At 38.3% G+C, this 72,089-nt stretch overlaps 3 protein-coding genes and 1 long non-coding RNA gene across 4 annotated transcripts; 2 read left to right on the top strand and 2 right to left on the bottom strand.

The window, feature by feature from the left end:
• Positions 1–12,861: 12,861 nt before the first annotated feature.
• Positions 12,862–13,485, bottom strand: LOC110895171. The gene has a single exon (XM_022142451.1). It carries the CDS (start codon positions 13,483–13,485, stop codon positions 12,862–12,864), a length of 624 nt encoding a protein of 207 aa, XP_021998143.1.
• A 10,776-nt stretch (positions 13,486–24,261) lies between these two features.
• Positions 24,262–25,470, top strand: LOC110895163 (putative F-box protein At3g10240). Its single transcript, XM_022142440.1, has one exon. The coding sequence runs from the start codon at positions 24,262–24,264 to the stop codon at positions 25,468–25,470; it is 1,209 nt and encodes a 402-aa protein (XP_021998132.1).
• A 1,377-nt stretch (positions 25,471–26,847) lies between these two features.
• LOC110895159 (putative F-box protein At1g50870) lies at positions 26,848–27,648 on the top strand. Its single transcript, XM_022142435.1, has one exon. It carries the CDS (start codon positions 26,848–26,850, stop codon positions 27,646–27,648), a length of 801 nt encoding a protein of 266 aa, XP_021998127.1.
• A 41,833-nt stretch (positions 27,649–69,481) lies between these two features.
• LOC110921129 lies at positions 69,482–71,398 on the bottom strand. The gene is made up of 2 exons (XR_002582206.2): positions 70,773–71,398; positions 69,482–69,638 (listed from the first exon to the last, which is right to left on the bottom strand). It is a non-coding gene; the product is annotated as an uncharacterized LOC110921129 (long non-coding RNA).
• Between the last annotated feature and the right edge of the window lie 691 nt (positions 71,399–72,089).

Here is a 72,089-nt window from a genome sequence, read left to right as displayed (position 1 = left end):
GTAACAGGACGCATTTAGGTCCCACTCTATGGCGACTTACGAGAACTTGCGATGGATGACGCGCACAAATCTCGCTACTCAGTACACCCTGGTTCGGAAAAGATGTACCACGATATTAAGACTACGTATTGGTGGCCTAGCATGAAGGCCCACATAGCAACTTACGTCAGCAAGTGTTTGACTTGTACGCGAGTCAAGACGGAATATCAGAAACCCTCAGGCCTACTCCAACAACCAGAGATATCACAATGGAAATGGGAGCAAATTTCCATGGATTTCGTTACTGGCCTACTTAGATCACAGCGCGGAAACGATACTATCTGGGTGATCGTGGAGCGACTCACGAAATCCGCACACTTCTTGGCAATCAAAGACAACAGATAAAATTCTCCACTCTGGCGAAGATACACCTCAAGGAAGTTGTTTTGAGGCACGGGGTGCCCGCCTCTATCATCTCTGATCGAGATGCACGTTTTACTTCGGAACTGTGGCAACAATGCACAAGTCTTTTGGCTCACGTTTAGATATGAGCACAGCGTATCACCCACAGACGGACGGGCAGTCCGAACGCACTATTCAAACATTAGAAGACATGCTTCACGCCTGTGTAAACGACTTGGCAACAGCTGGGAAAGGCATCTGCCACTCGTGGAATTCTCGTATAATAACAGCTACCACACCAGCATTAAAGCTGCTCCGTTTGAGGCATTGTACGGACGTAAATACCGGTCACCTCTTTGTTGGGCAGAGGTGGGGGATAGTCAAATCACTGGTCCAGAACATGTGGTAGACACTACTGAGCGGATTGCTCAAATACGACAACGCATGGCGGCCGCTCGTGACCGTCAGAAGGCCTACGCCGATAAGGGTAGGAAACCACTTGAGCTCCAGGTTGGGGAGCGGGTATCACTCAAAGTTTCACCCTGGAAGGGTGTGGTTCGTTTTGATAAACGAGGCAAACTCAACCCACGGAACGTTGGACCTTTCGAAATCCTTGAGAAAATAGGCAAGGTGGCCTACAGACTGAACTTGCCAGCAGAACTCGGTGCAGTTCACAACGTTTTCCATGTGTCGAATCTGAAGAAGTGTCTGTCAGATGAGACGCACGTAGTTCCTCTGAAGGAACTCACGATCGACGAACAGTTGAAATTCGTCGAAGAACCTGTCGAAATCACGGACCGGGATGTTAAGGTCCTCAAAAGCACTAGAATACCTCTTGTTCGAGTTCGTTAGAACTCACGTCGCGGCCCAGAATTCACCTGGGAGCGTGAAGATCGGATGAAACAAAAATATCCCCAACTGTTTGAGAACAGTACAAACGCTACTGAGGCTGAAGCTACGGAATTTCGGGACGAAATTCCAGATCAACGGGGGGTGGATGTGACACCCCAGGATAACCGGGAAAACCTTACAACTTGACTAGCTTCCTCAGTGAGCGCCATCAAATTTCGGGACGAAATTTCTTTCAACTTGGGGATGATGTGACAACCCGAAATCTAGAACCTTTCGTTGTGTCGTGAGGTAACTTGTTTGTACATTATGTGACTAGTGACTGACTAAACTTAATGATAACGTGAATCTTTATGTGATATGTGCTTTGTTATGTGTGCATGATATGTGTTGTGTATGTGTCTTATATATAAATATATAAGAGCCGAGACTACGACCCGAGACCACGACTCGCAACCACCGGGTTGCGAGTGGGCCACTCGGTTTCGAGTGGGCCTGGTGAGCCGAAACCGGTTGGGCCGAGACCCCCCTTAGCCTACTTGATGCTTGGTGTATAAATTCCAACCTTTTCCACACTTGTTTCATTTGGTTGCACAAACACACCCACACTTCTCCTACTCTCTCTCAACTAGAAAACCCTCAACTACATTCCATTCTCTTACAACTTTCGGTTCAAGCTTGGATCTCGGTCAAGGAATATCGGACAAGAAACTCGGTCAAGACTATCACTCGTACACCCCATCTTTTCGGTTCTCTTCTCTTTGTTTTGGCTCCTTCTTTCATAACCGGTTAGTATTATCTTTTTGTGTATAAGATTTATGAATGTTTATAAACTAGAAAATGGTTAGTTAAAATTGTTATGCATAACTTTTAGTATGATTTGTGAAGATTGACTATATGTGAAAACCCTTGTGAACAAAGCTTGATAACATGTTTAAATGACTAACAAATGGTAGTTCAAGAATGATTATGACTAACCATACTATGCTTCTTTATTCCTTGCAAATAATGATGTTAAACTTAAGATTCGGATATATAATGTATGTTTTGCATATTGATCTTGCTAAAACATGTGATTTTGGTTCATAAATATATGATTATGTTGATATGAAAACCCTAGAAAATGATGAATATAGGATAAACTTGTTGAATATGGTTTAAAGATTTCAAAAATGGCAAAGTTTGATCTATTTTCATTTCTGGTCAGTTTAGGAAAAATGTTAGTGGAACCTTATTGGCTGTTTCCTAATCTGGGTCTGATTGCATAGTACATATTGGACTGCCAGACCTGCATCATCACGTGTTCATGAAAAAGACAGCATTCCGACTCGCAACCGCACCGTTGCGACTCGCAACCAAGGCAAGACAACTCGAGACCACGTAGTTGCGACTCGCAACCATAGCATGACAACTCGAAACCTCATGATTGCGACTCGAGACTACGACGGTTGCGACTCGCAACCACAGCATGATGACTCGAGACCACACGGTTGCGACTCGCAACCATAACGTGACAAGCCGAGACCTCCTGGTTGCGACTCGAGACCATCCGGTTGCGAGTGGGCTGTCCATTTTGGTTATTGGGCCATTCTGTGTTTAACTTGGGCTATTGTTGACTGGATTATGTGTTGCTGTTGACTGTTTAATTATTTAGGCCGGCCCAATAACCCACTGTTTACTTATATGCTTGATACGTGCTAGTTATGTGTAAGTTTTTACATGAATGCTTGTACACCAAACCTGACCTATACCGGTAACCATGTTAGGACGTGGTGACCAACGTGATTGACAAGTAACCTAAACCTACCGAGCAACCCAAGGTGAGTTCACAACTTAAAAGCATGCGTCCCGGTGGTTTGGGACACGAGACTAACAACCCTATCCCCTGGTAAAAGGGGATACCATTTACATACTTTCCCTGGTTATTGGGAACAAAACTTACTTTTCCTTCCCTGGTATTGGGAAACCTTTTGGACAATCCTATCCCCTGGTAAAAGGGGATACCATTTACATACCTTCCCTAGTTATTGGGAACAAAACTTACTTTTCCTTCCCGGGTATTGGGAAACCTTTTGGTTAATTACTGTTTATACGGATTGCAACTAACGGCACTAAACGAAACTCTATCACTCAAGTCCCTACTACAAATACCGATTAGTCGCCGGGTTAGGCGAGCGGGTTATTAGTTGATAGCGCTATTTAGGTGTTTACCAGCCTCACACCGTGCCCTGGTTTGGGACGGTCGTGAACTAATGTACTCAGAAATCCGTCAATGATGATAGAACATTGACATCGGGGCATCCTGCGGATACGCAACGGTTACCTAGTGTTCGGTATTGGAAAAACAGTTTAGTCGCTAACATTTGGGGTAGCTCCCCAGGGCATGTATAAACGGATAAATTAACCGGTGAAACAAAGTTTTTGGTAATTAAAACTGGACAACTAGTGAACTCACTCAGCATTATTGTTGACTCCTTACTGCATGCTTTGCAGGTAACCAATGATTCAGGAGCTGCTACTTGGGGAAGTGTAGTGTTCGTCAAACCCGTGTGTTGGGATAACTGTTTTGATCAATGAACTGTCTTTAAAACTATTTTGGTTTATGCTTCCGCTGTTTTGTTAAACTAATTACCGAATCTAAACTCTAATGTTGTTAATTACTTCGGATTTTAAATCTTTCTACTATTAATTAAATGCTCAGTATAATTGGTGGCTGGATCCTGGTCAGTCACGCCCTCGAAGCGGGTGTTATCCGCAGGTGGATTTTGGGGGTGTGACATGTTTCGCCGTGGGCTGTCCCTGTTTCGTCGCCTGTTGGGCTTCTTCAGGCCCAATCTCAGGCCCAAAGGTGTTTCGCCGAGTTATTTCTGTTTCGTCATGTCTGTGTCTATTTTAGTATAAATAGCTCTCTTAGTTTCTGTGTGAAACTTGGACGAGAGACGAGAGCTGTGACTTTGAGAGAGAGTCATTAAACATTGTTTGTATATGTTTGTATCGTTCTCATCCCTAATCAATAGATATTGAATCTTTTGGTTACGCGTGTTCTTCTTTTACACTTTGTTTGGTTTGCACCGTGACGGGGATTCCGCACCCGTTACTGTGTTTTTGATAAACAAGGATAGGTTTTCGTTATCGATCCACCGGAAAAACGGGACCTACCAGTGGTATCAGAGCCATGGCTCTTTTCCTTGTTCAAAACCAAACATAGTTCGGTTTTTTTCAAGTTTGCACCTGTTTGTTTATGATTTTCTGAAAAAGTGTTCTTAAAAGTTTTTATATTTTCTGAAAAAGGTTCAAAAATCAACTTGAAACTTGCTTGTTTGCCAACGTTTTGGTAAAAACCTTTGTTATATTCTTGTTCACAAGATAAAAAACGGGTTTTCATTGAAAGTTTATGCAAGATTAGTGTTCGGAAAATTTTCTTGAAAGCATTTATGGTATCTACATTCATCATTATCAGACAATTAAACTTGAAAGGTCCAATAGCTTTATCTGACATATGCATGTGAATTAATTGAAAGGCAGGTTTTTGTTGTCTATCATAAGTAAATTTTCCCATTAGTCCCTATAGTTTCGTCATTCTTTAAGGTTAGTCACATTAAAAATCATATCAGATTCCATCACAAGCTTTTGTCACATTTAATTGGTTAAATATATATATATATATATATGTATTATAAATAAAAATAAATAATAATAAATCTATTATCATTAAAGTTTCGGTTTCGTCGAACAGTTTCTTTAATCACTAGTTTCGTTAATTTGAGTTTGTCACAAGAGTTTCGCCAAACAGTCCCTTTAGTTTCCTCGAAGTTTCACAAGCCACAGGGTTTCGTCGAGACTTATTAAAAAAATTTTTCAGAGGCCTTGAAAAAGTGGTTTAACAGTTTGTTATTAAGTGTGTGACCAGGTTTTCAATTTCATACACCAATCATGAGTTGTACGAGCCCATGGGATTGGAGTATGGACCCACAGCCAGGTCAAGATCAAACTTCCGCAGCCGCGTGGGCAAGAAATATGGTTCCTCAACCATCCATAAGTGCAAGTCAATGGGCGTTGGTATCGAATCAAAATCAAAGCATTCAGAATCTGTTGGTAGCGAAAGGAGAAGGATATGCAGCTACTAGAAAGACACGTCATGATCTGTTGAAGAAGAAATTCGAATCATTTCATTTCTTAGAGAATGAAACCCTAAATGATATAACTACTCATTGTTATCAGTTGATGAGTGAAATGTATTATTTTGGTGTTCTTGCGTCTCAACAGGAAATGGTAGCACGGTTTGCTGATGCTATACCTCCAAAGTGGAGCCCATTCATTGAGCTTTTAAAGCATACGGGCGTTCTAGATGTTGTCATTGTTAATATCTATGAATTCATTCAGAAGTTGGAGCACATGAACGAAGAGGAAATTCGGAAAGCTAAAAGGATTGCACCTACTCAAAACACAGAAATGTATTTGCCCGGTTTTGGTCCTTCAGCTAGTTCAAGTTCCATTCAGCAACCGAAGCTTCAAATGGCGTTTATATCAAATACAAGCTCATCTCCGTTTCCACAGTTCAATCAAAGTGTTTATCTTTCGCGATCTCAACCCCAACCTCAAGCACAACCTCAACCTCAAGTTTCCACAACACAACCTCAATTCGATCCAAGTGTCAATTGTGGTCCGGCCATACAGTTGGGAAACGGTGATCAAACAAGAACTGCATTTTATGCTGAAATTTTCAAGAATGTCAATGATGGTGAATCTTCGGGAAATGATGACAGTTCAGGATATAGTGGCAGTTCGGATGAAGAATCGAATTTGAATGAAAGAACTGATTCTGAAGCTGATAATTTGTCAAATGATGCCAAGGAGACGAAAAGTCAAAAATCTGACTTGGTCAAGAAAGCTGATGCTACATCGAAAGAAATGGAGAAGATTCTCACTGAAGATGGATATTTCTCTTCTCAGACTGCCTTTATGGCTAATGTCACAGCTTCTACAAGTCAGGTACAATCTAAAACTCCTAGCATATGTAGTGATTGTGCTGATATGAAACTTAAATGTGCTAAATTGAAACGTGAATCTGAAACGGTTCATAGTCACAATCAGAGTTTAGTGATTGAGTTGTCAAAGTGCAAAGAGGCAAATATGGCTTTAGTTCGAAATGAAAAGGAATTTAAATCTATAATTTAAACCTTAAAGAAAAGTGTTTCCGAAGTAAACAAAGTTGTTTATCATAAACAAGTTAGTATTAATGAATACATTAACATTGTCGAGGAAATCAAAAAGGAACTAGCCATTGCCAAATGTGAGCATGATGCTATCAAGCAAAAATTGGAGAGTTATTCTAACTCCTGATTTGTGCTCGATCACATAATTGACATTCAACAACTGAAAGGGAACGTGAAAGGCGTAGGGTATTAGGCGTGTCCACCCCCTTTGAGACACAACTATACCAAAATGCCCGATAAAGAGGATATGCCTCGGTATGAACCCAGTGTGCCTATTGATTATGAGGAAGTTACTACTGGCCTAGGGTTCAAACCGGACAATTCATCGAAGGGCTCATCTGAAAGCAAAGAAAAGTCATCATGTGCTTCAAATCAAAGTCCTCCAACCATTGAGGACTATGATTCGTCAGATGATGAATCAGATGTAAGTGACCAGGATGAATCACTTGATGAGACGAAAGGAGTAGAAATTCCAATTGAGAATCATATTCTGTGTGATCCTCCTACTCCTACTGTGCAACCTGTTGCCAAGCAAGTGATACATCCTGTCAAGAATGTCAAGGATGACAAAGAATGTGTGTTTGCTTTTAAGAGCAATAACGTGTTCTATACTTTGGTCGGTGATGCTAAAATTTATTCGGACAATGATTTTCCAATTAAAAATGTCAATTCATCTTTTATTGATAAAGTTTTTGAAGACTACACGAATAAATTTTTGGGAAAGACCATCCCCGAAGTTGTGGTAACACAATGTGATCCAATTCCAAAAGCTGAAATCAGGAAACAATTCAGAAATCAAAAATCACCGACGAAACAACAACCTATTGCTGCTAAGGGTAAACAACCAGTTCAACGAGCTCAAAGGCCTAACGTTTCTAAATCAAAATTTGAAACAAAAGGAGCTCGTTATTAGAAGAAAACAGTAATGTCAAATTTGTAGCATCAAAGGGTACAGATAAAATTGAGACTTTTGAAAACAAATCAAACACCGATTTTATCCAACAAGTCAAGATTTTAAAACGTGATAGTCAAAACAATTACACTCAACATACAAATGGGTGTGATGAAAGAGCAAGTACCTCAGGTTCTACAGGTTCGACATCTGCTAGTCGATCAAATTCTCCTAAGTTTGTTAAAAGGAGAACATGTTTCAAATGTGGGAAGTTTGGGCACATCATTAAAGACTGCACAAACTCGCCCAAACCAAATTTTGTGGAAAAAGCACCACCTGAAAAGGTTCACCCACAACGTCGCCTCGTTTCACCAAAACATGATAAAAGAACTGTTAAGGAACAAGAAACGAAACAACGACGTCAAAACATCAAAGCTGTTGAAAAGGCTTTAATATCTGAAGTCAAAACTGTTAAAAGGAAACCGATTTTGTCACAACCATTAAAACCAGACATTGTACATAATACACAATCTGGTCAACGGAAACAAGCTTGGAGACCTAAAACGGATAAAGTTTCAGGGGGAGAATCATCAGTTCTAGATCATCGAGAAGTTGAGATAACTTACGTCGATGAACAAGGGCGACCTAAGTCTGTGAAGGCTTGGGTCCCCCTCTCCATCTAATCTCTGAGTAAGTGTGTAGGATGTTCCAGGAGGAACTTTCGATAGTCGTAAGATTGTTGATAGTGGAGCGTCCTTGCACAAAATAGGCGACAGAAGAAATTATTGCCTTTGATGGAGAGAAAAAGAAAGGGGAAACAGAATTGTCTGTTGAAAGAAAGTGATAACTTCGACAAAATGAAAATTATACCAAAGTGTGATTGTTAAAGGCTTTGATCGGGTCCCCGGGATAGATTCAAATCAAAATGTACGCACCTGCAGCACGTCTGAAGTTCAAAACCAACAAAATGAACGTGCAGTGTACATTTCTTCGCGGTGTGATTGAAGAAAATGTGTTTGTTGAACAAACCAACCGGGTGTGCGGATGCATTGGCGTGGATTGAACAACCACACACTACTTCTCAAGAGAAAGACAAAGACCTTTGTTGGTGCAATGTGGAAGACCAGCCGGACCCGGAGGTTTATGATCTTGTTGCTGTCAAGAGATTTCTCAGTAGCTACAAAAATCGACTTTGAAATCCACACCGGGTGGATGTCCAGTTTGGGAGAGCACTCATGTTCCTTGCAATGCACGAAGCAGTTGCAGGATACGGTTTTATATTTCTAATCTCTCCTATACTTGTCGATATGTAAGCTGCTTTATGAATTATTATCATCTCGTACAACACTCTTTGGCCAGACACGTTGATCTCAAATATTACCTCACACGTGATTGTTTCACTATGAAACTCGTCAATGTTGTCATGGTCCGCACCGCTTATCGACGTGCCAACCGATTTTTCCAAAATTCGATAAATCTTTTCTGATTAAAACTTAATTTTGGTAAACAGCATTAAGGTAAAACATGAGTTAACTGACATCGGAAAATCATTTTTGTAAATAATCTTTGTGTTTTTTATTTTATCTTAGTTTGTTGATTTTAGGGGGAGTAAATCCAAATTTGAAAAATCCAAAAACATCGAAAAATTTCAAAAACACAAAAACAATAGAAAAACTAAAATGAGTTTCCTGGCAAGAAAAAGAGAAAATGATAGTACATTAGTGGTCTGTCTAAACCTCTTTGAAATGAACCTAAAATGAAAAACGATAAGCAGCTCTATATAAGATGTATCGTTAGACTCACAATCATTTTAAAGTGTGCAGGGTGATATAAACATAAATCGACTGAAGACCATGTGGGAACCGCACATTGGCATATGGTCTTAGTACCGAAATTTCGTTTGAGAGTTTGCCGAGGTTCTGAGATATTCGGTCTTTATGCTGCTTATCATCTGGGTATCATGGTTGTATCTTTTACCTAAAAAAACGGGGACGCAAGTCTAGATCTTCCATGATACTATACATACGTGTACATACTGCATACGACCTCAATAAGTAATCAACAATCACATGTCCAAACAAATAAGTGATAATATATCACATTTATCCGGGAGTCAAGTTCATCTCTCTGCTGTACGAAAGTATTGACCTGTTCACGAACTTGCTCCTGTGCCCTCATGCATATGAAAATCAAGTTCCTCATCAATAAGTGATTTTATCACATAGGACTTGTTTTCATTCAAAATAAGTGAGTTTCTCACATCATATACGGTCAAACAGATGATAATCGGTATACTCACCGGTAAGATGAACCCTCGTGCATACCTTGATGCGGGAATGTGTCGTGTGTGGATGAACACCGGTCGGTAAGTATAAATCATACCTAATCGTATCCCCTCGCCATGATTACATCTGATAAGTTGAGCTTAAGTGGACAACAATATCGATAATTGTTATAGGATGCTTATCTTAATGTTAAATAATTGAACAACAAGAGCGTTTTGGCGTGACCGTACACTGATATGATTCTCTTACCCTTGAAACTCGCAAAAAGAATGTCTGTAAATATTTATTTACTGTTTTTCGTTTCTGCATCCTTGTATATATTTATTTATTGCTTTCCGTCTTTACATTTGAAAAGTGGTAAATTTCAAAATGATTTTAGGTGTGTTTTAATATAAACTTTATAAAATCCAAAAAAAATTTGATTCTAGTTTATTTTTGATTGACCGATGTTGGAACTCGAGTCTATCCTACCCAAAATCCTGATTGTAAGCCAGAAAACAATTTCATCTTCATAAACAGTCGAAGTTAACAAGTTCTGAAAGTTAAAGGATTAAAATTGATCATTTTCTGAACTTTTAAACTGTTGTCGGTCGGTAGTTGATTGAGATATGGTCACACATGTTTCGTTTGTTTATGGAAACTATATTCCAAGCAATCGTTCTCATTATGCATTTAGATTTCTTGCATGTGCAGATGCTAAAGGCGAGGAGAACATGTTCGATGACAAGCTTCGGAATGAAGACACGACGTGAAGGCACTCAAAGGATAAAGATGATCGAGTTGCCGCTGACCCTTCATCAACACCACAAGGATCTGAAGAATTGACAAGTCAAAAGATTCATGAGCATGACTCAAAGGAGAGTTCACTTCCTACAAGAAAAGGGGAGTTTGTTGATACACTTTCTTCTTACGAAGCTTTAAGACTTTGAAGATCCTCCGACATGAAAGACACAGAAGACAAACAATCACAGAAGACGAACCATCACGAGTAGCGTCCAAGGGGGAGTTTGTTGATACACTTTGTGTGGACGCGACTCAGCTCGGTTCGACTCGGCTCGGTTCGACTTGATTTTGACACGGTTAGGTCCGGCTCAAGCCCGACGTCACAACATTCCTCCGTGGTGCGCCCCAGAGTTCGACACGCAAAGCACGGAGCATCGCGAACCAAGACCAGGTGACACATCACCATGACATCATCACTGTGATGTAATGATGATGTCATTTAGTTGAAAATCCATACAAATTCACATCTGCATGTGCATGGTCGACGAAACTGAATGTGTTTCGTCGACTATGGTGTTTCGCCGTGGGCTGTCTATGTTTCGTCGCCTGTTGGGCTTCTTCAGGCCCAATCTCAGGCCCAAAGGTGTTTCGCCGAGTTATTTCTGTTTCTTCATGTCTGTGTCTGTTTTAGTATAAATCGCTCTCATAGTTTCTGTGTGAAACTTGGACGAGAGACGAGAGCTGTGACTATGAGAGAGAGTCATTAAACATTGTTTGTATATGTTTGTATCGTTCTCATCCCTAATCAATAGATATTGAATCTTTTGGTTACGCGTGTTCTTCTTTTACACTTTGTTTGGTTTGCACCGTGACGGGGATTCCCACCCATTACCGTGTTTGTGATAAACAAGGATAGGTTTTCGTTATCGATCCACCGGAAAAACGGGACCTACACATTTCAAGAGCAGTTGGCTTTTATTTCATCTCTTGTTTATTCAACCCATTTGTTATAAGTTCCCTAACTTGCATTGTTGACACCTTTAATTTCAAACCATACCACTCGTTTCCATGTTTACCAATTATGACTTTCGCTTCCCTCCCGAGAGCGCTCATGTCATAACTATCATGTTTAATCCTAAGGATTTAATCATGCTTTTCGGAATTGATTGGCAAACAAATGTTCCGAACTATACCCCCTCCACAAGGACTCATGCTTTTACAACGGAAATATATGTCCGTTACACGACCTACACTTGACTATATAACCAATCACAAGTGGTGATTATATATTTCTATGTTCGTAACACAACTTGTTTTTACCCGTTTTGGTGCCGAATGGGTGTCTCCATTGCTAGACACATCCAAACTCGAATTCTAACTCATGTTTTGACCCATCTTACTTGTTTAAGGCACTTTGTCACTTCCGTGACTTAATGGTTTCACTTGTTTACCAATTATCAATATAACAAAGTAAGACTAACAATTAACGTAATGTATCGAAACAATAGGCCGCGTACCTTTAGTGCACGCCTTTCGAACGTGTATCCCCTCCGGCGTGTCCACTTGACGATCCAGATTCCTTGCCTAAAGAGTTCAATTCAAAATAAATTTAGAACTCTTTCATACGTCCTAACGCACAATTCTCTAAAATAATCGAATCTGCGTTTTCACCCAACTTTTTACATTTTAATCCTTACTTAGGCGTTTTATCAAACACCTAGCGGGTCGGATTTTTTACATAATCATACCAAGTTCATGACTTGTAATTTTCATCTAAACCAACTTCAATTAGGCATATTTACACATGTTTTAACTTCTATATTTCAGAATTTACCTCTTGGAATTCAGATTTCACTAAAACAATAATCGCAATCCTAGTGTTCATCAAGTTTCTACAACTTATTAGTCACCTACATTGGTGGTTATAAACCTTACAAGCCTCATGCAAGATTTTGTTAAGAAATCATCTAGGGTTTATCCCTAGACACCATATTACTTCTAATTTCACCCATGCATGACATAATCAATCTCAATTTCAGTTCTTCACAATTAACCGGGAATTTGAGATGAATCTAAACATCAATATTTTACATACCTTTTGATCCCTGCATCGAGGTGATCACTAATTCATGTTTGAAACTCGATTTAGAGCAAATTAGGGGCTTCAATTTGTGAGTTTTGTGAAAATTTTAGGGTTTGAAGGAACCCCTGGTCGCCCTCTTCTTCTGATCGATCCCAGCACCCAACAAGTGAGTGTTTGGTGGGTTATTTTCTTATTTAATCATTAATGTTTTAGTTTTTATTAATTTGGTCCCTCAACTTTTGTCTAACTTATAGTTTAGGTATTTCAACCTTAATAATAGTCCCTTCAAGACTCTTAACTAACTGGGTTATAGATTCCTAGTTAGTTTGTTCTTGTTTATTTAACAGTTTATTATCCTGATTTTAAATTTTATTGATTTCGGGGTGTTACAAGTCCACCCCCTTTAAAAAGGGTTTCGTCCCCGAAACCTGATTACGTACCGAATAACGTAGCGTAGAGTCGTTGCATCTCCTCCTCGGGTTCCCATGTGGTATCCGAACCCTTCCGGTGTTCCCATTTGACCTTTACTTGATTGATTTCTTTATTACTTAAGATTTTCACCTTACGATCCAAAATCGCCATGGGCTTCACCACATAGTTAAGTCTATCATCCACCTCGATGTCTTCGTAGTGAATATAGATTGTTTCATCCACTAAACATTTCCGAAGATGTGACACATGAAATGTGCTATGAATTCCACTTAATTCTTCTGGTAGTTCAAGGCGGTATGCTACCTTCCCTACTCGTTCAACAATTTTAAACGACCCAATAAATCTTAGGCTTAATTTTCCTCTTTTTCTAAATCGGATAACCCCCTTCCATGGGACTACCTTAAGCATGACTTTGTCGCCAACCTGAAACTCGATCGGTCTACGCCTTTTGTCCGCGTACGACTTTTGTCTATCTTGTACCGTTTTCACGTGTGCCCGAACCACCTCAATCTTTTCATTAGTGGCTCGAACTATATCTTTGTGAGAGAGTTCACGTGGACCCACCTCACCCCAACACACCAGGGTTCGGCACTTTCTACCATAAAGCATTTCATATGGTGCCATCCCGATACTAGCATGGTAGCTGTTATTATATGAAAACTCGACCAATGGTAGATAAACATCCCAACTGCCTCTGAAGTCGATTATACATGCCCGTAGCATGTCTTCCAATGTTTGTATTGTTCTTTCACTTTGTCCATCCGTCTGAGAATGGTACGCAGTGCTAATGAACAATTTTGTTCCCATTTGCTCTTAGAATTCTCGCCAAAAATTTGAGGTGAACCGGGTATCCCTATCGGACACGATGGATACCGGTACTCCATGGCGTGCCACTATCTCATTAGTGTAAACCTCCGACATCTTTTTGGGTAAACAGTTAAATTGTAGGTAACTGATATATTAACCGATAATCTATGTTTATAGTTGTTTTTTAGCTATAATAGATAACACGTTTTGGTACAATATCTATACACGTATCTATATGTTCTATTAATATGTGTTATGCATGATTGTCTAAGAAACGACCCATGTTTGCAGCTCTCATTTTTAATGAGAATACTAAATTCTTTGTTAATAACATTATTCTCTTAACATCTATTTACTAACCTTTATAATTTCTGTTGACTAACCTTTTTAACATAGATTGACTAACATCTGATACTTATTATCTATCCATCTGGCAAGATCTGTTGGAGATAATGGATAACAGTTTTTAGGAAAGTCTGTTGGAAAGCAACAGAGGTTTTTAACAGTTAATAGACAACAGTGGTTTGCTATTAACATAATGGAATTGCTGTTGAATAAATCTATTGACGATTAGTTTATATCAATTTTGTAAGTCTGCACTAATTATTTTTTTTACTCTCTGTCAATATGTGTTATGCATGGTTTTCTAAGAAACGACCTGTGTTTGCACACAGGTCTTACCGCTAGTACTTTATAATAAAAGAAACCACTTTGGGGACACATGTCGCTTTATGAGGTGGTCTCAATTAAAATTTGTAGAAGAGATTTGATGATAAAGATAAAAATAAGTGATAACCATATATTAATTATTAAAATTAAAAGATTTATAAGAATAAGGATAACTGATAACCATATATTAATTAATAAAAGTAAAAACTATATATTAAAGTTTTTATTATTTATAAAGATAAAGATTGTAGGTCCCTTTTCGCGGAGGATTACGAACCTAAACCTTGTTATACAAACCTACTAGCGAGTGCGGAATCCAAGCTAGCAAGCAAACCGAGTTAGTAGCAAGTAGAGAAACAAACACACGAGTTCACCGATTAACACAACTTGTATTAATGCAATGAGGGTTCGGTTACAAGCTCAATGTTTACAGAAATGTTCTATAAACTCTCTAAGTGTGTGTGAGTTCTGGACAGAAAGCTCTCAAAGACTCTCTATCTCTCGGTATCTTTCTGTCTGTGTGTCTACTGAACTCAACACGTTGCATGGGTATATATACCCAAACACAGCAGGTCTGCTCGAAGGATTCGATAGATGGTCCGAAGGATCATCTATCGATCACAACATGTTCGAAAGATGAGCATTGACCTCGAAGGATGATCCTTCGAGGTCTAATATTCGAAGCATATCTTTCGAGGTGATCGAAGGATCTACATTATCCTTCGATCACTCATCCTTCGAGCCAGACAACTTTCAACAAGTTTACTTACTGTTGACTGAGTCAAACCAGGAGGAAGGTTGACTTGGTCAACTTACATGACTTACAAGGACACCGTTTACATCGTGACCGAATACAGACAAAGTACAGACACAAGTGCACCAACAAACTCCCCCTTGGCTGTAGCTTTGTCTTTATCTTCTATAGTTGTAGACTCGTCTTGAACTTCGACGGTCTTGGGTCTTCGAGTTCTCAAAACTCTGATGTCCTTTCAAGTCTTCAATGTCGGAGGATCTTCAAAGTCTTCACGTCTTGAAAGCAGAGAGTGTATCAACAAACTACCCGTATCATGTAGGAAGTGTGTTGACAAACTCCCCCTTAACATAAGCTCCCCCTTTAGCTATGCTCGTGAAAAGACTTTATCTTTATGAAGAGAGATCCTTGTGGTGTTGATGATGGCCAGCGGCAACTCGATCATCTTCATCTTTTGAGCGCCTTCTCGTCGTGTCTTCATTCCAAAGCTTGTCATCGACCATGTTCTCCTAGCCTTTAGAATCTGCACATGCAAGAAATCTAAACGCATAATGAGAACAACTGCCTGGAATATAGTATACACAAATGACACACGAATGACCATGTCACAATCAAACACCGTCTGACAGTTTGAAAGTTTAATAAATTTGACAATTTTAGCCTTTTAACTTTCAAACATGCAAATTTCGACCGTTTATGAAGATTTAGTCAGTTCGGTTTTCAGTCAGGTTTCAGGTAACGAAGACTCGAGCTCCAACATCGTACGATCGAAAATAAGGTAGAAAGAAAATCTTTTTGGCTTTTATAAAGTTTATATTAAAACACGCCTAAAACCTTTTTGGTATTTTTGAAATTAAAAGACAACAAGTTAAAATCCTTTGAGTGTTATCAAACGACATCACCGCTAATGTCGTGCTGATATGCACCAAACGACGAAACTGTTTAAAAGAAATAATAAAAGTTAAGCAGAACATAAATATATACAGACATTCTTTTTGCGAGTTTCGAGGGTAAGAGAATCATATCAGTATACGGTCATGCCAAAACACTCTTGTTGTTCAGTTAGTTAACATTAAGATAAGCATCCTATAACAATTATCGGTATTGTTGTCCACTTAAGCTCAACTTATCAGATGTAATCATGGCGAGGGGATACGTTAAGGTATGATTTATACTTACCGACCGGTGTTCATCCACATCACGACACATTCCCGTATCAAGGTATGCACGAGAGTTCATCTTACCGGTGAGTATACCGATTATCATCTGTTTGACCGTATATGATGTGAGATACTCACTTATTTTGATTTGAAAACAAGCCCTATGTGATGTAATCACTTATTGATGAGGAACTTGATTTTCGTATGCATGAGGGCACAGGTGCAAGTCCGTGAACAGGTCAGTACTTCCGTACAGCAGAGAGACGAACTTGACACCCGGATAAATGTGATATTTTATCACTTATTTGATTTGGACATGTGATTGTTTATCACTTATTGAGGTCGAATGCAGTATGTAATATGTACACGTATGTATAGTATCATGGAAGATCTAGACTTGCGTCCCCGTTATTTTTCGGTAAAAGATACAACCATGATACCCAGATGATAAGCAGCATAAAGACCGAATATCTCAGAACCTCGGCAATCTATCAAACGAAATTTCGGTACTAAGACCATATGCCAATGAATGGTTCCCACCTGATCTTCAGTCGATTAAGATTTATATCACCCTGCACACTTTAAAATGATTGTGAGCCTACCGATACATCTTATATAGAGCTGCTTATCGTTTTTCATTTAAGGTTTAAAGAGGTTTGGATAGACCACTGATGTACTATCATTTTCTCTTTTGCTCGCCAGGAAACTCATTTTTGTTTTTCTATTGTTTTTGTGTTTTTGAAATTTTTCGATGTTTTTGGATTTTCAGATTTTGGATTTACTCCCCCTAAAATCGATAAACTAAGACAAATTGAAAAACACAAAGGTATTTACAAAAATGATTTTCCGATGTTGGTTTTACTCTTGCTTGACCTTAATGCCTTTTACCAAAATTAAGTTTTATCAGAAAAGATTTAACAAATTTTGGAAAAATGAGTTGGCATGTCGGTAAGCGGTGCGGACCATGACAACATTGATGAGTTTCACATTGAAACAATCACGTGTGAGGTGATATCCGAGATCAACGTGTCAGGTCAAAGAGTGCTGTTCGAGATAATAATAATTCACAAAGTAGCTCAAATATCGACAAGTATAGGAGAGATTAAGAATCTAAGCACTCTCCCTACTGGATATCCACCCGGTGTGGACTTCAAAGTCGAATTTGCAACTACTGAAAAGTCTCTTGACAGCAATAAAATCATAAACCTCCGGGTCCGGCTGGTCCTCCACATTGTACCAGCGAAGGTCTTTGACTTTCTCTCTCAGAAATGGTGTGCGGATGTTCAATCCACGCCAAGGCATCGACACACATTTCACTTCATTCGTTCCTGTGGACCCGATCAAAAACCAGAATGACCAAATTTTCGGCACGTTCTTCATTTGGTCGAATTTTGCAACTTCATTCAGCCACATTTTCTTTTTCTTTCCTCTCTCTCCATCAAAGGCAACAATTTCTTCTGTCGCCTATCTTGTGCAAGGACATTCCACTATCAACAATCCTAAGACTATCAATAGTTCCTCCTGGAACTTCCTGCACACTCACTCAGAGATTAGTTGGAGAGGGGGACCCAAGCCATTGTGGTCTTGGGTCTTCCATTTTCATCAATGACAATAACTTCTTGTCTTTGATGGTTTGTAAATTGTGATGGTCCCCCTGATTCAGTAACCGATTTAGGTTTCCATGTCTGTTTTGTTTTATCAGTGTCATTCTTTAAAATTTTAACTTCATTACAGTTTGAAGTTTTTGAATTTGTTGATTTTACAGAAACAGATTGTTTTTGAACCACATCGGTTTTAATTGCTTTTTCAATCCTTTTGACCTGTTGGCGTTTCTGCTTCTTCTCCCTTTCTTTTACAAGTCGGGGATCTTGTTTTGTGGAAACAGATGGCTTACGGTCAGTCTTGTCACGGGGATCATCAACCTTCCCTTTTTGCTTATGAAGATAAGGGCAATTTCGAATTATATGCCCAATGGTTCCACACTCAAAACATGATCTTCGTTCAACATACCTCGAAGAATCATGTGTTCTCTTAGCCGATGATGTTGAACTTTGTGAACCCGAGGTACTAGGCTGTGAACTGTTTTGTTCATTTCTTTTCAAAACAGTAGCTTTCTTGACAAAATCTAAGTTAGATTTATTTTCAAACGTTTCAATTTTGTCCGTTCCCGTCGATTTCACAAAGTTAACATTTTTCTTCTTCTTTTGATTCGGCTTCTTCTGGACTTGAGCCGGTGCCTTTCCTTTGGGCTTGGTGTGATTTTGCTGTTTTGGCATTGCTGGTAATTTCTTGTTCCCAAATTGTTTTCGAACTTCAGCCTTTGGGATTGGAGGACACTGTGTAACTGTAACATGTGGTCCTTTCTTCCCCAAAAACTTACTTGTCGAATTTTCAAAGACTTTATCGATTAAGGATTGATTAACGTTCTTAATAGGAAAATCTTTGTCTGAGTAAATTTTATCATCACCAATCAAAGTGTACAGCAAGGTCACACTCTCCGACTCCTTCTCAGACGAGGACTCAGTTGCAACAGTCTTAGCGGGTGTGGCAGGGGGATCACATAGAATGTGATTCTCAAGAGGTATGTCCTCATTTTTGACTACCGCATCAGACTTTGCTGGGACAGTATCATCAGATTCATCATCAGACGAATCAGCATCCTCAATCACAACTGGAGGATCCTGTTTCTGTTCAGCAGTTACAGATGTATCTGCTGACACATTTGAATCTGAGGATACTTCTTTCTGGTATCCGAGTCCTGCTGCAAACTCCTTCACATCAAGAGGAACAGATGGTTCGAAGAACACTCTATCCTCCTCATCAGGCATGGCATCATAATTGTGTCTGACTGGTGGTGGACATTTTTTGTATCCTATGCATGTGACATCCTTCTTTTCTTTCTGAACGTCAATGATGTGATCCAACACGTAGCTAGAGCTCAAATAGCTGTCTAGCTTGAGTTGGATTGCCTCACTTTCCGTTTTTACACAGACCATTTCTTTTTGCATCGCCTTAAGACGTGAGATGTACAAATTAATGTCCGTTTGTTTTCTGGAAACCATTTTAGTCAATTCAGTTTTATCTTTCTTTAATGTCTCAATCATTGACTTAAATTCCTTTTCATGGTTTTCATAAAACATATTGGCTTCTGTGCATTTTGAAAGATCCACAGTCAACTTCTGATTGTGGATGAATGTCACATCATATTTTTCTTGCAAAGCCTCGTGTTTGCTTTGCAATGCACACCACTCAGCATTCAAGGAACCATGTTTGTTTTGCAAGTCAAACAAACTAGCTTGTAAAGCATCGTGTTTGGCTTGCAACTCAGACATGCTTGCCTCAAACACAGCACATTTAGCCTGCAAGCTATCACAGTTATCACAGTTTACAGCAATGGGTTCATCGACACATACCTGACTTGAAGAACTGTCGACATTAGCCATAAAGGCTGAATGGAGAGAAGACGAAGTACAAGCAGCTTGATCCATCAGAACAGATCTTCTTTGAGTTTCTGCTGCAGCTTCCTCCAAAAGTTCATCAATATCAGCATCAACAGAGACACCAGATGTCTCACCCATATTCTCATCGCCTGACCTAGATGAATCTTCATCAACACTCCTGCTGTACCCAGAAGAGTCTTCATCTTCAGAAGATTCACCACCACTGGCGGAAGATTCTCCACCACTGGTGTTAACTACATCCTTCACAACTTGAGCAAAGCAAGCTGTACCATTAGGAGCATCACCACCAAACTGGATTGACCAGTCGCAACCTTCATCCATCTGAACTACAAGTGCCCGGTTGGCTTGATTGTTGACAGGCACTAATGTACGTTCATTATTTCTGTTCTGGTTCTGCTGGTTGCCCTGGTTTCTGAAGGGGTTCTGGTTTCCATGCTGTGCTGGCTTTGCACATTCCCGTTTAAAGTGACCCCGTTCACCACAGTTGAAGCACCTTACTGCTTGTTTATCGAACCCATACTTGGTGTCTCTCTTACTTTCCAAGCTGGTTCTTCCAGTACTTTCCATCCAATCCTTTGCTCTTCTCACAGCACTAGCAAAGGCCCACTTGATATCCATCAAGTCCATCTCTTCTTTATCTATCTGCCGATAGTCTTCCTGTGTCAGATTAATGTTGCCAATCTGACCTTCTATCAACCCACAGTACGCGCTCACTATAGTGTTAAGTAGCTCCATGTGTTCCTTGGCTACTTCTACACTGACTTTGGAGAAGCTTGAAGTGTCGAGCTGTACTGTATTTGGCTTTGATTGTTGATCAGCAGATGATGTTCCTCCATAACATGCACGTTGTTGTTGAGCAGGAGGCGGAGGAGGAGGTGGTTGGATTGGATTTCCAAATATGTCTGTGGTGGGAGGCGGCTTAACAGGAACTTGTATTGGATTGCCAAAACAATCTGTGCTTGTGACAAACGCCGTTTGAATTGGAGCATGTGAACCAGTTCTTGCAGACGAAGAGCTGGAAGTTCCATAATACATTTCTGGATTCTGTGGCAATGGAACTCTCTTCGCCTTCAATGTTTCCTCCTGATCCTTGTTTTCCAAAAGCTGCACGAAGTCGTTAAAACTTGTAGTTCTCAACGCTCCGTTATACTTAAGGATTTCCAAGAAACTACTCCATTGAGGAGGTAAGGCATCAGCAAACTTCTTTACCACCTCTGCTTGAGTTGTTGTAACTCCAAAATTGTTCAACTCAGTAAGCAGGTGATAGAAACGACTTGTCATGTCTCCCAGAGACTCCTTATCCATGCAAGCGAAGCTGTCAAATTCTTTCTTGAGTAGATCATGACGCAGCTGACGTGTTGCTTCATTCCCTACTCCTCTTGTTTTCAACCCGTCCCACAACTTCTTAGTTGTCTTGAAGCTGACAAACTGGTGATAAATATCCTTGCTCAAAGCCTGGGTGAGAATGGCGTATGCTTTCTTTTCCAGATCATACGTTTTCTTTTTATCTTCGGGAAGATCAGCAAATGACGCAGTCTCTGAAGCAGCAACCTCTATGGCTTGATCGAAATCTGTGGTGAAACGTATCCACAGTTCCGTATTTTGACCAAGAACATATGTTTTAAACCTCTCAGCCCATCCTGGATATTCATTCAAACTCATCAGTTTTGGGGGTCGATTCAAACTTCCTGTTTCGCTTTCGCTTAATAAGATACTTTGTACACTCGGAGTTTGACCCGTTACTAATGCCCATTGATTTGATGGTAAAGCATTTGCTTGTGAAGATGTAGATACTGGAGATTCGGCCCACGATGGTGATAGACTTGTACACGTGTATTTTCCACTATCAGGAGCCGGTGTACCCCACCATGAAGGAGTAACTCCTGAACTTGTATATTTACCACTATCTGGAGCAGAATTCCACCAACTCGGATTCATGATTGATAAGCAAAATAAATGCTAAGTGAATAACCCGAGAGATCACACAGCCGAACGATCCTGTTCGAAAGATCTGAAATCACAGAAACTTGTTAACAATAAACAGACCACAATCGAAAGATCAACTATTGTTCGAAGGATCAACAGTACTCGAAAGATTACTGTTGAGTCTTGAACAATAATTTCGAAAGATTCAAGAACTCGAAGGATTCCCTTTTGAAAGATCCTTATCTTTCGAGTCAAATCCCTATCTTTCGGACACTTATCTTTCGAATAGCTAACTTCCGAAGGATCACACTTGTTCGAATGATCAACAGTGTTCGAAGGATCACTGTTGACTTTCGAGCACTGGCTTCGAAAGACTCAAAATCTCAAAAGATTCACACTTGAAAGATCCTTATCTTTCGAGATAAAACAACTATCTTTCGAAAAGATTCCCTGATCGAAAGATATGTTTCGAACTTCGAAGGATTACTCGAAAGATGTTTATCTATCGAGCTGTCACTGATCGAAGGATGGTCTGTCGATGTCGAAGGATATCTTTCGATGACGAAGGATATCTTTCGAATATGCACTGACACACTGACACAGATGTGACGGGTTGGTGAAAAGGTGATGGGTTGGTAAGTCAACTTTCGGCAAAAGGGTATGGCAGGCTGACAACTTTCCTACCAACCAAGATTTTGAAACAAGAACTTACCCAAAATGGTAAATTTAACCCAGAAACCGGTGACCGGAACCTTAACCGGAATATTGCCGGAATTCACCAAAACACTCAAAAACAAGTTTTCAAGTTACCCAACCCCACTTTAAACACTCCCGGTTAGTTTAGACACGTTTTTACTCAAAGAAAATGCAAGAAAACAAGTAAAAACAGGTGCAAAACCAAGTGTTTCAACACACCAAAACTTGTAAAAACCCGGTTTTAAACAAGGTAAAGAGCCAAGCTCTGATACCACTTGTAGGTCCCTTTTCGCGGAGGATTACGAACCTAAACCTTGTTATACAAACCTACTAGCGAGTGCGGAATCCAAGCTAGCAAGCAAACCGAGTTAGTAGCAAGTAGAGAAACAAACACACGAGTTCACCGATTAACACAACTTGTATTAATGCAATGAGGGTTCGGTTACAAGCTCAATGTTTACAGAAATGTTCTATAAACTCTCTAAGTGTGTGTGAGTTCTGGACAGAAAGCTCTCAAAGACTCTCTATCTCTCGGTATCTTTCTGTCTGTGTGTCTACTGAACTCAACACGTTGCATGGGTATATATACCCAAACACAGCAGGTCTGCTCGAAGGATTCGATAGATGGTCCGAAGGATCATCTATCGATCACAACATGTTCGAAAGATGAGCATTGACCTCGAAGGATGATCCTTCGAGGTCTAATATTCGAAGCATATCTTTCGAGGTGATCGAAGGATCTACATTATCCTTCGATCACTCATCCTTCGAGCCAGACAACTTTCAACAAGTTTACTTACTGTTGACTGAGTCAAACCAGGAGGAAGGTTGACTTGGTCAACTTACATGACTTACAAGGACACCGTTTACATCGTGACCGAATACAGACAAAGTACAGACACAAGTGCACCAACAAAGATACTTTTAATTGTTTAAATAAAATTTTATAATCTTTAGCTTTATTTACTATCTAATAACAGGCAGGTAATGAAAATAAAAAAAAATAACATTTTTTTCTTTTAACATTTTCTTTTACTTTTTCCGCTTATTAATAACTATTTAATTTAAAATTTCATCCATTTAACCACGCGTAATACTTAACTTTCTAACCTATTAATAAATAAATAAAAAGTGAAGTAAAATGTTAACTTGTGTAATACACAAGTTTCTAACCTAATAATAAATAAATAAAAAAACAAAGTAAAATGTTATAATATATAAAAGTTCATTTGTTTCAAAAACATATATTGACGACCATGTGTGGTAATCAGTTATATTATATTTAATCAACCCTTGTAATACACGTGTTTATTCAACCCATGCAGTACACGTTTTTTAAAGATGTAACTTTTTTTATAATAGGGAAAATGTCACGGATATTTAACCAAGTTTAAAAAGTGTTCTAATTAGATCATTCGTATCGTTTTTGCCCCAATTAGATAACTTAACATTCAAATCGAGTCATGTCCTTTTTTACATGTGTCAAGAAAAAAATGAAGCAAAAGATATTGGGTTCGAATTATTTTAATATATGAAATTATATTTATTAAAAATAAAAACACTTCAATTACATTAAAAATTAAAAAAAAATACAAGTTACAATCCACGTCACTCGAGTTAGCATCAAATAAAAGGGAAAAAAGAAAATAAAAATCCACATCACCACGGTTACCTATGAAATGGATGAAAAAACCCTTAATTTTAATGAAAAATGAATGTTGAATGACCTAACTGAAACACTTTTAAAACTTGAATGATATAACTGGAACACTTTTAAAACTTTGTTACTTACAAAGTTACCCTATAATGTATAAATTTATATTTATTCAGTGTAATATACGGGGATACGGGGTTATAACCTGGTATTAACTAAAAAAATCACTGCCATGCAAAAAATCACGAATCCCCCTTTTCTCCAAAAAAAAAAAAAATGGAAACCCTAGAAGCAGAGCAATCGTTGATCGCAGATGGTCAATTATTGAAGAAAGCAAAGATTGTAATCCCAACTGAAATCATGGAAGACATCTTCTCCAGACTCCCCGTCAAATCCATACTTCGATTCCGATCCCTCTCTAAACCATGGCGATTGTGCCTCTCCTGTCCATCATTCACCAAACTTCACTCCACTCGAGCTCACCGCACCTTCTTATTTATTTCTACTTATGATCGTTCCGATCGGAAACAACACCTGCTCTCCGCCCCCCTTGACGGTGAGCCCGTCACTCATCTCATGACACTCGACGACGACGTTGGTTATGCTGATATAACAGAAGCTCAACATTTGAACGGGTTAGTATGTTCTGTTTTGGTCAAATATTGTTCCGATGACGATTGCTATTACCCTCAAATTTTCGTTGTTAACCCTAGCACGCATAAGGTTTTTAAACTCCCTCAACAAGATTCGGAGTTTTCCATGTACCCTGTAGAAAAGGGGTGTTACTTATTTGGGTTTGATGAGTCTAAAAACGAACATAAGATTTTAATCATCAGGAAGTCTTACACACATATAATGGAGATTATGATTTACTCTATGCTGAATTATTCATGGAGAAAGATTGATGTAGAGCCTCCTATTGGTTTTGATTGGGATAGTTTGGTATTCGAAGTCCGCGGTGACTACATCAATGTTTGTGTGAATAGTGTAGTGCATCTATTGCTTCTAGATACATGTGACATTTTGGGGTTTGACTTGAGAACAGAGAAGTTTTTAATAATTAACACTCCTCAAGGTGTAATTGATCATAAGGCGCAAAGCCATTACTATCCTGACTTCATAAAAATCAATGGCTGTATTGGAGTTGTTTGTCATGATGATGATCATGTGCTGGAAAAAAACGGAATGAATATATGGGTATTACAAGACTATGAAAACCGTGTTTGGGTCAGAGAAATAATTATATTCCCCGAGTCTTTGATCAAGTTAGGTTCCCCTTTCCCTTCAGATTCTGTTAATATGGACGAGATTATCTTTTTTTCCTTCAGCAAGTTATCCGGGAATGTGATAAATGTACATGTCTACAACAGGAAGAGTAGATGTTTTAAATCAGTACAACTCACCCCAGGTCACCAATTTCCGTTGTCAAGAACATTTGACTTTGGACATATCAGCTGTTATGTTGAAAGAATGGTGCCTTTGTAGAGGAACATGGCAAGATTTGAGGTTTGCACTTATTGGTAGCTCTTAGATGTGTGTTCTTATGGAGTTTCTGTTATTAGATAGTGTTTTTAGTTTCATGTTTACTTCTTCTGTTTCCTTTTAACCCTCTCCATTATATTTTGTAAATAGAATATCATCATGTGCTAATTTTACGAATTTATGAAACTGAATATAATCATGTCCTAGGTAGTCTTAGTATTTTTGGAATTTCCATTTGATTCATGGTTTATGTTAGTTACTTCGAATTTCCTTGTTTATTTTCTGTTTGAGGTATGCGTGTATCCCAACAACGTGAAAGGCTGAAACCGGTAACCATTTAATTTAGCTTCAGTGCGATGACAGTTTAAACCCATTTAGCTTTTTTTGTTTATGATCTACCCAACTGTAATATGAGTTCAGCTAATATGTCCAGTTTAATTTATTTCATTACGTACAGGTCGATACATAAAAGGTTTCGTTGAAGGGCATATAGTGATGGGTACTGGTCGATACATCTTAGTGTTATATCTATTTATGAGCATTACACGGTGGAGGTGAGTAACGGTGTGAGTGGTAGTTGATGGTTTGTTTTGAAGGTTGTAGACAGAGAAAGCAGAGGGTGATGGTTTTAGGTTTAAAAAGAAATTACATTCCATGCCCTGTACTTCTGAAATTTCAAAAAAAAAACCTCATCAAATGATTGTTTCTAACCCAGATAGGCATTTGGAAGAAAATGGCAAAAAGTTACAAACGTGAGGGGCTATTTGGTACAAAAAAAGTCATTTTGGACGAAAATGACAAATATGCCCAATCCTCATGGACGATTTTGGCAATTAACTCTAATAATATCCATAAGATATTAAACTAATAATATTTAGTATGAGGATTATCTATAATATAAGATATTAAACTAAATAATATTTAGTAGGAGTGTTATCTATAATTAATTAGAAGAAAATTAAATTAAAATTATAATTATCTATAAGAGACGGTCTTATGATGACACGTGTCCCAAAAGTGGTTTCTTTTTTTATATAGTATAGATATAGATTTAGTTTTATGAGTGGTAACCGCTAGCAGTTTATAATTTTGTATTTAAAAAGAATCTAATTAAATGATTATTTTTAACTAAAAAAAATATGTTACATTTTTATGAGATCTAAAAAAAAAAAAAAGGCTAAATAGCGGTAAAAAAACGTTATCAATTTGTAATTTGGTAATTGAAAAAAAAAATTATTAAATAAATTGTTAACTAAAATAAAATGTTATTTTTAAAGGATTAAAAAAAAAGGCTAAAGAGTTGAGTATTAAACAAACCCTTGCCCTGGAATCTATACTCCCAAACGATTCCCCTACCCTTCGACTTTCTCCAGAAAAAAAATGGAAACCCTAGAAGAAGCAAAGATTTCAATCCCAACTGAAACCATGGAAGACATCTTCTCCAGACTCCCCATCAAATCTATACTTCGATTCCGATCCCTCTCTAAACCATGGCTATTGCGCCTCTCCAGCCCATCATTCACCAAACTTCACTCCACTCGTGCTAACCGCACCTTCTTATTTATTTCTGCTCATGATCGTTCTGCTCGAAAACAACACCTTCTCTCCGCCGGTCACCACGGTGGACCCGTCACTCATCTCATCACACTCGACGATCTTAGCTGTATTATCGAAGCGCAACATTTGAACGGGTTAGTATATCTTACTTGCGTCAAACGCCAAACTCAAGCTTGCACTTTTGTTGTTAACCCTAGTACGCGTAAGATTTTTAATGTCCCTGATCCTTCCTCCGATGTAAAGGATTTATATTACCCTCGAATCCGTTACTTATTTGGGTTTGACGAGTCTACAAACGAACATAAGATCTTGATGATTAGGGATCTTTCTCAACCTTCTAGGGAGATCATGATTTTCTCTATGTCAAGTTATTCATGGAGAAAGATCCATGCACAGCCTCCTGTTGGTTTTAGTTGGGATAGATTGCGCTTCAACACATACCAAAATGTTTGTGTCAATAGTGTAGTACATCTAATGCTTACGGAATCAGAATCGTTTGACATTTTAGCGTTTGACTTGAGAACAGAGAAGTTTTCAATAATTACCACTCCTCAAGGTGTTATGCCTGAAATTTATCATGTTGCGCTACAAGACGATCCTTACATCATTAAAGTGAATGGCTGATAATATGATACGTGCAGGCGTCTATAACAAGAAGAATAGATGTTTTAAATCATTACAATTTGCTTCGGGTCATCAATTTTCGTTGTCAGGAACATTGCAGATTGATCATATTAGGTGTTATGTTGAAAGCATGGTGCCTTTGTAGAGGAACAAGACAAGACCTGATGATCCAAAATAAGTTCTTTAATGGGCAGGCAAATGTTGATTCGTGCATCTTACTTTGCTGTTCAGGTTTGCACTTTGCTGGTGTTCTTATGGAGTTTCTGCTTTTAAATAGTGTTTTGAAATTGTCTTATGTTTTGGAAGGATTGTTTTCTACAAAATATTACAAAAATATGCAGTATAAAAGTTCACTTTAATTCTAACCAAACAGCATGAAAGTTTTTCAAAAATCAGAAATTTGCAGTGAACCTGCCTTTTGTATGTTGTGGGAGGTAGCTGATTAAAAGCTCTCCAACCACCTAGTTGGTGTTGAATTGACAAAGAAAAAACTATCGCAGGAATGTGTGATGGTTTCTTTATTCACTTAATAACTAGTGGGTAACACCCGCGCTCTGTAGCGAGATGTCCCAATTTTTAATAAATTTTTTTGGCATGGTACATGTAATTATGTGTATATCTCCAAGTTTCATGTCTTAATTTTCGTGTCTTATCACCTAATTGTGTATGCGTCTAAAGGCTTGTGTTTGTCGTGGCAACTTGTCCAAGTCAATCAACTCATGTATATTTATATATATCTTAAGTCTCATATGTTATGTTTAGACATATATTCATTAATATGATATTAGGTTTATGCATGCCTAAAGCATGAAGTAATAACCGTTCCTATGTGTTCGTATAAATATATATGTCGGTTAGGGGGTTTTGGGTCGTTATATCTCACACTTGATACACATTTAATATTTATCATCGAATAATAAAAAATATTTTAGCTAATCAAGTTATCGGTTAATCGTTTATACCTCTCTGAATCCTTTGTGACCGTTGATGACCAAATCTAACCCGACTTGTTCAGTCGAAATCTCATAATGAAATGTTTTGTATTTGAGATTATGTATATCATATAAATGAAGACAATAAAAATCCCAATTTATTTACATCAACAGGCATAACGATTTCTTATTTAGTTTTGTTTATCTATATCAACAGTCATAACGATTTCCTATTTAATTTTATATGTAAGGAAGGAGTAGGATTACACTAATTTAGATACATGCACCAGTATCACCCGTCGAGTATTAATATTAATATCTCAAGTGTTTTTGAATGACAACATTTACTTCTACTCTATTACATCAATAAATCACCAGGACTTGAAAAGTAATTTACTCTTGATATATGTATAAATAATATGCAACCAATTTGGTATCCAGATGTTCTTTTAAGTACCGATCCCATCTTCTTAATTACAAGTGATTGTTAATTGACTACACAAGAGCTTTTAGAAAGAATTTTAGGAGGATAGAAATCGTTTTTGAGTATCCAGCATATGCTAATCTAATTATACAGTGTTGAATCTCATACGAGTTTTACTCCAACCAGATCAAAATGAGTTTTCTGCAGACTTGAAAATAGTATCACATGTAATAGCATAAGTTAGTTAATGAATAAGTTAACCCAGGTTCATGTGTTGCTTGTTAAAAAATCAAAAGGAAGTGGTTAAAAATGTTTAACATCAGATCCATTTTTCTCAAACTGGGTTGAAGGAATCTTCATACAGTAGGTTGGAAAAGAACATTTAGTGTTGTTAGATCTCTATTTTTTAAAGTGAGAATTATTTTCTAAGTCTCTCGTGTTTTAATCACTTGAGTTCAAATCAAAATGTTTAACATTCTGAGTTTCAAAACGTTCTCAGTTCTATTTTTTAACACCATCCACCAAGTCTGTTAACTATTAGGAAATTTAGTCATTTACACACAAAGTACAAGTCTTCTATGCATATATATATATATATATATACAAGGAACAAGTCTTTAAAGCCTAAAGTAATTATAATATGTATAAAAATAAATCAAATATATAATATTATAATATAAACACACAGCTACACACAACTTCTCTCTCATCTACCACCATCACAAAACCACCACCAGTGCACCACCTCTAATCTCGCCACCACCAGTGCACCACCTCGAACACCCCATCATCCCCACTATACCACAACCATCCGCACCACCACATCTGCCACCACAATTAGTAGACAAAACACGGAAACGTCCCCAAATCCGTACGCCACTGTAACAACCCCAAATCCACCGGTGACACGAATTTCACCAAAAACTCACAAATCACAAACCTAATTCAACAATTTCCAGAAATTATAAGCAAAAACGAAGGACATAGCAGATCCGAACAACTACACCACAACATCCTAACACCAACCGCCGCCACCACCCGATGGCTTCACCACCATCCTATCACCCCTGAACCACCACTGTCATGACACCCCGAAAAAACCCTAAACCGTCGCTGCTATTTGCCACAACCACCTCCACCGCTAACTGATCTGACTGTATTCATGTATGTCTGCTCTGATGATGGTGGTGGTGTATGGTTGCAGGTGAGGAGGTGTTGTATAGTGGTGGTGGTGGTGTATGATGATTAGACTGGAGGGTGTGGGATAAAGCCCGTAGGGGTTTTATCACGCCACGTCACTTTCACGTAGGACAAGGGGCTTTAAGGCCCCTTTCCTTAACTTCCAGGTAGGGGTGTTCTTCGGGTTTTTTAATCGGGTTTCGGGTTTTTCGGTTCGGATTTTTCGGGTTTTCAAAACTAAATATTTAACCGGATAACCAAACCTTTCTAGGTTCGGTTTCTTTGGTGTTCGGGTTAAATGGTTTGGGTTAGAACGGGTTAGGTTAGATCGGGTTTTGGGTTAAAAAATGAACTAGGTTAACAAATAAATACAACCTTCTAAAATTTAAAATATCAATATTAGTTATTAGCGAACACTACAAAAACAATTTTATAAAACAACTCTTCTATAGTAATTTAATACAGATTATAAATTGTAAAATGCATCCAGTCTTTTAATTAGAAACAAATTATTAATTGTAACATGTTTAATTCCATACATTATATGTTATATTTACTTTTTCAATTATCATTTCCAATGTAACCGTATAGTTATTAAACAAGCTTTTCTTAAATGATTGGAACTAAAAAGCTATCAAGAATAGTTTAAAAGTTAGTTATGAAATAAAACAAAACCACAATCCCAAATTGTATCAACCAATTGTTAAAACCAAAACGTATCAATAAAAAAAAGCTATTAGAATAAGTTTGATATTCTTCTTCACTCTTCACGGTTGACAATTTGATAAACATCATGTATAATCCTCTGCATCCAGTGCTATAGTAAATAAAATTCAGTTAAAATAAGCATTAGCAATGTTCCGTGTTATAAAACGAATAAGAATTACTAAGCTAATTAATAAAAAAACATACCTTTATCCATTTCTTGGATTATATCCCGATCTTCTTCAGCAAAGAGACCCGGGATCGAAGTAGAACCATCCTGAATCCAGTCTTGGGTGCAGACTAAACTCTCAACAATCCTAGGAGTCATAGAACTCCTATACGGGTCCAAAACTCTCCCGCTCGTGCTATAAACAGACTCAGACGCCGCCATTGACACTGGAATGGCGAACAAGTCCCTAGCCATTAAGGACAGAATCGGTAATCTCGGGCTATTAACTTTACACCATTCTAATAGACTGAAGTTCTCTGAATCGTTTTCAAAAGCTTTGCTTAAAATTTTTTCTAATTCACCAACCGGTTCAACTGTCTGTGCTTGCATCTGTTCCGTTAGTTTGTTTCTTAAATGTGGTTTTTGTGTCATATCTTCAGGTTTTTTCCGTTTACCTAATACTACTGAATCTGAAGACTCAATAGTTGTATTAGAAGCGTGGGAATGAATTCTAATGTACTCATTATATAATTCTTTTGATAGAATCCATAACAAGTTTGAAATTCTGCTTTGACAACTCTATTCCATAATGATCAATAAAAAGTAAATTCAAGTAGTGCGTTTTGTTCCTTGGGTCTAAAACTAGAGCAAAGTATAACAGTAAGTTAATCTTCTCTATGTTGCCAAAATATTTCTAAAACTTTGCATTCATTGCCATTGTAATCTGACAAAGAGTCTCATTGCCAATAGCCTCATCTAATATGGTACGAATTTCGTAGATCTCATCTATGCATGAATTTGATGTTACATAATGTGTCCCTAAGACCCTCTTAGTCATATCAAAAAAACGGTTTCAAAAAATGGCACAAATCTCTAACACTTTGCCAATCTTTAGGTTTAAGTTCCTCATGACCCGTTTTTTCAAGTTCGGTTCTAAAGACAGACTCCTCAATATCATATCTCTCAAATGTTTTCTCATAATATTGTGCAACCTCCAACATAAGGTATGTGGAGTTCCATCTAGTTGCTACGTCTAAAAGTAGGTGTTTCTCTGTATTGGCATTAACAAGCTTAGCGAAATTGTTGAATTTGTCAATCCTAGAAGGGTGTTTCAACCGACTTATTAACCTTTTTAACCCCATCCTGAACCATCAGGTTTATAATATGTGTAACACATCTGATGTGTGTCCATTTAGCATTTAAAAGACACTTGGTGGAATTTCGGAAAACCCTTTTCAAAAAATCTATTGCAACATCATTAGCACTAGCATTATCAACTGAAACTGTTAAAATGTTTTTAGTTTCCCATTCTTGTAAACATTTTTCAACTGCTTTCCCAATGTCAACACCAGGTGATCCTCTTGAGGACAAAAAGGTCAAGACTTTGCTCCTTAACTTCCACTCGTTATCTATGAAGTGCGCAGTGAGACACATGTAACAAGATTGTTCGCTAAGAGTCCATGTGTCTGTTGTCAAACAAATCCTCCCGACATTATTTTTTTATAAAATCACGGACTTTTGTTTTTCTTCTTGAAACATATTGTATATGTCTTGTGTAATTGTGGTTCTAGATGGCACTTTAAATTGTGGTTGACATAGGCTCATGAAATACCTAAAACCCTTTCTTTCCACAAAACTAAACGGTAATTCATCATGTATTATCATATAGGCTAGACCCTTCCTAATGGTTTTTTATCAAATTTCCAAGCGGTTATTTTATTTTCCGCCCCAAATGCAATTTGTGTTTGTCCACTAGATTTTTTAGCTAGGTACGGGGCGCATTTGGTTAAATGTATGCTAAGACTGGAGGTACCTTGACTTGATGGACACTTGTACTTATTATTACAATGCATACATCTTGCTCTTTCAACACCATTTTCATCTTTGTACTTTTCAAAATCATTCCACATAGCCGATCTTGGTCTGTAGACTTTAGGTTTCTTGGCAACTCGTTCAGTTGTTTGTGGAGTTCTATCTTTAGCCAAATTATGTGATCCTAACATCTGCAAAAATAAAAATAAAAAAACATTTAGATGATATATATGCTCAACATCAAAACATATAATCATTTAGATATAGTCATTAAAAAATTAACACCTTAAAACAACATACGTAAAACACCATTCTTCCTATGTTAAACTCAATAAAACACATGTAGAGTGATCGGAGTGTCGCGCTCCAGTCAAAGATAAGATTTATAAGCCCTAATTACCCTTAACGATAGCTAGTGGTAGCAAGGGGTCGAACCACGAAGAGTATGTGGTTTGCGATTGGACATGAATGAATTTAAACAAATGTCACAACTTATGAAGCTTACTAGAATATTTTTATGGTTTTTGTTTGTTGAAAAGATGTTGAACAAAATTAACTGAATTGATTGGATTGATTATCTACTAGGAATTAGCAAATGCAAGAAATGTAATTGATTGTTTAAACAAGATAAAGAAAACAAGGCTCATACCCGGTTTGGTAATTGCAATCCAAGGATTATACACGTTTTAAATTTGATTCACTTGAATATGTTATTAACGGATTTCTATCACGAAGTTTAGGTGCCAATTGCTATCAACGCATGTCACGGACCACAATGCAATTCGTTACTTCGGACAAGTATGTAGGATCGGTTTTGACACCAAACGATTGCGTAACAACACGTTCGACGTGCGGAATCCGTGAACGTGTGTAACAAAACACACAAGAACGTACTATAAACGTGATTCAATTGATTATGACGAGTACAAAGTGCCGAGAATCACATGAGAGAATTTTCTCTCTCTAGACTTTCTCTCTCTAAGATTAGCTCTCTAATTCCCAAAATGAGCAAAAGTCTTAAACCTAACACTATAACTCCCTATTTATAAGCCAAGGCTTTTAATGAAACTTCTCATTAATTACAAGATTGCCACCTTGCCTTTTGACTAGATATAACACTATAAAGACTCGTTATCTTCAGTTTCTCCCTACGGCTCGGATTGACGAAGGCGATAGACATTACTGCACTAACCGACTCCCCCTTGGATATTGCCGCAGTCAATCTCGTAGCGTCTTGTCTTTCTCTTTTTCGAACAGAATCCCCGTGGATCTGTTTTCGGACTCAGTTGCTCTCCCTCTCGGTAGACTCTTTCTTCAGGCTCCCCTTTCGTCAAGCTTCCGTGCTTTTGGGATCGTCACCTGCCTTTCCGGATACAAGCTCCTTTAGGATAGTTATCTGCCTTTCCAGATACAAGCTTCCGTGTTTTTGACATTGAATCAAAGTAAACAATGTCAAAAACAGCTTGTATCCTTTTAACTTTCTTTCTATTGCTTTTCCGAGTCTTTACAATGAATTCTGACTAAATTTTGTCAGCACCTCGACTCTTACAACATGACCTGATTCCGCTCCAGACTATTCAACTGAAATGAATGTACACCTATATATAGGGCTCCTGATTCCGCTTGAAACAACTCAAGCGGAATACCTAAGTTAATGTCGAGCGGAATCACTACATTACATTTTGGAGCGGAATCACAAGTTTACCTGATTTCGCTTGAAATGACAAACATGTCATTTCAAGCGGAATTACATGATATATCCACTAAACTTGTTTTCCAACCCTAATTCAACCTATCTAGACCTAAGACTCGATTAAGACGTAGTAAACAGACATTCAGTGCACCAACAGACTCCCCTTTGGATGTTGACGAAGTCTTCGGCGTCGAGTCTTCAGTCTTGGTCTCTTTCCAACTTTGTCTTCTCATGTAAAAAACACTTTCTACACAGGTTCACGATCTCATCCTCTTTCTTTCTTCAATCTGCAAGCTCCCCTTTGACTGTTGATCCAGAATTCTTATTCCCCCTTTCACAGACTCCCCTTCTCGGTATGCTGGGGCTTGAATTCTGGTTCAAATTTTGTCATTTTGATGCCGTGGGGATTTTGAAATCCACAACCTGTTTCTCAAACATATAACATTACAATCTATATATTTTCAACAACAACTCTCAATATCTATCAGTTTTAGAGATCCACTTAAGTATTCAGGTCCAAGTTAATGACCCTGATTACTCAATTAATCTACCAAGTCCAACTTAATGACCTTGGTTGATTTCAGACAAATCAAACTGATTTAGTTCAACAATTCTCAAACAATTTTCTGAAAATAACAAGTTTCAAATTAATGAACTTGCTTTTGTCTTTTCAACAATCAGATTTTATCAAGATAAGCTCTCATCATCCTCCAGTCCAGAAACTTCCTGCATCTGCTTTCAACTTCGAGATTCAGACAATCAACTTTCTACTCTGGTTTGTTGGAAAATAAAACAGAAATGAAAAATATTTTTGGATTTTTAATAAAGTTTCTAAACTAGAAATGAAATACAGAAATTTAAATTGCAGAATGAAAATAAACTATTTACAAACATATTTTTGGTGAGCGTGTTATGGAATCATATCAGTTATCAGACCAGTCACAAGTACCGTTAAGCTTTTAATTTCATACTCAGAATTAAACAATTCACGTAGATTGTCGATATACCGGTCCACTTTAAATTCTCACACAATTTTCAATCTGTTCAGGATACGAATTAAGTGAATAAAGAACTTAAACTCATTCATGTGTCCCACCACTTGAATATACTCCTGTATCCAGAATCCCAATATTCAGTCTTATAGGTGAGTATACCACAGATGATATCTGTAAGGGGTTAAATGCGAGGGCCATGAGAGCTCAGGTCGATACTTCCGTATACGCAGAGAGATGACGGCTTCATCTTTTCGGTGTGTCCCCTTTAGAGGATCTTTTTTACAACAACAATGATTATCAATTTTATTGTTTCATCAATTTGCTGAGGGCGATGCTATGTTTCAAGCAATGCGGAAAGTATTATTCGGGGACTAGGTCAGAACTTCCATTCAGCAGAAGTCCCGGAATAATACCCCAGATATCACTGAGTATAAAGACCTAGTATTTCAGAAAGAGGGACCTTTCAAACGAGATTTCAGGGGTTACCTATATATCCAAGTAGTGTTCCCCACGAAATAAGCAAGTTTGAATTTCAAGTTTATATCCCGAACAAACCTACTAAATGTGTAAAAACCTATCGACACATCATCAGTGAGACTGTTTAACGCTTTAAACTTTACAAATCTTTAGCGTACAGAAACTGTCAAACCGATGTACTATCATTTTCCCTTTTTCACACAAGCTCTTTTTCAGTTTTATATTGTTTTTGGATTTTTGAATTTTTTACTGTTTTTGTATTTTCTGAAAAATATATCTACTCCCCTAAATACCAAAACAAGTAAAAAATCGACAAACCATTGCAGATTGTTTCTCATCGTCATCCACAACAGTACCTTCATCAATGCCAATAATGCCATCCGACACCGAGAGAAGCTTCATACCATTTAGTTTTAAAAGGAATTTAAAACGCGTTTTGTCAAAAGCTTTGGTATGTAAATCAGCTTTCTGATTGTCAGTGTGGATTTTATTAATTCGTATCAACTTCTTCTCGAAGCAATCTCGGATGAAGTGATGTCGAATTTCTATATGTTTAGTTTTAGCGTGATGTAATGGATTTTTCGTTATGTTTATAACGGCCTCATTATCAACAAATATAGGGGTGTTTAGAAATTGCAAACCCTAGTCGCGCATCTGTTGCTGGATCCACAAGATCTGAGAGCAGCAACTGCTAGCAGAAACATACTCTGCTTCACATGTGGATAGAGCCATAGAGGTTTGCGTTTTGCACTGCCAGGTGACCAAACGAGGTTCAAAGAACAGACAACCCGCTGTTGTTGACTTTGCATTGACTTTACAGCATCCGAAATCCGAATCGGAATACCCTTCGAGCGTGAAATCGCCTTTTCTTGGATACCACAATTCCAATGTTGGAGTTCCCTTCAGGTAGCGTAATATCCTCTTCACAATAATCATATGCGAAGCTCTCGGGTTAGATTGAAATCTTGCTGCGAGGCACGTTGGATACATGATATCGGGTCTTGAAGCAGTTAAATACATCAACGAACCGATCATGGAACGATAAAGCATCTCATCAACCCTGTCTCCGGTGAGATCTGGGTGTATCCCATGATTCGTCGCTAGTGGGGGTTGACTCCGGAGTAGAACCTGGCATCCCAAATTTCACTAGAATATCATGAACGTGCTTCGTCTGGTGAATGAAAATTCCCTCAGGTAGTTGATCAAGTTGTAATCCCAAGAAGAACTTCATCTCCCCCATCGATGACATTTCGAACTTTTGCTTCATAACTGATTCAAAATCTTTGCACAGTTTTTCATTTGTTGACCCAAATATTATGTCGTCCACGTATATCTGCACTATCAGAAGATGTCCGTCGACCTCTTTGGTGAAAAGAGTGGCATCCACTTTCCCTCGGATAAAACTGTTGGCTAGTAGGTGTTGAGACAAAGTCTCGTACCAAGCTCTCGGGGCCTGGTGTAAAGCATACAGTGCTTTGTCCAGCAAATAAACCTTGTTTTTGTGGATTGGATTGGTGAAGCCCGGCGGTTGTCCGACATATACCTCCTCTTTTACCTTTCCTTAGAGAAACGCTGATTTTACATCTAGCTGATATACTTTGAAAATTTTCCATGATGCAAATTCCAGGAAGATTCTGATCGCTTCTAGTCGAGCTACAGGAGCATACACTTCAGTGAAATCTATCCCCTCCTGTTGACTAAATCCCTGGACTACGAGTCGAGCCTTGTTTCGCACAACTACTCCTCGATCATCTCTCTTACACTTGAACACCCATTTGGTGTTGATCTTCCTGTGACCTTCAGGTAAATCTACCAGCTTCCACACTCCTAACTTCTCAAACTGACTCAATTCATCTTGCATAGCATTGACCCAAGAATCTTCAGTTAGCGCCTCTTTATATGTTCGTGGTTCGATCTGCGAAATAAAACAACTTAATGAAAATTCAGTTTGTAAAGGCGCTACTTTAGAATAAAAACATGTAAGGCCTTGGTCAATTTGACGTCTAGTGCGAACGCCTGACTGTAGTTCTCCTATGATCAGCTCCTCTGGATGGTATGAAAGAGTTTGTGGCATTGCTTCGCCTGGAACGTCTACTTCGCCTTCCAGATTAGTAACATTCTGATTTGCACCATGTTCACTGACTGGGTTTGTTTGACTTGAAAGCTGAATTTGCTCCCCCTCAGAATCTGAATCGCCATGATCAAATACGGGCATGTTCTCAGATTCTTGATTATCATTCGCAACCGTCTGATTATCTTGAGCAACTTCATCTTGTTGGACATCATCATGTTCACCAGCATTGCTAGGACCTGCTTCATCGTCGTTCGAAGTTTGTCGTGGTCGCATTGAATACTCGGCTGGGAACCTTTCCTGCGATAACTCATACTCTCGCAAAATATCCAACTCATCAAAGAAATCTTCTTCTTCTTCTTGTTCTTCCATCATGTCAAACGAATCCCACAACTTGTCGTAATGATAACGCCATGAATCTCCAGGATTCTGCGGCGGCATTGAATAACCTTGACATTCAACATTTGGAGCTTCAATAATCCGCTTCAAGCTTGGGACGAAGACACGTCGTAATGGACTTTAATAACCAATGAATATCCCTTCAATATTCTATGGACCAAACATTCCAAAAGGCTCTAGAACTGTACAGGGTGACCCGAACGGTTCAAGATACTTCAGATTCGGTTTGCGGTTATTGATCAACTCAAAGCATGTTTTGTTGAATTTCTTGACAATGAGAACTTTGTTGAGCGTATAGCATGCGGCGGAAAATGCTTCTGCACAAAAATTTATTGGTAGCTTTGAATCAGCAAGCATTGTTCTGGCCGTCTCGATTAGCGTCATGTTTTTACGTTCTGCAACTCCATTCTGCTGCGGAGTGTACGGAGCACTAAACTCATGCAGTATACCTCTTTCATCACAAAATTCTTCCATCTTGTTGTTCTTGAACTCAGTACCATTATCACTTCTAATTCTTTTGATACGCCTTTGGTACAGGTTTTCAATCTTTTTGAACAACGCCATCAAACTGTCAAACGTCTCATCTTTCGACTTCAAAAATGATACCCACGAAAATCTGGAATAATCATCAGTAACCACAAGACAGTAGACATCTCTTGTAATATTTTTGACATTCACAGGACCATACAAATCCATGTGAAGTCTCTCCAGAGGTTTTGAGACTGAATTGACTTTCTTTTTAGGATGTGACTTTTTCTTCTGCTTGCCTTTGATGCAGCTAATGCACTCCCCTTCCAGATGAAAACCTCTTACATGAATTCCAGTAACCAAATCATTGTGCACCAAGTGATTCATTTTTCTAAGATGTATATGCCCCATCTTGCGGTGCCACAATCTTGATTCCTTTTCCGTTGCTCTGGACACAAACAATGAGCTTGACCCGTGGTTGTAGTAGCTACGCTCATGTCCAACACGTACAGATCATTTACTCTTGGTGCCCTCATGATAATCCATTCCTCAGGGATAACAAATCCTGGATTCAAGATCAAACATTCTTTGTCTGTGAAGTGAGTGGTATACATCCTGTCACATATCTGTGAGATACTCAGCAGATTGTTCTCCAGCTCAGCAATGTAGTTAACTCTTTCAAATGTCACTATCCCATTGGACAACGTTCCTTCACCAATAATCCTACCACCTTGATTACCTGCGAATCCTACATACCCTCAATTGAAATTTCTAACATCATACAACAATGCAGTCTTCCCTGTCATGTGTCGAGAAGCTCCACTATCCATAATCTAGCGTGAAACTGCTCTCGTAAGATCCTGCACATATCACAAATTGATTTAAAAACACATTTCAATAAAGATGCTGATTCATGCTTCGCGATTATCAACAAGGAAGCTCCAGCACAAACCACAAACGCTTAGTTAGATTTGGAAGCTACCTAAGCATGTTTTGACTTAGGTAACTCAATTGGAATGTGAGATTTTATAGTGTAAAGTGGCGAAAAATTTTAGTCGTTCATTTTTAGGCTTTCTTCAGACACAACCTCAACCTTTTTATATAAGAAAAACTCGTCTTTTTGAGGTTGACCAGATGGTTGGTCTTTCTTTTGAACATCTTTCTTTTCAGATTTTTGCATTTCTTTCTCAAGTTTCACATAATAATCCAAAAGTAACATTCATCTTTACCGGTGTGGTAGAAAATGATTGTTTTTCCATCTCAGAAACCTTTGGTTTTGGAGCACTTGTTTTCTTTTCCACAACTTTCGGCTTCCATGTTTGTTGAGGTGACGCAACCCGCTTGTAAAACTTGTCGTTTTTAGTTACCAAATTTTTAGCAGGTTCAGTTTTGACTTTGATGTTTTCATTTTTCAAAATCTTTTTCTCAACAATCAAAGGAGCGTTGCCCTTAGCATCAACTTTCTTTTTCTGAATCTTCACAACTTCAGTCTTAGGCTTCAAGTTGGTACAATTTCGTGCAATATGTCCAACTTGATTACATCTGAAGCATGTTCGAGTACCAACTACTCGGCTCGTGCCTTCAGACTGAGGCTATGAGACTTTCTTCTCAAAGAATTCTTCATTTGTTTTCGAAAAAATCTTTGCCTCTTCATCAGAAAGTGAGCTTGAACTGTTCACAAACACTTTCTTCTCAACGAACTTCTTGTTTTGAACATTTCTCTTTTGAAACCTCTTACCACCCTGATAACCGCCCGACCAATTGTTTCGATTGTTGTTATAAAAACGCGGTGGAATCACAGGCTTCTTGTAGTAAGCTTTATCTTTCTCAAAATTCATTTGCCTTTTTGTTTGTTTTAAACTTTTCACTTCAGACACATCAATTTCAACCATTTTAAACACATTTGTCAACTTGGAAACATTTACATTCTCCAGAGTAGGTTCATCATCAGAACCCGACATCTTGTACATGACAAGAGTAGGTTCATCATTTAAGTTGTTTTTGGACTTTTGTTTCGGAATGTATTTGTCCAAGAAACATCCATCATTTTCAGCTGAATCACTTTCAGACATCAAAACACTTTCAGCTGTGCTTTTAACAATCTCTGTCTGAACACTATCATCAGATGATGATGAAGAAAATGTAACATCAATTGAATCAGGAAGTTTCACTTCATTTTCATCTTCAAGATTAACCAACCCAGATTGCTTTTACGAATAATTGTCTAGAACTGGTGGTGGAACTTGATGAAAACCCACCCCGGTTCCATCCGAAAAGACATCTTCGCCATCTTTGTTTTTGCCTATGGGTTTTGGAATAATGTGTTGCAAAACAAAGCTTGCGGAGTTGTAACTTTTTAGCTTCAACTGGATTCGCTCATTTTCAATTTCAGCTTCTTGAAATTTAAGCTTCAACTTTGCAATTTCATCCAGTTGTTGATTGATTAATTCTTCTTTTAACCGAAGCACTGTTGACAGATGAACATTTTCCTTATATGTCTTACCGTTTCTTTCATCATTATCTTTAACTGTGCTTTTGAGCTTCTTAAATTTTTCTGTGATCTGACGATTTTCAAGAACTAACCTTTCATTTTCGTTTTTAACTTTTTCTTGATCAATTTTATCATTTTCAATTTTGTTAGTTAATTCTCTTAATATGTCAGTTGAAACTTTCAACATTTTATCACGGTCAAGGATCTGATCCTCAACACTTCTGACTCTTACAGTCAGATCATCAACCTTCTTACCATTGAGATAGGTGATTGTACTACAAACTTTGCATTCTTTGATGCAATTTTGGCAGTCAACATCACCATTGACTTTCTTACCTGACTCAGTCGTTGACGCGTTTGAACTGACCTGGCTTTTAGACTCAGAGACGGATTTAGAATCTACCTCAAGTGCCTTAGCAGCCAGCACCTTGTCAGCCATCTTTCCCAAATTTTCAGCATTCAACTTCTGTGTCATGTCAATGATTCCATTATCAACCTTCTTTGGCTTTTCTTCTTTTTCTTTCTCTTTCTCTTCCTTTTCTTTCTCTTCTTCTCTTCTCCGCTTCCCCACCATTTCCTTTGCCAATACTCATCTTCTTCAGCCATTTCTTTAATTATGGTTTCAAGATCAAGAGTGTTATGATCAATGGCAATGTTTCCCATGGGGTCAAGGTAACATTCACTGTCTGGATCCCATCTCCTTGCTCTTTTTGCTTCAAGATAGATACCGGATAATCTGATCATTTTGTTCTGGGCTATCATCTTTCTGTAGGCATACTTCTGTTCTTCATTTCTGTTGTCTTTAAAAGGAACAGGTTCAGCAGATTTTGCCATGAAAGCATATCCAACCACATCCTCCTCAGGTAACAAGTCGCTCCAGTCGAAACCTTCATCGTCGTGAATCACAGCAAGAGCTCTAGATTGCTCTTTGTTATCCTCAAGCTGCTTCATTCTTGGCGGCTCTTGTAGGATCGTGTATGATCTCACTGAGGAGTCAATCTAAGCTAGAGCCTGCTGAAAACGTGGCGGAAACACGTTTAAGCATGATACTAAGGTGTACGGTACAGAAATGAGTAGAAAACAGATAGATCTTCACTTTAATACTTTTACTTCATTCAGCAACGATTGACAAAGAGTCAGCACTTCGACATACAATACAAGGCAACCGTACCAAATGACTTGACAAACAGGGTATTTATAGGAAAACTGAACCGCTTATGTGACATGACCACATAAGCGATCCAGCCTGGTTCGCTTATGTGGACAGTTGTCTCATAAGCGGTCCAGACCTATAACTATCACATAATTACATAAAAACCCCTGTTCTATTACAAAAACAACCTATCTAGACCATATATATGAATATACTTTACAAAGACGCAGGCTTTAAACACTATGCACCAACAAACTCCCCCTTGGATAAAGCCGCAGTCTTTGTCTAAAATGTTGGTCTTCAGATAGCTGCTTTGAAGATCTCTTCGTGCCCTTTAGGCTTCCTGCTTAAAGCAACTCTGATCTTTTCACGCTTTCGCTTCTCTGCCTTCTCTTCTTCCTGTTGTTTCATCAAAAACTTTCCTCTTTTCTCTTCTATCCTACGATTTTCCCGTTCACGGTCACGTTTAGCTTTCTTCTTCATCTTTTCATCCAATGCCCACCAAGACGACTTCCACTTGCTTTCGGAATTGATTCCTTTTTGAAAGCACAGAGATACTAGACGCTGGAACTGTTGAGCTTGATCTTTATCTTCTGCTTTATAACGAATCTTGTTGATAAACAAGCACAACAACTTCCCGGACAAAGATTCCTTTTTGACTATGATAAACTCTGGGAATCGTTTCATCTACCGTCCGAGCCGAGTGAGGAGGAAATTGCTCTCATGTACCTGTATCAACAGAGTCAGTCACAAGAGCCAGAGTCTAGCCCGCTAGAAGTTCCTACGCCCACTGTGGGTACTCACGATGATGAAGCAGGACCGAGTGGAACCGTTCACATCCCGCCAGAGGAACCAGAGGAACCAGCTCCGTCATTTGATGTTTCTGACGACTCAGAGGAGGAACCCGCTCCTACCTATGACGAGGAACCAAATGAGACTGCAGAGGAGACTGTTGATCAAATCGTTGATCCTGATATTTCAAATCTGGAATCGGAAGTTGTGGTGCCAGATACTGTGATGCCGAGAACACTGTCTTACCATCCATCAGAACAGATTATTGGCGACCTACAGAGTGGTGTTAAGACGAGACACCAAATTGATAGTGCACTTACTTGTTTTTATTCTGATATAGCTGATATGCAAAAAGAAGTTTCTTATAAATGTTTTATTTCGCAGATCGAGCCCAGGACTTACAAAGAAGCATTGACCGAGGACAGCTGGGTGAATGCTATGCAGGAAGAACTGCTACAATTTGAAAAATTGGGCGTCTGGAGATTAGTAGATCTGCCGAAGGACCAAAAGCTGATAAAAACAAAATGGGTGTTTAAGTGCAAAAGAGATGATCGAGGCGTCGTGGTAAGGAACAAGGCACGGTTAGTGGTTCAGGGATTCAGCCAACAGGAAGGGATAGACTATGAAGAGGTTTATGCGCCAGTTGCGAGACTCGAAGCAATTCGCATCTTCCTAGCCTTTGCATCATGGAAAGGTTTCAAAGTCTATCAACTTGACGTCAAATCGGCATTCCTGTATGGAAAGATTCGTGAAGAAGTTTATGTGGGGCAACCACCGGGGTTTGCAGATCCGCTAAACAAAGACAAGGTGTATCTACTGGATAAAGCAATATATGGTCTTCACCAGGCCCCGAGAGCTTGGTATGAGACACTATCAACCTACTTGCTGGACAACGGGTTCACAAGAGGAACAGTAGATAGCACCTTGTTCACAAAAGAAGTAGCTGGCCACTTGCTGATTGTGCAGATCTATGTCGATGATATCATCTTTGGTTCCACCAATGACGAGTTATGCAAAGAGTTTGAAGTTGTGATGAAGAAGAAATTTGAGATGAGTTCGATGGGGGAGATGAAATTCTTCCTTGGGTTACAAGTTGAACAATTACCCGACGGAATTTTCACTCATCAATCGAAATATGTAAAGGACGTGCTGGAAAAGTTCGACATGACAGATTGCAGTCCTGCGTCAAACCCCCTGGCACAGAATCACGGTATATGTCCGGATGAGCAAGGTGTAAAGCTGGATGAAACATTATACAGATCAATCATCGGCTCGTTGATGTATCTTACAGCTTCCAGGCCCGACATCATGTACCTGACATGCTTGTGTGCACGATACCAGTCGAACCCGAAACAATCACACTTGACAATCGTCAAGCGAATTCTACGGTATTTGAAGGGTTGCCCAAGCATCGGCTTGTGGTATCCTCGCTCGGGTGATTTTACATTATCTGGATTTGCTGATTCAGATTTCGGTAGTTGCAAACAGAACGCCAAGTCCACCACTGCTGGGTGCCAGTTCTTCGGAACACGGCTTGTTACCTGGCAGTGCAAGAAGCAAACTGCAGTCGCGCTTTCTACATGTGAGGCTGAGTATGTCTCAGCCTCTAGCTGTTGTTCTCAGATTCTCTGGATTCAACAGCAAATGCGCGATTTCGGCCTGCAATTCTTGGATACTCCAATATTTGTGGACAATGAAGCGGCCATAAGTGTCACGAAAAATCCGGTTCACCACTCAAAAACAAAACACATAGAAATCCGTCACCATTTTATTCGAGACTGTTATGAAAAGAAACTAATACGGTTTGAACATGTGAGCACCGATGATCAGAAAGCTGATTTTTACACGAAACCGTTTGATAAAAAGAGATTTTATTATCTTTTGAAGTTAAATGGATTAAAAAATCTGCAATCTGGGAGGGTTATAGAGTGTGAAGCCGAGCTGGGCGGCGATCTGACTTGAACCGTATCATGTTGTCAACTTTTGTTTGTACAGTTGTATTTCCTGCTTTTCTTTATAAAACAAAAACACAAAAATATGTTTTAGTTTTAGGGGGAGATATTCGCAGAAAAGTACAAAAACATGATAAAATCATAAAAAATCCAAAAACATTAAAAAATGCAAAAAAAAGCTGTGTAGTATAGGGGAAATGATAGTACATCAGCTAGACAGGCATAGTACGCTAAAGATATGTAATGAAAAATGCAATTAAGCAGTCTCGCTAAAGATGTGCCGGTAGGTTCTTACAAAATTAGTAGATCAGTTTGGGATATAAACTAAATTTAACTTGCGTTTTCGTGGGGAACACCTCCAGGATATATAGGTAACCCCTGAAATCCTGTTTGAAAGGTCCCGTATTCTGAGATACTAGGTCTTTATACTCGGTGATATCTGGGGTATTATCCCGGGACTTCTGCTGTATGGAAATACTGACCTAGTCCCCGGATAATACTTTATGCAAAAAGCTTTGAAACATAAGCTTCACCCTCAGCATGCTGATGAAACAATAAAATTGATAGTCGCTGCTGTTGAAATGCAAAAGATCCTCTAAAGGGGACCCACCGAAAAGTCGAGCCGTCATCTCTCTGCTGAACGGAAGTTCTGACCTGAGCTCTCACGGTTTCGCATTTACCCCCTAACAGATATCAGTTGTGGTATATTCACCTGTAAGACTGAATACTGGGATCCGGATATGGGAGTATATACTGAGGTGGGAACACACGTTGATGTTTAAGTCTCTAAAACATTACTAACGTATCCCGAACAGTTTGAAAATTCTGTGAGAATTTAAAATGGACCAATATACCGACAATTAACGCGAATTGCTTAAATGTTTAAAATGAAATAAGCTTAACGGTGCTTGTGTTCTGTCAGAAGCTGATATGATCCCTTAACACGCTCGAAAAAATAGTGTGTGTATATATTTTTGTTTGTACAGTTTTAAACCCAAAAAGATTTTCTTTTCTCATTTTAGTTTCGACAACTGATACTGGGGATTGGAAGTTCAAAGCTTGTGTGCTGAACATGTCGGTATTTGATGAGGTTTGGGTAAGCTGTGATTGCAACAAGATCTGGTATGATGTTTGTGAAGAAATTTTGTGTAAAAGTGGGTGAAATTTCAAAAAGTTCATTAATTTGAACTTACTTTTTATCTAAACGACAAATCACTTCATAATTTCAATCAACCAGGGCCATTAATTTGGACTTGGTAGGTCAAAACAGTTGAACAAGGTCATTAATTTGGACCTGGTCAACTGGGTGCAAACATGGGCAATTGAATTTGATAATATGTTTAAAAAGAATACAATTTCTTAAAAAAATTAAATTGTGAACCGCTTTTATGACATAGCGTGAACCGCTCATGTGGCAAGTTGTGTATGAGGATCGCTCCAAAGAACTGGACAAATAAGCGGTTCCCACTTCATATATAAGTTCCTGAACCGCTTATTCTGTCATTTGTGAACCGCTCATACGTGTTTGTGTCTCTGAGGCGATCCAAGTGTTTTTCAAGCTTTCCAGTTGATTTGAGCTCAGATTCTTTGTGTTTTTGATAGGATATCAACTATAGAATCATGGGAAAGGTATGTATCTGTTTAATTTCCGTCCTAAGATCTTGTTTTCTATCTGACGACATGTCTGTTTAAACGAATCATGATTTAATGTCTGAAAAGATCATATTTGCATGAGTTGATAGAGGGTTTTTGTTATTCTGTTAATATTGATCATGATGATGTTCTTAGATTGGTTCAATTTGAGTGAATGATGCGATGTCGGTTGTCTGTTAGCTTAAACTGTAGATCTAGAGTGTTTTAGATCGAATTGTAAAAGATAAAAGATACCCTTAGGATCGGAATTTAGTGTAGAATATGTTTATAGAATCAATTTCTGGGTCAAAGTCATTTTTATAGGTGTATGATTTGAGGATCGCTTTTATAGACAAATCTGTTTGAATCGCTCATAGGAACATATTCTGTGAATCGCTTATGTGTATCATGTTCAATCTGTTCATTTGTACTGATTGTGAATCGCTTTTAAGGGACCTCATGAGCTGAACCGCTTATATGACTAGGGGTGGATCGCTTTTGTGATCATTTCATTTTGGGGACCGCTTTTTAGTCATCATAAGTGGATCGCTCATAAGTTTCTAAATTTTGGAATCGTTCTTGTGGTATCATATGGTGTGACTCGCTTTTATAATCATTATTTGTCTAGATCGCTTTTGTGGTGAGTTCTGGATCGCTTTTCTGGTCAAGATTGTAAACTTGAAATTTTTTTCTAAGTGTTGTTGTTTGTGTGTATGCAGGCTTCTACAAATGTGCTGTTTGATCCAGTTCATAATAGCTGTGTAGATTTGGATGTAGAAAAATGTCCATTGCTGTCTGAGTTTAGTAGTATTTTGAGTTACATGGATCGGATTCCAGTTAAGAAAGCCATGACAGAGCAGAGGCCGATATATCGTTCACACATTGAAAGATTCTGGAAAAGTGCATTGTATGACGAAGATAACAAAGTGATTTCTGCTGAAGTGGAGGTGAATGGGGAGACAAAGACTATTTTGGTGACAGAGGAACTGGTTAGAGAAGTGATGAGTTTTCCTGATGAAGCTGACTATCCGACTAGATTCCCAGAGAGGATGGTTAAGGGTTGTATGCTGAGATTGGGTTATAGAAGCACACTGAATACAGGAAATTATTTGAAATCAATGTTCCAGAAGTCTTTCAAATTCTTGATACATTGTATTCTAATTTCCCTAAGTCATACGAAGGGAAGTTATGATCAGATGAGAGACTACCAGATGAATATGTTGACTGCTTTGGTGCTGAACAAAAAATTCAATTTTTCACATATCGTGTTTTACTACATGGTGGAAAATATAACATCAAAAGCTAGAGTCTGGAGGTATCCTCGTTTCGTTCAGATGATGATAGACCGTGCGTATCCAGATATTAATAGACACATTCAGAATGATCTTCTAGTTCTAGCGCATATGTCTAATATTTCATTGAAAAACTTGGTACAATATCATCCTCACCATCCAGAGCCAGAATTGGTAGTGAAGAACTTTGGGTTGTTGTTAGATGCAAATTATGCTGATCCTGATCCGGTGAATCATCAAGAATGGAGGAATGAAGCAGAAAAGAAGGAAGCAATGTATATTGTTGAACTGAAAATCATTCAAGGTTTTAAACCTACGAAGAATGTATGGTATGTAAAAGAATCAGGCCGAAGACGTAGACTTGCGACTCCGGTAGCTGAAGGCGAAGGTTCATCGCCCCAACCAAAGAAGAAACAAAAGAAAAAGGTTCAAACAATTTTGGTTGATGAACCTGAAGATGATATTCCTGCTGATAATGCGGAAAAGGAACAAGAGGCGACTACTGGTGAAGATTTTATGCTTAATACTGATGTATTTGAAACAGGATCAGAAATTGTGGCAGATGTTGATAAAGAAAAAGATAAGTTAGTGGATGATTTAGAAGGTGATGATGTGGATAAAGACACAACTAGTTCATCTAGTTCATCTGAATTTGAGATGGTAGATCCACGAGAAAGTGAGAAACGTATAAGAGAGGAGTTGGAGAAAGAAAAATTGTTGAAAAAGAGAAAGAGAGCAGAGAAAGAAGATGAATTGTATGTGCCTTCACCTGAACATGAAGCTTCTTCAAGAGTTACAAAGAAAGCAGGTGGTCGAAAGAAGAGTACATCAAATGATAGGATGACTAAACGTCCTCAAAAGATCATGAATAGACCTCCTTCTAAACCAACACATTCACACCAACCTACACCTCCTCAATCCCCTATACATAAATCACCTCCTCGTCAACCAACACCACCACAATCTCCAAATCAACCTTCACCACCACACTTATCTCCACCCAGACTTCCTACACCACAACATACAATAACACCTATTCATCAATCCACACCACCACAACATACAACACCACCTATTCTTCAAACTACTCCTCCACAACATTCCATGTATTCATCACATGATCTTTTTGGTACACCTCCGTTATCCCAAGTACAACAACCTGAGTTTACTAGTAAGGGTCTGTTTTCTCCACACGACAATCTTCTTGATATTGGCGGCTTTGATTTTGCAAATAATTCTGATGTAGTGAAGCTAGAACAGAAGATGGAGAAGGTAATTGCTGAAAATCAAAGATTGAAAGCTGAAAACAAGAAAGCTGGAGATAGAGAAAAGGTGCTTGTGAAGAGGGTTGAGGAGTTAGAAAAGAAGTGTGAGATTGATCAAGCTGAAATTGATATTCTGAAAGTACGGGTGTCTGAATTGGAGGAAGAGAAGAGTAGACGAGATGCTCAGAATGAATATTTCGAGTTAAAGCACAAAGAATTGAATGAAGCTAAAAATGCGAAGGATCATGAATTATATATGCTTCATAAAGTTGTAGAAAGTATGTTGGGATCTTCTGTTGAAGAAAAGTATGAAGAAATTCGTATTGTTGAAGCCCGTGCTCAACGACAGGCTGAAATTGATCGACAAATGAAAGATAAGGGCAAAGGTTTGGAAGGAAGTTCAGCTGTTCCAACGCTTGATATAATTCCTGTTATGGAAGTGGAAAATCCTCAACCAATTTCTGCTATTTCGGGTTTGTTTGAAGAGCCAACGTCTTTACATGAGTTAATTGGTGCTAGTTCGGAAGAAGAGGATGATGAAGAGGAAGAGGGTGAAAAGGAAGATGATAAAGATGATTTTATTTTCTCAGCTAGCAGTCATGGTTCACAAGATGATGATGACGATGATGCTACTGGAGGTACAGGAGTTAGAGTGTCTGATGCTTCTAATGATAAGGTTGTTGATGATCTGATGGATGACACTGTGAATGAAGAAAATGATGAGTCTGATGGAAAGGGGGAGTCAGATCAGAATCAGATTGTTGAACACTATGAGCCATTGTATTTGAACTTAGATGCGTATAGAGAAAGTCTGAAAGATGTACACCCTGAAACTCCCTTTGATTTTGAAGAGGAGTTAGAGTCCTTTGACATTAATAAACAAGATGATTACAAGTATAAATATGTCGAGGATGCTGATCAATATGACAGGGTAGAAGTTGAAGAGTGTTCTGATTCTGAAGAAGTTCCTGATGATTCTACTAAACTTCCAACACTGATGGAATTCTTTGCTGCTGAAAATAGAGAAGAGCTACGTCAAAAGGTGTCTGAAGCAGTCAAAGATAATGTGTTCGAAGGGTTAAGAGAAGAAACAGTTCCAGAAAGCCAATCAGAGGCTGCAAAAGAAGGTCAATCAAGTTCTGAAAAGATTGATAGTTCCAAGTGGTACAAGGTGTCTCATGAAAGACAGTTTAAAAGACCACTGAAATATTTCCAGAGAGATCGTAGTGTATCACTGGGTGACATTATCAGTTGGGGCTTTCTTCCACAGGTCAATGCTTACGCCATCAGGAGAGAATATGGTGTTCAATACTTTCAACGATTATATGATATTATGTCATTGCCTTGGTGGGATGTTGATGAACTATCACAGGTGCGAACTCTGGAATATCCTGTGAGACAGAATGATAAAGCCATTTGGGGCTATATCAAGTATGAAACTTTAAGAGGTTACTTGAAGTGGAAGCCGCATCGACCAAGAAGAGTTGAAAGAGTGAATCCCGAAACTGGTATGAGGGAAACTATTTTGAATGTCAAGCCTCCGAGAACTATTACAACGATTCCTATGCCTGAGATGGAGCAAGATTTCTATAAAGGGTTTATTGATTGGGTGTATAGCTGTCTTACAACTGAAGCTATCATCACATACAGAGCTGGTAGTGAGCTGAGATATATTCGTGTCTATGATCCGATGTGGCTGGTGAATTGTTCGGCAAAAGACAAAATTTTGTTGTGACGGTGTATGCTTTTGACAATCCACATGAAGAACCTGAATTACCTTCCCCAGACATGGTACAAATACCCTCTTTAACGGGCTGGCGTATCCTACGAAAAATCCTTCGTTCGCTTTCGCTCCGATATTTCCATCAACATCGATGAACGTACACGGAGAGCCAAAAGGTTCCAAGAACTCAAGATTTGGCTTATAGCGATGCAACAAATCGAAACATGTCTTTTTGTACTTCTTCACTGTCAACACTCTATTCAACGTATAGCAAGCTGCGGATACTGCTTCACTCCAGAAAAAGATTGGAAGCTTTGAGTCAGCCAACATAGTACGTGCAGTCTCGATCAGGGTTCTATTCTTTCTTTCAGCCACGCCGTTCTGTTGTGGTGTATATGGCGCACTAAATTCGTGAAGAATCCCTTTTTCATTGCAGAATTCGTACATTTTGTTGTTTTTGAACTCAGTTCCATTATCACTTCTAATTCTTCTGATCGGCAACTTGTACACTGTCTCCATTTTCTTGAACAAAACCATTAATGCCTCGAACGTCTCATCCTTCTTCTCCAAGCAAATTACCCATGAAAACCTTGTGTAATCATCCGTAACCACCAGACAGTAAGAATCTCCACTGATGCTTTTTACGTTGACCGGCCCAAAGAGATCCATATGCAATCTCTCGAGAGGTAACCGGATGGAGTTGAGCATCTTTGTCGGATGAGATTTTCGTACCTGTTTTCCTTTCTTACAAGCAACACAATCATCAGGTAAATGAAAGTTTTTAACATTTACACCTTCTACTAAGTCATTATGCACAAGAAAGTTCATTTTTCTAATATGTATGTGGCCCATCTTTCTGTGCCACATAATTGAGTCTTTTTCGGTTGCTTTGGCTTTTGTTGCAAAACACTGTTTTTGAGGAGTTATTGATGTTGCAGCGCTCATATCTAAGATATACAGATCATTGACCCTAGGTGCGCGCAACAAAACTAACTCATCAGGGACTTTAAACCCCGGTTTTAAGACCAAACATTCAGTTTTAGTAAAGTGAACACTAAAATCTTTATCGCAGATTTGCGATATACTCAACAAGTTGTTGGTCAGCTCAACTATATAATTGACTTTATCAAACGAAATAATGCCATTGGTGAGCATTCCTTGACCAACTATTCTACCACCTTGATTGCCTGCAAAGCCCACATAGCTTCCATTGATTGCTTTCACATCATATAGCAAAGCCAATGATCCTGTCATATGCCGCGAAGCTCCACTATCCATAATCCATCGAGAGAGCACGGACTTGGGTAACTCCTGCAATCAATTCACAAACACATCAGATAAACAAAGAAGCCCATGATCTTTTAACCTCAGACACAGTACCAAAAATCACATCACACTGTTTTGTTGTTATCGGAAAACTAAATGTGACTTTTGATTCAAACTCCTTTTTATCTTGTTTCGTGTTGTTTTGAAGTTTCGGAAATTCTGACATGCGTTTACCGAGTTCAAATTCACATTTACTCACATCATCTTTCACACCTTTTGTCTCAAATTCCAATTCTTTTTCCATCTTTTTAATCTCATTTGATGATTTAGTTTTTGCGATCCATGTTTGTTTATCACCAGTTTTCTCTCTAAAGTAAAATGTCGAAGTCTTAGGAGACTTAGAGGATTCGCCAATTTCGAAAGTCGATTTTGGCATGTCCTTCGACTTCAATCTTTCACCACGTTTGAGAATTCTGATTGGTGACACAAAAACTTGCTTGTCTTTTGCAACGACCGGTGATTTTGGTCGAGGTTTTTGAAAATTTTGTTTTGTGAACTTGTTGTTTTCAAACTTAGGTTTTTCAACTTTTGGTTTCTCAACAACCTTTTTAACAACAGGTTTTATCACAGCAGGTTTCTCAAACACCTTTTTACACTGTTTTGCCATGTGGCCGACTTCATTGCAGCGATAGCATACACGTTTGTCATATTCGACAAATGTGCTACTCACAGTTTCTGCTTTCAGCTTTTGCGCTGCATTGAAGTCTTCCACGGCCTTTTGACTAAAAATATATTCCTTTTCGATCTCAGTACTCGGACCACAAACAAAAACATCATCAATTCTCTCTTTTGGCTTTACCACCTGTTTAACCATCCTTTTCTCGAATCCAATACCTTTGTTCTTTAATTTGTTATCTCTGTTTTTGCCTTTACCCACCCCCTCTACTTTTTCTAGATTAGTAGAGCATGATAATCCAACTGACTTGTTCAGTTTTGCAAAGAAATCACTTTTCTTTAACTCATTTACGCTCAACTCGACCATCCTAAACACTTTCTGAACAGACTCAAACTTAACACTCTGAATCGGAAACTCCGTGTTGGAATAAAGCTTGTCCGATCCAATCATAGTATAGGCTACCATAATCGAATCATCATCCGTACTTTTATCCTGGTTTGTCAAATAACGGTCTAAAAAATTTCCGTCTTCCTCAGACTCACTCCCGGACTTCACTGATTTTGCCTGTTCAGATTTTTCACTAACATCGTCCAACACCTGATCAATAACATTTTTGACAACCTGAGATGAGTTATCAATGTCAGACGCACTGAAAGTGATATCTATGTTATCAGGTAAATCATTCTCAATTGTTTTCAGTTTTATATTTAAAGCCGCTTCCACCCCATCTGGATATTTCTGTGTGTAATGATTCCACATTGGGGGTGGAACGCTGTTAAAGGCGGGTGTAGCATGTGGCTGTTGTGGTACTATTTGCTCTAAGACATAAGATGATGCCACGTAACTCATCAGTTTCTTATCAATTCTATCATTTTCTATTTTCGTCAACTCAAGCTGTTTTCGCAAAGATGCGATTGTATCCAAATGAAAGTTTACTTCTCTCTGTTTATCAAATAACGTTGATTGAGCCAGCTTGGTTGCTTTGTCATTTTCAAAACTTTCTTTTTGTATGATTTTAATCGACCTAGATAAAGTGTCGTAGGCTTCTTTTAATTGTTCTAAATCAAATTTCATCATATCAGCATGTTGTTTCAAGTCTTGATACATAGTGTCTTTTACAAGGCACTCCGTGCACGTTTGTGAACAACGTTGACACGGTGTATCAAGGATTGGAACCTTTTCACCTAAAGCCTCATTCTCACAAGCCATGTCACCGACTGGAATTGACTCTGACTCAGACACTTTGACCTTGCTGATGTCAACAGCTTCAGTTTCCTCTAGACCAGACTCTTTGTTAACTGACTCTGGAACAACTGAGTCTACCTCTTTCAGTTTGCTCATAAGCGCTTTATCGGCTATCTCCTTCAGGGCTTCCTTCGTCATTTCTTTTGACACGTCGATTATCTCCACAACTTCATCTTTCTTTGCTTCAAATCTTGGACATGTACCAGTTCTTGGGTCTTCGAAGAAATCTGCAAAATTACCAAATACATTAGGAGGTAAGATAGATTTCATAGTGTAAATAAATTCCTCCCTTCGAGATCCGAAACTAAGATCATCAGATACAACTTCTTCAGCTTTAGCAGAATCTTTCACGGAATCCTCTGTAACAGCTTCCGGAATTTCTTGATCAACGCTTTCAACAACTACTTCACTCCCAATCTCAGGAACAGACTCAACATTCTCAGTAACTGTTTCTTCAACCACCTCAGAATCAGAATAAGCAACATCAGCAGCTTTTCCATCAACATCTTCAGAAACTACGACTTCCTGCTCAGCATCTGACTCGGTAATCTCTGTCACTTTAGCCATCATCGCTTGATCGTCTTTTCCAGGAATGAACTTGTCCCAACTAAATCCGGATGCAACTTTTTCATCATCCTGATTTACGATCAACGCCTTCTCAGGTTTGTTTTCGATCTGAGGTCTTTGAACTGCAGGTTGTTGGTTTGGGCGATGATATATGGCTTGCTTGTAGTAATCGTTGGTGAACGGATTTTGATGGTTTTTAACTTCGCGATTTGGACACTCCCGCTTAAAATGACCTTTCTCTTTACATTTGAAGCAGGTGACTTTGGTCTTGTCAAACCCCAACTTCTGATCCGGTCCTGACAAACTATTTCTTCCCGTGATTTCCATAAAACGCTGAGCTCTCCGTACCAAACTTGCCATTCCCCACTTGATATCGATCAATTCCAGCTCCTCCGGGTCTATTTGACCGTAATCCTCTTTGGTCATGTCAGGATTTCCGATCTTGCCCGCAACCAACCCTTCATACGCCTCCAAGACCGATCCCAATAAAGCAATATGTTGTTTTGCTGCAGTTTCAGTAATCTCATTACCATTTTTGATGTTGATTGCTATATTACAATGCACCCCAGTCACAACTGTTTGTTGATTCGATCCACTTGAACTTTGAGGAGAATTATCTGAAGCTTTTGCGTTCGGCTCATAACTTGCAAATTTTGTTGTTTGATTTGTCTGATATGCGTTCGGAGTAACAGGAGAACTACTATCTGCACTAAAACCCGTATGAATTTTTGGACTTTGAACGTTTGTCATTGCAGGACTGCTCTTGAAGTACAGTGAGACATCTTGAGGTATGTTTGCCGAATTCATTTTCTTAATCTTCACTAACTCTAGTTCATGCGCCTCTATCTTTTCAATAAAATCACTCAAGCTGTAATTGATAAAATCAGTACTATTCTTCAGCATCATTAAGTATGTACCCCACTCATCGTAAGGAAGAGCATCACAAAGCTTATCAATCCATTCTTCGTTCGGTTTTACAATATCCAAACGTCTCATCTCCAACACTAAATGACAATATCGTTCGATCAGCTGTTTCGTTGATTCACCTTTTATCCCAGTAAATATATCGAACTCCTTTTTCAGCAACGCTGTTTTGCTCTTGATCATCGACGCACTACCCTTGAACTTTTTCTCCAGTGAATACCATATCGATGCAGAGGTATCTTTATGCTGTAAAAGCACTAGGATATCTTCTTTTATAGCTTGCTGCAGGACGCTAATCATTTTCTTCTCAGCCTTAAATTCTACCTGCTCTGTATCTGTTAAGCTTGCAATTGATTTCTTATCCCCCATCCCGTCTACCGGAGCTACATACTCTCTTTCAATCTTGATCCAACTCTCCAAATGATTGGCTTGTACCCAGTTCTTAAACCTAACTGACCATCCCGAGTATTCATCTAAACTCATTAATTTTGGAGGTTTCTTCATCGTGCCCAACTCATTTTCTAGATTCACATTCTGCAAAATGTTGGTTTGGCCTTGAGTAGCACTTACACCTGAGAACATGTTGTAGAAGTCTTGACTATCCATTTTCTGATTTTGCGAAAAAATTTTCAAACAGACACAATAAGCGATCCAAAAACTGTCAAGAAGAGCGATCCAGAAAAAAAACACTAAGAGCGATCCACCGAGTGTACTAAGAGCGATTCAGAAAGGTGATCCACAATCTTGACTTTCGAACGATTCCAGTATAACACAATGAGCGATTCAGAAAAGACCTTTGGAGCGATCCAGGATCTTGACAAACGAGCGGTTCATAAACCTTTTGAGCGATCCAGAGGTTTCAGAAGAGCGATCCAAGAGTGTGACAAATGGGCGGTTCAGAAATCTTGACAAACGAGCGATTCAGAACTTTAAACTACAAGCGATCCAGGAACTTTTTTGAGCGAACCAAGAAATGAACTAAGAGCGATCCACGACTTAACACAAAAACGGTTCAAAGTACAAATTTGGAGCGGTTCAGACACAAGATTTGGAGCGATCCACAACTTTAAACATCAATTTGAAGCGATTCACAGTGTGATTTTGGAGCGGTCCATCATAAAAGCGATCCACAAAAGCGGTTTAGATGATGACATCAGAGCTGTCCATGATTCTCGAGTGATTTTAGTCCACTTTTAGTCCGAATCTAGGTCTGAAACTTGCAAGGGTTTTTCTTTATACTTGGCGTGTTCTCATTGGTGTTGCTAGAAGAAGTATCGTCTCCAGAATTTCCAGCAAAGGCATACATATCGCTAAACGGATTCATGAATAGATCGTGCATCTTGCACGTACCTGAAAAAAATCAGCAAACACTTAGAAAATTTTTAAGTTTTGAAAAAACAGTCAATTCAAGCAGAATCACTTGAAGCGGAATCAGCTTCAAGCGGAATCAGCTTCAAGCGAAATCAGAATGATTTTCAAGCGAGATCAGACAATTCAAGCAGAATCTGAATTTTATTTAATTTCGCTTGAACACTCACAAGGATTTCAAGCGGAATCAAACTTTTGAGCAGAATAAGAACTACACTTTCAAGCGGAATATGACTTATCTAATTTCGCTTGAAATTACAAAGAATTTCAAGCGGAATCAATTTTTCCGAGCGAAATCAACCGTATATTTCAAGCGGAATCAATTTTTCCGAGCGAAATCAACCGTATATTTCAAGCAGAATAAGAGTTTTAAAGGGATTTCGCTTGAACTTTTCAAGCGGAATATGATGACGTCATGTTTTTCGAACCAGTTTTCAAGCGAAATCTCAAATTTTTATATGAATTAGATCGATTTTAGGTCCAATTTTCTCAGGGATTAGTTATCACTGTGTTTCGCTTGTTACATGTCAAATTCAGGTCATTTTCACCGCTGAAATATGTTCAAATCAGAAAAGAAAGAGTAGAAGAGTGAGAATCCGATGATTTCAAGCTGTAATGGTATGAACTCCTCGTCCTGAGCTCTGATACCACTTGTAGGATCGGTTTTGACACCAAACGATTGCGTAACAACACGTTCGACGTGCGAAATCCGTGAACGTGTGTGACCGAACACACAAGAACGTACTATAAACGTGATTCAATTGATTATGACGAGTCCAAAGTGCGGAGAATCACGTGAGAGAATTTTCTCTCTCTAGACTTTCTCTCTCTAAGATTAGCTCTCTAATTCCCAAAATGAGCAAAAGTCTTAAACCTAACACTATAACTCCCTATTTATAGGCCAAGGCTTTTAATGAAACTTCTCATTAATTACAAAATTGTCACCTTGCCTTTTGACTAGATATAACACTATAAAGACTCGTTATCTTCAGTTTCTCGCTACGGCTTGGATTGACGAAGGCGATAGACATTACTGCACTAACAAAGTAAAACCTTTTGAATGACAAGGCATAATTGCACAAACTTATTTCGCAAAGTCAAATTTCATAACTCAGTCGACAATTCACAAATATAGTTCAAATGCAAGACAGTTATCAATCAATTCAAATAGAATTCAAGTTGTCACAAAATCAAACTAAAAACATTGTTCAAACCCTAGACTTACAATAACCTACACCGGGGTGAAACCTCCAAGGAATTAGTCACGCATGATCGAAAAGATGTGATCACCGGATGTTGGAAGCTTGTTCTTGATCATCTTGATGTTTGGAGATAGTGAATGATGGTGATTAGGGTTGTGGTGAATGATGGTGATGAGAGAATGGAGAAAATGGATGAACTAGGGTTTCGATTCGGGTTAATTCGGATGATCGATTATGATAATGGATGGAGTGGTAATGATAATGGTTGGTGAATGAGGCTCCCAGATCAAGTTCAAACTTTAAAACCATGTGTAACTGTCGACTTGAATGGTAAATGGCCAGTAGAAATCGTTTTTATCACCAAACAAACAAAATTCGCGTATGAACAATTAAAGGCCCGTCGCCGACTGCCTCCCGTTTGCTGGAACTTCTCCGACGGCTTGTTTTCCTGGATACGCGCATATTTGGCTGACAGGTGTTTCCAAGGGGCGTCGCCGACGACCTCCCCATTTCCCATTCTCCGTTTTTCGCTTCTTGAGTTCCCGTTTGATCCGTAACACGTCCCGGTTGTCCGTTTTTCATCCCGGTAGCTCGTAAAGCTCCCAAAAAGCACCTTAAACTTCTCTAGACCTGCAAAATATAAATCTAATCAAAAATAGGCTTTTCAAGATTAAAAGTTAAGTAAAAACTCAGACTTAAACATAACCGAGCACCGTTATTCGACCGCGTATCATAGAGCACTACTAAAGCTTTAATTACAAGTATATCCATTAAAAAGCTTTAGTTACAAGTATATCCATTAAAGAAAATTAGTTCATATTGGTGTTGTTAACTCCAAAAAATAAGTAGTTTCAGTTATGATGAATTGTAAATATCATAATCAGTTGATATTGATTGTTTTTTTCGCCTGCTACTCTAATTTTCTTTGATATATATACATAATACATCAACTAGACAACCACCCTCTATTCTATTTAACCTCTATTTTATTCACAAACGTGAATAACCTAACTACAATCAACATTAAAACCTTGAATAATCATTTATATTAAAACGTGAATAACTTAAATATAATTTGATTTAAATGTACCTTGATTGCAAACTTGAAAGTAGTTGAGTGATTGGAACTTGGAATAAGAATGGCAATGAGATGGGATGGGATGAGTACGTTGTCACACCCCCAAAATACCACCTAGGGAATATCCCTGTTAGGCGTGTGACGTACCAACAACGAGCCACTAATTACATTGAACACGTACAAGTTTCAAAATAAAATCATCAATTATTAATGAAAAGTACCGTCAATAAGTTTAAATGAAAACCAACATGTTCAGCAGAAGCAAATAAAAGAAATCATAGTTTAACTGTTTCAAATTAAATGTATGTAATCAATAAACCCATTATTCGTATCCAATCAGCACGACCCATGACCACTCCAGCTACTTCAGATAGCAAGTTCCAAATCCATATAATCTAACGACCTGCGAGCATGCAACAAGTGTATCAGACAAACACTGGTGAGTTCATAGTTTTTACGTAAACGTTAGTTACCAAGTGTTTAGTTAATCCTTTGAATTTAATTCCGAAAGTAATGTTGATAATACCCCGAATACAAGACGGCTTCTGATTTACATTGCCCTTTCTCCAATGCTCCTATCAAAGCATTGGTCATGACTAGGTCATTAGTTCAACACCCGTCCTCCCAGGTATGGGGTGAGGTTGCCAAACCTAAGTAGCGCTACTAACTAATACCATGTTACCTCCCAGGCAACCAAACAACGTAGAGGGACTTTATTGGAGATAGGAAGAGTATATTATCCAACATTCACATTTTTACCCAAAAGACTTATCCTTCCCCAGGATACCCACTGACTGTCCCAACCACCGGGACGCATGCTCAAGAGAGATGAACTCACCTTTGGTTTGCTCGGTAAGATTTGTTACTTGATTATCAATTGATTACACACGTCCTATCATGGTTACGGACACAATCAATTTCAGGTGTACATAACCCACATATTTTACGTACAAATAATTCACGTATCCCTTATTCACATAATACGCCATTAAGTCACATGTAGCACACATGTGTAATTGAGGTTATACCAATTAATCCATCAGTCTAGTATCACCAAGTAATCACTTAACATATATCAGTTCGTAGGTAGATTCATATCGAAATTCCACACTTACAGGACATATAATCCTCCATCCCTCAATCCAAGAATATGCAAATGGTTAATTATACATATATTAAAAAACAAACCTTATGAATAGTACCTCCAACCACATCCCCACAACAGCCACGGGACAAACCTAATGAATACTGTGAAACCTCAGCCGACACCTCCTACGTTTCTTCTCTGCATATCTTGAAGAAACCCTAACACACATCTCAAGTTCAGCCACACATCAAGTCTCTACCTCTCTCCCTCTGGCAACTCCGACCACCGGAGTGAGCTCCGGCGACAAGCACATACCCAGCTCCGGTTCTCTTCTCTAGCCGCATACCCACCTCCAATCTCTGGTCTCTCCTTAATTAAGTTAATATTTCACATAAGGGACTATGTGGTCCACCGTTACCCTTAGGCCCAAATTTTCAATTTATAAACCCAACTCAAGATTAATTATAACTTACAAACTAGAGTTGCAATAGTCCCCTAAGGTTTCGGCCCACATACAATTTATAATCCATCATACCATTGATTCAGAACACTATGGTTTATAAACATCTCAACTTTTAAGTGCAGACTCATTAATTTTGATTAATTCACTTTCATGCACGGTAACACTTTGCACTCCAATTCCACAAAGTTAAAACAACTTCCAAATATTTCTCATGACCCTAATCATGGCAGTTTCATCTTCCAATCGGATTAAACTACAAAATCATCTTATTCAAAGACTCTATCAACATAACACCCTAGTTTTAACAATTTATCTTCTCGTTTTCATGTCGAATAACATCAGGCCTAGATCATTCACTAACATCATCAAATACTCAGTATCAATAATCATCTAAATAGATCTGTGATCATCCTACACACACAATTTTCTAAAATACCAACATCATGCCAACCTTTTTCAATATTAATCATAAATAGTATTCTAACTATACATGGTCCTCAATCATCAACTATCACTAAATATGCCACCACATTTAAGGTTCAACAGTTACTTATTATGATATATTCATCGCGAACTCGATTTTTATACACATTCAGATTATAGGCAAGGCCCTGCATGCTAGCGGAAATTCACGCAATCACAGTTCCTCAAAATACCCATGTTCGATGTAATTTAAATGCAAAAATTAAGGTTAATAAAGGATGTGAATCACACCTATGCGGCATGAATTATACAATCATATCATGCATAGCTTTTTAATACATCTGATGAATAAGATTAATTTATTTAACCCTACCACTAAATGCATGATTCCCCATACATTCATGTGCCATATTACGTAACACACCATAGTTTAAATAACGATCCATATGATCACATACTTAACCACTGAGAGTCCTATTATCATGCAATAACTAGCACATATTTCATCATGTTCGAGCATAAACAATAACAGCAATCATGTATCAACACAACTATGTCTGACAAGAGGATTTGATTCGAAACATAACGAGATTATACTAACCGAATAGATCGATATGGAGTTGAGGAAGTCTTCCACTATGTTCCCGAGTTTCATTTAACAAGGGAAGAGAAAGGAATTGAAAGGAAAAGAGGAAAAAATGTGTTCCAGAGTTTTTTTTAGGAAGGGAAGTGGTGAGAAAAGATGGGAAACAGGGGGAAGATTGATGCAAATATTTATCCTACCAATTTGGAGAGATTTGGTGAGAAAAGATTATTATGAATCTCAAACTTTTTTAAATTTCCTAAATTACCCTCAAATTCATTATAAAAAAATATAGCGTACACCATTCTTTAACCTAATATATTGTTTTCTCATCTGGCGCCAAGAACATCACTTTGCTCCTCTCTGGCGCCAATATTCTCCTCCATCTCGATAACAGGTATGAGTTTCAATATGCACAAATAATTCTTATGTGGTTTGTTTGTTTCTTCATCTTCTCATTCATCTAATAATAATATTATTTTTAAGTGGTTTGTTGGTGAAAGATTCTTTAGAAATACAATTAAACTAATAAACAATTCTTTAAGTGGTTTGTTTGTTTTTTCATCTTCTCATTCATCTAATAATAGTATTATTCTTATTGATTTACACAAATAATATGTTTTATTTGCTTCAATTTTGAATCTGTTTAGTTACGATTGATTCTTCTTATCAATGCTTGACTTTAGTATGTATCCTTTTGTATTTGACTTGAAATTTGTGATTAGTTTGCTGATTATTATTATTATTGTTATATTGCTGATTAGTTTGATGATTATTATTAGTTTACCGACGTCTTAGATCATATTGAATCATCTTGATTAAAATTCCTTCACTGTTTTAATATGTTCCCAGTGAGTGATTATATTGACTTCATGTTTTTGGCTCATTATAATTAATTTGTTTGATTAATAGAAATATTGTATTTTTTTGAACGGCAATAGAAATATTTTAGTACAAATAGTGTATTGCAATTCCACTATAAACTTTCTGTGTTTGCCTATTGTGCTAAAGAGATGTTTTTTTTTTCTTTCTTTTTAAGCGAATTTGGCCCTTTGCTATGGATAATCAGATACTCAATATAACTCATGTTGTGCGAGCTAGACAATTGCAAGCAATTAAAATATTTTGCTTATTGGTGGTTTTTATTATACGACATAGAATGTTTACCAAAAACATGTTAATTTACCTACTAGAGATGAAATTTTACAAAGACGATGTGTACGAGAAGAGATGTTACGCGATCTTTCAAAAAGTGGTAAATGCCGTGAACTCATTCGTATGAGTGAGAAAGCTTTTATGACATTGTCCAATATCCTAAAGTGTGATGGTGGTCTTCGACCTACTCAACGCATATCCGTTGAAGAGCAAGTTGCAAGATTTTTGCATATTGTAGGTAATGACTTGAGAAACCGGTTTGCCTCTTGGATGTACCGTCGTTCTGGATCAACAACCAGTCGATGCCTCCATAGAGTTTTGCAAGTGATTATATCGTTAGAAAGTCGTTATATTCAACAACCGAAAGGTGATATTGTCCCGAAAGAAATTCAAGAAAAAAAAGATTTTATCCGTTTTTCAAGGACTGCATAGGGGCAATTGATGGAACACATGTTCGTGTCAAGGTACCTAACAAAGATGCCCCTAGATATCGTGGTCGTAAAGGATACCCGACAATAAATATATTGGCTGCTTGTACATTTGATTTAAAGTTTACATATATTTTAACTGGTTGGGAGGGTATCGCATCGGATTCAAGAATAATAAAGAATGCACTTACTAGAGATGATAAACTAGTCATTCCAACCGGTAATATCTTAATCCGAATTTACTTAGTTGTGTAATTTTTTATAATAATACTAATTACAACTTATTTATAGGTAGATTTTGTTTAGTAGATGCGGGCTTGCCTCATACGATTACTGTAATGACACCGTATAGAGGTGTTAGGTATCATTTGAAAGAGTACTCCGCTCATGCCCCTAAGAATTCAAAGGAATTGTTTAACCTTCGTCATGCGTCATTGCGTAACGCAATTGAAAGAGCATTTGGTGTCCTAAAAAAGAGGTTTCCTATCATTAGAAGTACAACAGAACCATTTTACTCTTGTAAAACACAATCACACATCTTTTTGGCATGTTGTATTTTACACAACTTTTTATTAGAGGAAGATCGTGACAAAGATCTCGAAGATGAGGTCTTACATGAGGTGTTGAATGGATCAGAAGAAGAAGAACGTCATAGTACAGAAGACATACGTGAGGGTAATACCAGAGCAGACCAACTAAGGAATTCAATTGCTAATGAAATGTGGACTAACCATTTGACTTATCCGAATGATGAAATAGATATGTCAAAGTAGTTCTAGAATAGTACATTTTAATTTTTCTATTTGACATTGTATTGATGATTGGTGTTTGAAATTATTATCATTATTACATTTACCATTTGTAAATTTTTACTTATTTTAACTACGTATTATTTATTTATGTTACCATGAAGAAAGTCATCATGATCAAACTTGAAGTCAGTGGAAATACCAGTAAGAAGGAACAATTGAAGTGGGCAGAGATTATGGATAATGCCTTCATTCAAGCAATGATAACGCAACAAGATAAAGGTAATAGGATCAATGGGACATTTACTACACAAGCATACGCTAATATGATTGAAGAGCTGACTACAAAACTTCCAAGAGAGATTACTAGAATGGAGATTACTAAAAACCATTTGAGGAATCGTTTAAAAACACTAAAAATGCGTTTTTCTCAATGGTACGATATGTTTCGAGGAACTTCATTGAGTGGGTTCTCATGGAATCCTGATACTCAACTAATTGAAGCAGAGGATGAAGTATGGAATAAGTTGATAGAGGTAAGTGTTTTTAGTTTTACAATTCCTTAAACTATTTATGTTATCATTTATAATACTAGTTATCATTTTTTTTGCTTAGTAGTCAAAACCCGAGGCTGCATCATTGAAGACAAAAAAGGTGTCAAACTACAACGAACTATTAGCGCTATTTGCAAGGGATAAGGCGTCGGGTATACATGCTGAAACTGCTAAAGAAATGAATGCTTGATTGAACAATAATGACGCCATTAATATAGAAACTATTACAGATGTGGATGACTTACTAGCGACCAATGAAATAACTTTGGAGAACGAGTACAATATTGATGACGATATTCAAGTGTTAGGTACTACGCCTCCTCCCCCTGAACAATCTTCTAATGCAAAAAAGTATAAAATTAAAAAAAGAAAACTTGAGCAAGAAGATGAAACATTTAACTCAAAGCTTATAAATTGCTTTGAGAATGTTGCTAATGCTATTGTAGCTGGGAATAAAATATTAGATAGAGTTCATCATCGTGAGTATACAGGTGAGGAAATTTATAAGGAATTGGCCCTGATGGGCTTGGAGTCCCATGAAATACCGAAGGCTTTAAATTATTTAGCGACCAATCAGGCAAAAGCAAGAACATTATTTAGTTGTCCTCTTGAAATACGAATGGATGTACTTAAAGATATGATGGGTGCGGATAAATAAACGAGTCCAAAAGATGATTAAAGGATTACTCAGTTTTTTTGTTTAGTGATTTCGGACAATTAAGACATTTTAATTTCTTTTCTTGGGTATTTTATTTTTTGGTTATGTATGTCGAAGACAATTGCTAGTTGAAGGATTCATGTTATTCATTGGTTGATTAGGTTTATGTGTATTTATATGTTTTGATCTTTGATATTTATGTGGGTAAACCTCTTATCTATTTTATCTAATCAACCTTGTTTAAAATTGCTTTATTTTTATTTGAAGGGTACAATCGTAAAATTGTAGTTTTCTTTTCTCTTCCTTTTAAACTCGGGAACACATAAAAATTTAATTTCCTTTCTTTTCCTTCGAACTCTGGAACATGAAATTAGATTATATCCCTTCCTTTATTTTCTTTTCTTATCCCTCCCTAATATCCTTTCACTTCTTTTCTTACGTTTATTAAACTCGGGAACACAGTGTTCGAGATGGGGGAAAGGTTTTGCCATCGTTCTCCAGGAAAAGAGAGAAGGAATGCTAGGGTTTCTCTAAATATGATTTTTTAAAGATACGCGGGTACAAAGTGGTTATAATCAGGTGTACTGGGCCTCACTTGGGCCAACAGCCCGTACAGCAAGTCATTTCGACGAAAGAGTGTAAAAGTGACGAAACTCCATCCCAAGTTCCGTCGCTTAAATGTGAAGTTTTGTCGCTTAAATGTGAGGCCCAACTAAGTCCATGCAACCCAAACAGTGAACGTGATCTGATAAGGGGGGTGGCCAAAGTTTAATAATTTCTTGTAAGGAATTGCATGTGAAATAAGTCTTGGTCCAATCACTATAATCGAGAGATGGCAGCCCACATGGTCATTATTGTTGTCTTTTAGAGAAGGTCCAATAAAATCGAATGAGTTTGGTTAGTTCACGTGATTGAATCAGTGGGCTCAGTTCATTTATCAAATCCAGCAGTCCATTAAACAAATTTCGAAAACAGGATTGTAACAACTAACGTGTCAGGGAAAGACCTGTGAAAACTCGGGTTGTCACAACATCCCCAAATTGAAAGAAATTTCGTCCCGAAATTTGATAAGTAATCCGAAACAACAAGACGTTACTTTAACTCAGGATGACTGTGGATTTTCTTAGGTGCCACATCATCCCCAACTTGAAAGGGAATTTGGTCCCGAAATTCACCAGTGATCCCAGAATTAGATTGGTCAACAGAGAAGAGTTGAGGATATTTGAGCTTCATCTGGTCCTCACGCTCCCACGCGAACTCCGGTTCACGTCTTGAGTTCTAACGAACTCTCCCGGTCCATAATCTCGATTGGTTCATTGACAAACTGCAACTTGTCGTCAATCTTCAACTCTTGAAACGGCACCACCAGTGTTTCATCAGACAACACTTCTTCAATTGCGAAACATGAAAGACATCATGAACTATACCCAACTCAGCAGGTAACTCGAGCTTATAAGCCACTTTACCCATTCGCTACAGAATTTTGAATGGTCCAACATAGCGTGGATTAAGCTTGTCGTGTTTCCCAAAGCGTACTACACCCTTCCATGGCGAGACTTTCAACATAACACGATCACCTATAGCGAACTCCAAGGGTTTCCATGGCGAGACTATCAAGAGTTGACACCCCATGCCTAAAAGCCGCCTCTCTCAGAGGAATATTCGCAAGCTGTAACGACTCGTCAGTGTCCTTGATTGCAATAAAGTGTGCTGGTTAAGTGAGACAATCAACGATCACCCAGGTGATATTGTTTTCGTTTCGAGCTGTAAGTAGACAGAATCCATGGTAGTCTGTTCTCATTTCCATATGGGTGTTTCTTGTTGCTGATGCTTCACCTTGACTTTCCCACAAGTCAAACATCATTCACATACATTGCCAGGTGGACCTTCATGCCCGATCACCAGTACAAGATTTATAGATCCTAATATCTCTCATCAAAACCCAGACAACTAGAATATTGAGGCCGGTGCTTTGCTCAACACGAAGTTCATACAGTTACTGTATAATGAGGTCCACATTCATTCCATGAGGTAGAGAATATCGTCCAAGCTACCAAGGTTGCTTCTCCATGCCCCGCATGGGTTCAACTTGAAAATTATCTCCCTTCAGTTCTCCAGTTTGAACAGAGCGAGTCTGATCAGGTAGGTTAGAGTCAATAGTGAGCTACACGCTCATAAGTGTTTAAGGGTCCATAGTCGTAATCGCTCGAGAGTTCCATCCAGCGATGCCATCACGTGTTTTAGCTCCTTCGAAAGGCTGTGACTCATGCAATTCTCCTTCGTAATCCACTACGTGCGTCATCGTCTCCTCGTGTTGCATCGGCGTATAACTGGGACTCTGATTCGAACCATCATGGTATACCGCTAGTTCACCCGCACCCTCGGGTAAAGATGATGCTCAGAGCATTGCGGAGTTAGGATTCGAAAGCTGAAAAGCCATCCTCCTATTTTGTCTTCCACGAACACAGCACCCTGCTGTGCTAAAGAGATTTAAGCCGTGCGATCTTCGAAAATCTTCTGAGGGATCTGCGATAGTATCTAGTGAGGCCAAGAATTGCTGCATCCTTGAAGGGACCTTTTGTGTCGATCAGTTTCTAACAAAATGGATCTTGGTGAGATCCACGTGTATTCCCACTTCGTTGTTTATATGCCCAAAAATGTACCTCTCGAATCCAGAAGTTACCTTTAACAAGACTTCGTGCGTAGTGGCTCCGCCCTCAGGAGCTCTAAAATAAGATACATATGCCGCCCATGTTGTTCCTTTCTCCTGGAAATGATTCCAAACGTCATCAATAAACACGGTCGATTCATGCGATCCATAAAGCTGTTGGTGTGTTGATCAACTCAAAGTCGCACTGGCCGCATTGCGTCCGATATGCTGTTCCAGGAACATTCTCCCCTCCGGACTCCCATCTGATGATAGTTCATTCGTTAGTCATTCCTCGAATGGAAGCTTGAGCCTCGCACTGGTAGACCGGTTGCCAATACATGACCGAGGGGAACGGTTCTTAACTGTCACCTTGTTAAGTTCTTGATAACCAGTACATGTACGGAAAGGCTTGTCTTCATGGATGTAACTAGGGCTCCCCAAAGCGAAAAACTAGGTCCGCCAAAAATCCTGTTCAACAGTTTCTGTAGTTGATTAGACAGCTCTTGCAACCCTCCTGGTGCAAGACGGTAAGAGTACGAATATTCGGAGCTGAACCTGGCGTGAGATCAAACTGAGTTTCTGCCTAACAGTTGTGGAAGTAATCCTGGAAGTTCTTCAAGTAGCTCATCGGAAGAAATCACAAACAACTGGCGGATCCTCGATCTTCTCTTCCTTAGCTTTAACATCAGTAACGGTCGTTAGCAATGGCTGGGTAATCCCTCCGTAGACACTTCTGGGCTTTCATTGCAGAATTGATGCTAACCTTTACACAACCCTGATATTCTAGAACAGATGACGATTCTCCACTAGGGAGAGGGGTATGCAAAGTTTTCTTCTCACAGGGTATATCTTCGCGATGTATGGATAACCAATCCATACTAACTACTGCATCAAACTACCAAGGGTAGTAGAAGGAAGGTCGACGTCGAACACTTGTCCCACAAGGTCGAGTTTGCATCCCAATAATCATATGAGGTTCCAGTTGTCACACCCCAACCGATGGCGGAAACATCGGGATGAGACAAAAAGACGAGATTGCAAGAGGCTTCATAACGCTATTTGTGACAAGTATTTAATAATTACCCTTGTCGTTGCTTAAGTCAGATAATACAAATTTCGAATCACAACACGTATAAAAGAAATATAATTTCATTTCATTTCATAACAGTTTAATACAATGGTTTTGGAACTAATTACAACATGTATGAAATAAAATACAATACAACAAGTATTTAACGTTCAAATGCGTTTCTAGGCAATCCTACTAGATTCCATGCGTCATTGATATTCCTGCAACATGTATTAAAAGCATAGATCAATACAAAGGTATTGGCGAGCATACAAGTTTAAAAAAATATGTATAAACATGAAGTTTGTCACAAATCTATGATGAAGGTTTTATATCTAGAATTTAAACTAGCATACCTAAACAACCTAAGCATAACGAAATAGCATGGACATACAAATTGAAACTAGCAAGTATAAATAACACAAGCGTAACAAATAACATGTATATGCAAAATGAAACTAGCGTGCATAGCTAACGTAAGCATATCGGGAATACGTTTGATTTCGTATAATATGAATTTTTGTTAAATGATACATGTTGCACCCCAAAACGCATTAAAGTGTAAAAATAAAGGGTCGAGTATGCTCACAGTTTTGCGTTTGATGATCCTTGATAATACCAAAAGAAAAAGAAGAGAACCTCGAAGAGATAAAAATCCCCCAACTAAAAAAAATAACCAAACCATACTAAATAACTAACAAAAATAAACTACTTATAAGAAAACTCATTTTTTATTAGTTTACAAAACTTGCAACCTTTTCAATTGTATATATATTAATATACACTTATTTATAATACTTGAAATAATCAATTTGGACTTAGAACTAATTTCATAAGGAGACATTGTACAAAATCTTTATTTTATGATAGTTTGTCTTTCAGAAATAAGGTTTTATTAAAATAATTAGTTGAAACATAGTTGATAAAACTAATTTTATTATTCTATGAAACAAAAAGGAAAACAATCAATTCTTCCTTTTTTTTAATCAAGTTGCAGTAAGTAGACTCGTTTGCTGGGCCCATGGTGGAATTGGCTAAACCAAGTTCAGCATGATGGCTTTTTAATTTATAAAACATGTTTAGTCGGCTTCTCCAAACCACCTTATAACCATTTCATACTAATCTTACAAAACTAGAAAAAATTAAAAAGAAAGACTTTTCAAACTGAACATGTTTTGATTTTGATTTCAGTTGTACACCAGTGATGAGTATCATCTTCTCCATATTAATTAACCCAGCCGAACAAAACCCATCCCACTGTTTATTGTTTCATTCATGATTATTTAACAGCAAGTTATTTTATCAAAAAGAAAATAACAAGAACCAAATGTAATGAATTATTGGGAGGTATGTACCGAACAAAAGGATGTCGCGTTAAACTCCGACGTTAATCCCGAGTCCCGATGTGTTCGTATCATCGATGTTGTGAACCTGGAACTGAACCGAGAACAAACAAACCCGCAAACCAAAACTGACACTTAAGTTGACCGAGCCGAACCAAGACTGAACTGGTCCCGGGTTCAGTCGAACTAAGCCGATCCACCTCCACTGCCGTCAATCTCGCCGGAGCTCAACCGGAAGTGGGAACCCAAATCGACCTGACCCGACACGCATCTAGAACCGAACCCGAACCCGTCGACTGCCTTGATCGAACCCGAGCCGAGACCCAGAAATGAACCCGAGCCCGTCAACTGCCTTGAACCACCACTTACATCATCCTCATCATCGTATCCTCGTCAACAGCGGACGGTCGTCAGAAAATGGACGCCGTCGCTGCCGCCGTAAACAGCTCTGCTGTTCCGTCTCACTTTCTCCTCGTCTTCTGATTTTCGTCGCTGGAGTAACAGGGTGCAGGGGGGCGCTTCGTCGGAGAAGGAGCGAGAGAGAGATGAGGGAGATGGAGATGGGGGGCGCTTCGTCTAGGGTTTGTAATGTAGAAGATGGAGTTCAGTGTTTGATATGCGGCTGTTAAAAAAAGGGTATTAGGGCAAACCTATTTATCTTGTAGTAACAGAACTAATAGTTTAGAAATTAGCACCAACAGTCCTTGTGGTTTAATTAACCCAAGTTTATGTTATAATTTTAAAGAACCAACTTCATTGTTAAACTAACTAGGTTAGTTTACTACTTTAAAAATTTAACGAGACTAACTTAGTTTATTTAAAAAAATAATAATAATAAGCTTTTTAAATTGTAAAATTAATTAATTTAATTAATTAAACAATGAAAAGTTACCCATATTTATAACGAATTAGAATAGAGATAAAAGATTTCCGACGATACGACGGATTATAATTTTGAAAGAGGCAAGCTTCTAAAAATATATTTTTTAAGACTCGATTTCTAAATTAGGAAAGGCATGAAAACGCGGAGCGTTACACCAGTTGACTTGCCATCAGCCGATTCCACAACAGGTTCGGTTTCAAGAAGCTTCAGGGTTAAGCAGAACAGTGACAAAGCGATTAGTTACCAAGAACGTGCAGGCCACCATGTTGTTATAGTCCTGGCGTTGCCCACGCCAACGCCAAATGCCCTTCCACGAGCATCATTTCCCGTGTTGTTGTACTCGTTACGAGGATTTCCAGTACGACCGTCGTTTCCTTGGTTGTTGTTGTTTTTATTTAACAACGGCCACTCCATGTCGTAGGCGCCTTCAATTCCATACTTTGGTT

This window comes from Helianthus annuus, chromosome 2 (genome assembly GCF_002127325.2).
Source record: "Helianthus annuus cultivar XRQ/B chromosome 2, HanXRQr2.0-SUNRISE, whole genome shotgun sequence".
NCBI lineage: Eukaryota > Viridiplantae > Streptophyta > Magnoliopsida > Asterales > Asteraceae > Helianthus > Helianthus annuus.
The sequence above is the reverse complement of the archived record's forward strand: the minus strand, read 5'-3'. Positions and strand labels throughout refer to the sequence as shown.

Bases quoted from the DNA above. Each gene is read 5' to 3' on its own strand.
- LOC110895171 (XM_022142451.1), bottom strand. From the start codon at position 13,485: ATGGCACCATATGAAATGCTTTATGGTAGAAAGTGCCGAACCCTGGTG.
- LOC110895163 (XM_022142440.1), top strand. From the start codon at position 24,262: ATGGAAACCCTAGAAGCAGAGCAATCGTTGATCGCAGATGGTCAATTA.
- LOC110895159 (XM_022142435.1), top strand. From the start codon at position 26,848: ATGGAAACCCTAGAAGAAGCAAAGATTTCAATCCCAACTGAAACCATG.